At 35.0% G+C, this 72,089-nt stretch overlaps 1 protein-coding gene across 1 annotated transcript; it reads left to right on the forward strand.

Moving 5' to 3' along the window:
* The first annotated feature begins 778 nt into the window (after positions 1 to 778).
* LOC137926063 (uncharacterized) lies at positions 779 to 17,819 on the forward strand. The gene is made up of 7 exons (XM_068769603.1): positions 779 to 874; positions 8,654 to 8,771; positions 12,220 to 12,290; positions 13,242 to 13,317; positions 15,148 to 15,294; positions 16,299 to 16,458; positions 17,509 to 17,819. Exons 1-7 carry the CDS (start codon positions 779 to 781, stop codon positions 17,645 to 17,647), a joined length of 807 nt encoding a protein of 268 aa, XP_068625704.1. The 3' UTR covers positions 17,648 to 17,819.
* The last annotated feature ends 54,270 nt before the right edge of the window (positions 17,820 to 72,089 follow it).

Consider the following 72,089-nt stretch of genomic DNA (forward strand, 5'->3'; position numbering starts at 1 on the left):
CTTAAGGTTCTGGAGTAAAGACCAAGGACTGGCACAGTAAGTATGGCGTCCACCACTATAGGTAACCTAGGTGTCGTTGGAAGACTATATAGTTCGTTTCCAATCCATCCGATTTCAAATCTTTGTGAAGGCATATTCGTCATTTATGCCCATAGATGCTACCTTTAAAGAGGTAAATGTAAAGCTATATGTCAACAAAAATTAAATCACTCTGAAATATCTTATACAATCTGTAGGGTGAAAAACTGCTACATACTACATAAATGGCATTAGTAAATATAGTGTTTTTGATCTGCAACATAAGTTTTATTTAGTAAATAATTATAAAGTATATTACACATATATCTTTTATCTATTTTTCTCTACATTGTAGTGTACTTATCTGTAAGATATATATTTTTAAAGTGTAGATAAGTCATGTATTTAAGGGTTAAATATATATAATGTCATAACATTATTTTTTTATTATTTTTGGAACCATTGATTTTTGGATATGATAAACCATATATTAGTTGACAGCAAATGTGCTATTACTTCTCTCATTTAAAGCTATCACACCTGTAACTAATCATCATGGAATGATACATGAAAAAAAGTGCAGGTTCAACAATACTGACTTAAGGCAGTATGATTATCTCCAATTCGATCGAGTTATTCCTTAATATTTTATTAGTCATTGTAAAATAATGTCGCGTCATATCGTAATAATCCGTCATTATCTTGAATGTAATTATCAGTAATGCTCTAGCATGTATCAGTATTATATTGATAATCCAATATGGCGGTCACGAGACGTGTTTATATATTCGGTGCTTTCGTTTCTAGTGTTCTGTGTGTTCTGTTGACCATCGTTGCTATATCGAGTGACAGCTGGGTTAGTTTTTTTATTAACTTCACGGAAAACTTTTTCACTTGTCAATGAGTCATATAACTTACACTTATAACACAGTGGTTTATATTTATTTCTTATAGTATTACGAATTTTAGGATATCTACATGATTGCAATATGGAATTTCGTCTGACTGTACATTTTGACATTTAGTTATGGGATCCAAAATTGAGTCATTAAAAAGTGATTTATACAAAGGCGATCTTAAAACGAGGTAGAATTCACACCGTGGTTTTGTCACTTTTTGTATGTTTTCGGTACGTAATATAAATAAGAAAAGGACCAATATTTAGCGACTTCCGCACATGCAGTGGTAGTCGTGCAATAAAATGCGAATCACACAACCGCCACCGCAAAATTACTCAACACGTGTTTCACCCCTCCACGGGGCATTTTCAGGAGTTATGTTACACCGATTAGTGCCAAACACAGTCTCTGTTTGCCTCCATTCGCATTGTTATTCACATTGTTTGCCGCATACGCATTTATCAGCGGGCTGGCGGGCGGTGCATTTTATTACACGACTACCGTATGTGCGGAAGTGGCTAAATATTGGTCCTTTTCTTACTTAGGATGGACTTCCGCGAGGTAACGCCTGATTCCATTAAATACGTAATATAAAAATAATGTACAAGTTAAAACACTAAACAATATTTCCCTTATATTTTTTAACATAGGCAAAGCCTTTGACCTCTGCATTGCCTGATGTTAAGTGATGACGAGGTTTAAGATGTTACTTGCTTACCTACAAGAAACCTATTCACTTTTGACTTGAAGACTTCCAAGTTGGCTGTTCGCACTTAAGGTACACTTAGTATAAAGGATTTCAACGGTGTATGAATATCCTGAATCCGTGCGTTTTGTTGGCAAATGGAAGAAAGGATATGGGGAAATGTAATTCCGCTGCACACTCTCTAAAATGCAGTCAATAGAACACTTATAAATTGGTAACTTTTCGCCGAAGACCCAAGATCTGTAGCTTAATACACACTAAAGCATGTTATACCATCTTAACTCGTCTCTGTATGGAGTCCAAAATTTTGAGCTTGTACTTCGCCCATTCATCTTATAGATGGCTGCAGTATTCTACATATGATCGGATATGTGCTACGTACAGGCTCTGGAGTTGTCCTGGTGTAAATACCGTCGAATCTTACCCAGAATATCCAGATTTTTGGCAGCTAATTTAGCTTTTGACTCAATAAACGACCAAAATTTATATTTGATTTTAGCATTATATCCATCAGTCTAAGGGGTCTGTCTGTATTAATGCACTCTGAAAAGTCAAAGACAGTTGTAAAGTTTTATGTATGTAGTTGTGTTTTATTCATGAAATCGTATGAGTTCGTACGACTTTTCTTCTTAGTCATTAGTTATTAGGAGGCGAGCGAGCAACACAGCCGCTTTTCTTTTTGAAAGTTCACTTTTAATTATCTATTAGTATTGTATATTGATTATCGTAAGATACATCAAATGTTGAGTCATTTTGCTTGCACACAAACACAGTGAGTCCAATTAAATAAAAAATTGTATACATTTTTCAGTTGCAGTAAACCTGGATTATATTTTTTTTAATAAATATTCCTTCTCTTTTCTTTCTCCAGTCCCATAGTTAAGGGTTGTGATCCCCTGGATACGGAGAAATCTTGATCCATTTAACACTGCGAGATCAGTTCATGTTTTTGGTATCGAAGTATGAAGTTCATTGTCAAGTTTGGCGTTGATTTAAAACAATTAACTGATAAGGTTACAATCTCTCGGACATGGTGAGTTGTTCGAGGTTTTGACCGTGCTTTTTGTCTATATAGCCGAAAGAATCTAGCCCTCCGCTAAGGCAGATCGTAAAATGCCTGAAAGGTAGTGCACAATGGACTCGAAAAAAGGAAGTATGAAAGGGTACGTTGAAAGTTTTTAGAAAACTAAAAATTACACATATGTGTAGTCACTGTGACAAACTACAAGCTAGTAGGAAAAAAGCATAAAAGCATTAAATGAGTGAATGTACAGCTCTTTTCATGATAATTAATGTATGTTACACCCAATCTAAAATTTTAAGTTTTAAGAGATATCAACTATTTAATTTATTTATGAAAAATTTTGTTTCGTTTACGTTGCTTAAAATCAGAAAAAAAACAAATATATCCACATTTTACGAGGTTTAAAAGGCATATAATATCAAACAAGTATTCAATTTGTGTGTTATAAAAGTGTTTACATTTTTATAACAAATACACTTATATATACTATTGTACAATTTATACATACATATCAGATATACACAGACAATACTTCGAGTCATGTAGGTGACCTTGTTTCTTCTGAATATCAACGCATTTGTCATTCGAAAACAATAGATAAGTAAATAAAACTAACTTAATCTCTTATTCTCTGTTGCTGTTAGTCCTAAGGCTTTTACATTGCAGCTGAGTTCACGAAGCGGAAGAGTCCGTGAATTTAAAAACTAAAAAAGCTAGCATTAAGACGTTCGTACATAACAAGGCGCTCTACCCGAGTTGAGCTGTGTAGTGTTTGTGTTGTGTGTATACGGCTTTGGCAGAGTGGACCACAGGCAAGCCAAGGAGAAGTTCGCCCACGTTGTTGACTAAATCTACTATTGTCTTGCAGTGTACGCACAAATCCCACAGAGGATGGGGAAGGTAGACAAACGTCAAGCCTTCGGTTCTTGAATGTCTTGTTTACGTCTTGTCAATATCACCCTCATCTGTCTCACTCTCGTGCCTTAGGCGGTGATTGAATTAACGCGAGCACTATTGCTTACCTTATCATTTAGATTCGGTGTAATTAGAGATTCTTTCCCGCCTTTTTTTAAAAAATAACAGAATATTTAGTGGTCAAAAATAAATTTACGTATCGACTACAACAGAGGAGAACAACATGCAGCTCGTTATAAAGTTTATGTGGCTCTCCAAGCATTTCTAATATTTTATTTATTTCATCGACTTGTTCTCATCGATGTATTGTTATAAAATTAATTATAATAAAATGGTGGTACATACGAAACAATAATAACCACAGATTAAAAATGAGTGATGCACGAATAGAAAGCTACGTACATTATATATCAGGGGTGGCCAAGCTCCTTGACAGTTCGAGTCATTGTTCCAAATTTGAAATATTCATTCAAAGAGCCGCATGTGATTCGCGAGCCGCAGTTTGGCTACCCCTGATATATAACGCTTGTATCAAAAATAACGTTGCCAAATTTCTCATTAAAACTTTCAAGTGTATTCGCTTTTCCGTTCTTATTTGTTGATTTTCTATTTTGCTCTTAAATTTGTATATTTTCTTATATAAATATTTATTAAAAATAAAGTTTTACGTAATGTTGATTAATATTGATATTGGCCCGTTGATTTAAAAGGTTGGTCACCCCTGGACTAAAACATAGTCTGTCCAACGTAAAACGAGTCCCGTAATATTTGAATTATATGTTTTAAAAAAGCATTTATTATGAGTATCTACATTGAAATTTTTTACATAAATAACTTCTAGTTTTTAGGGAATTTATCTCTGTACATCTTTTTCAAAGATGTACAGAGGTAAATTCATTATTATTTTAAATTAAATAAAAATTATTAAATTTTTTTATTATTTTATATTAAATAAAACGTAAATGATTCTTGAATCATAGCAATTATTCTAAGCCTTGCTCAAAGGCTGCGGTTTTAACTTAAGCACAAAGCCTTTTCTTAATTCAAATCCATAGATCCGCCCTGTGATTTGAATTTTTGGATAAGGTGTACCAATACATTTATTGACAGCAAATTAGCTATGCATTCACCATTTTAAAGCCTTTACATTTATTTCCAATCACCCTATATACGGCGGTGCATCTCGTAAAACCGATTAGAAACCATTCCTCGATCATAAAACTTCTAACACAACTTCTTGAACTCTATACATGAAGTTATATACACGACGCATACGAAAATGAAGCATTGCATGCTCTCTTGAACAATATCACGTAGTTACGCTAGTAAATGTCTTAGGTTGTGCGAAACAAGATGGAGTAGCACTTAATTGCTTCGCTGGTGCCTTTGGTCGATATATTCAGCTTGAATCGGCGCTTGCGCACGACGACATATTGAACGAGACAGCTCAAAGCAATTAAGACAATTAGAGCAGTTAGCTTCAACTGTGCGGAAGTTCGCTTTGTGTGAGACTGAAGGATTTAATACACTTTGATTAGACAAGTGTGAGAGAGGTGATCAAAGATGTTTTCACATATGTACAAACAGTATATACAATTTACACGACCCTAACACAACGATAGTGACATCCCGGACGCCATCACAGCCTAACACGTGCTCCGTAGTGTCGAGGTGGACGTGGTCTTGGCCCAGCTCTTTACGGGGCACAGTGGGTTCTCTGAGTACCTTCATCAGTTTAAGCTCCAAGAGGATCCCTCGTGATTTTTGTGAATCGGGCGTGGACCAGACCGCGGTCCACCTAGTAGCCGACTGCCCCGCATTCAGAGTCCTCGGAGACACGAAGAATAATGAAGAATCAATAGCTTCGCTAATCAGCGATAAAGACACGACTTACATTACTCAAACTATGGAGAAAAATCGTAAAAGGTATAACTGAACGAAACAAAAACTAAAGGCAAATGTAAATAATATATATGTAACCGTACATAATAAAATAAGTACTAAACAAATAGTTAAAAATAAAGAAAAAATTAATTATTATAAAATTGAGGAACGAGGTGATGAAAGGAAGGCATCGAATGAGAGGGAAAGATGATATGAAAAGGAAAGGAAGAAATGTGGAAAGAAAGAGAAAGAACAAAAGATAATAAGACGAATGGAAGAGCGCAAAAATAAAATAATTCAATAATTTTTTTTAAAAGAAAATTAAAGTCTCTATTCCTTAAATAAGAAAGGGGTATGAGGGTTCCTTGAGGTGACCACATCATAAATGTTTCGACGCTGCACCTGCGACACTCTACACATGTCACCGAGTTATACACAATAGAACCAAACACTACTCACCACGCCACAACACCCGTCTTAAGAGTGCGGCCGCCCACTCCGGAACCGCGAACAGCTTGGGCGAATCGTGGTTGGATCCGGATCCCTCCTCGGCTCGCCTGTGGTCCACGCTGCCGTCCCAACTCACATGCACACGTCATCAACACATTTAATACAGAGCGCTTTACTGCGTGCGAACATCTTTGTGCAACTGATACGCTGCCTAACAGCTTTTTTAGTTTTTTTAAATTCACGGACTCTTCCGCTCCGTGAACTCAGTTCCGATGAAGCTGTAAGTCTTCGAGCTAATAGCATTAACATCAACAGAGAATAAGTAAGATGTTCCGAATTCAAATAGGCGTTCGAATTTTAATTCGAATGCAAGAATGATTTGATACACAATGATTGTGGTTTTAGTGGCCAGCAATATGGAGCGTGAACTCTAATAGGATATACATTTAATACGCTACATTTTAATTTTTCTTCTATATTTATATTTACAATTCTATATATCTGATTATTTACAATAAGTATATATTTGAATGAAATTGAAGTGAAATTATTTAGTTAGAATTATGCGATATTTTTTTTTAACAAATTTTATTGCATTTTACCCTAAAATATGTCAAGTCATAATATATAGGCTGATCGGAAATAGGTGTAAAAACTTTAGAGATGCATGTATAGCTCATGTGTCACTAAAAAACTTAGAAATTTCAAAAAGCATAATATGAATAAATATAGCACAGCATGATATGAATAAACGAATATTTAAATGACAAGACATCCTTGGCAGCGATGTCGCTTGATTATTTTGATTTCATTTAGGCTATTATATAAGTGTATATGTATAAATCTGTGTTGTTAAAGTTTATTAAAACTTGTGTTGTTGTGGTGTTTCTTCCCGCTCCTTCTCCACAAGTATGAAATCTTGCGAAGCAGAGTAGAGTAAAAAAATTAAACAGATTAAAAATAATTTGTCAATAAATGTATAGTTCTGTTGAAAGTTACATCATTGAATAAATGAATTTTATTTATCTTTATCTATTTTCAATCGTCCTCTCAAAAAATTATTTCATATGAAATAATGAAATATTTTGTTTGTTTTGGAAAGAAAATGTCCAGTAGTATTTTGTTTTTAAAGTGGAGTACCATACATTAAATGATATCAAGTGTGTTACAAATTTATCATTTTAATCTTTTATATTCATAGCAAATCAAAAACACGTGTATTCTTTTACTTTCGTTATGACGAGAAAGGTTATTATAAATAAAAACAGAGAAAACCACGGAGTAAATTAAAACATTCCCTAGTTGACAAACATTTAAAATTAAATATTAAAAAAGTTTCGACGTATTAAAAGTTAAAAAGTATCCTGTTCATTTCTTCTTCTTAGCTGGCATCCAGGAACTTCCAACGATCTTGACTATGTCGTCGGTCCTAGGTGGAGGTGGAGGTGTTCGCCACTCGAGGACCTATCACCCCCTCAATAGCCATCGGTTGCACGAGCAAAATACCCACAGTTATTTCAGACGAGCAATTCTTTGAGCTATGTTGGTGACCTTGTTTCTTCTTCTATCTCTTTATTTGATTAAATCAATCAAAACAGGAATAATTCAAACATATTACACCCGGCATTTGATTTAGCACTTACGAAAAATCTTTCATCAGAAATTTTAACACAATCGAATTTACCTACTCTTAACTTTAACTGCTATTTACTATCACCGCTATGTAAATCGATAGACGTCAACTGCAAGGTATAGGCAAATCAAACATCTAATGGAATCAGGCGTTACCTCGCGGAAGTCCATCCTAAGTAAGAAAAGAACCAATATTTAGCCACTTCCGCACATGCAGTGGTAGTCGTGCAACAAAGTGCACCGCCCGCCAGCACGCCAGCCCGCTGACAAATGCGTATGCGGCGAACAATGCGAATCACACAACCGACACCGCCAAATTACTCAACACGTGTTTCACTCCTCCACGTGGCATCTTCAGGAGTAAGCGTTCACCGCATGTGCGGAAGTGGCTAAACATTGGTTCTTTTCTTACTTAAATCAAACATCATCTTGTTTTGCGTTGCCCGCGTCCAGAGACTTTGACTACGTCCATCTATTTTTGAGGGACCTATCCGTACCGCGCTTACCGTCATTAAAGAAACTAGAGATCACTCTGAACTCATTTTGTTATTTATATTGGACTATGTAATATATTCAGGCGTTACCTCGCGGAAGTCCATCCTAACAAAGAAAGGGTCTAATATATAGCTACTTCCGCTATGCAGCAGAAGTCGTGCAATGAAGTGCACCGCCCGCTGATAAATACACATGCGGTAAACAATGCGAAACACAACTACCACCATTAATCTACTCTACACGTGTTTCACCCCTCCACGGGGCATCCTCAGGAGATGTTAGACCCACCAGTGCCAAACATTGAGTGAGCTCCGTCCGTCATCGCTCTACGATTTATATGCTACCTCCCCCCACTACTACTCAAAGTCACGTAACCGATCACGCGAGCGAATTTTTTCTTTAGTTATATGCGATTTTACGTTGTAGATAAATGATTTGAGTGGATATATTGGTAAATTCGTAATAATGGAGAAGAGGAAATATTCACCTGCTCGTTAAATATAGTTCCAATACCTTTGTATCTTATTTCTATTGGACTGCAACAGGCTATTCAGTAAATAAAACATAAGCCAGATTGAAAATTCTAACTTGATTGTTATGTAGAATGTTCATATTTGATCTTCCTTCCAGATAGTATCGAGCGCGTGGGTTGAGGATCAGGTGGATTACAGTAGCATCAGATATGGACTGTTCCGGGGGGAGCTTGCGCTTCGTCATCTCAGCACACCCTCATATAATACCCTGTACAGTAAGTGCTTCTTAGTATTCCGCTTTTTGCAAAACCGTCGCACGGTTCCTCGGTCTTATATACAGACCTTGCCCTCATGATACTTCAGATGTCTTTTCAGTTATTTTCGAAGTAGTGTTCATATCGCGCTCGTTGCTTCCTTTACATACATAGAACCTTTTTTGTTAGGATATGTATTCTATAGACATTATCGTACGTGCCTTTATTTATACAATTACATTTAATTACTGTCTCTGAATCTATTTACAAACTTAAATACTGAACTATTTAAAATTATTTGAAGTCAATTATTATGATTATTGATGTCTTGATTATTTTTATTGACGTCATAACAATGTCTAGTTTTTAAAAAAAATACGGTTCGTGCGAACAATTCTTCATATATCAAAACTTAATACTATTTTTATTTTGTTGACGGAACTAGTTTGTTAACCTATATATTTAAAGAACCGAAAAGTAATATCGTTTCTGTTGACATATTTTACAGAAACGGTTCTTCTTTTTGATTTGTTACCGCTCCAGCATTTATTTTGTATACTAGACGGCTAAAGGTTGTTAATAACGAAGGTGAATATATTGTTGATTACAAATAAAAATGTAGTCGTGTGAATTTAACTAAAGAAAGCGACATAACTTTCTTTATTCTTCTTCTTCTTTCTTTCTATTGATTATATTAGCTTGAAAACGTCGTCTCTTCAACTTGTAGATGTCTTACGGGAGGTCCTTAATATTTTATAAAAAAGCCTTCTGATACTTTTATAGTGCGAAAAACCTACCGGAGTCGTTATTTTCATCTAAAAATAACGCGGGAGTTTTACATCAAGAGTTTTTTCCCAGCTTCAGCCTAACAGATATCAAATACTTTGCGTATCGTCAATAAAAATGAATATTTGATACATGTATATATACAATACAGGTACAACAAATGGCATATAATAATTGTTCGTTTTGCTAAGGATTTCCGTATAATGGAGGCGTGACGTTCACATAAATCTCGCAGACAAAGCCAAGCGCTCGAGTTACCGGAATCAACTCCTTTATAATTTATAGCCTGCATGTGACACTTTATCTATATATATATACATACAACATATATTGATATATGGAACAATGCGGTTGTTATATAGAAGACAGTTTATGCTTATCTCTCATGGTTGTTTTATGTAAACAGAACAAGACTTTAAAGCAAAGAAAATATGTTCATAGTACAGTAATACCCCGCTTTACGCGATACGGATACGGTCCAAAAAAATCGCGTTAACTGAAATTCGCGTATAACGAGGTTTATGATTAAACATAGTCAAAAATTATAACAAAAAAATACAAATCATTTTAATCAATCACTTTAATTCTAGGAACACTTTATGCAATATACATACTCTTTGTTTTTTACGAAAAAATACATCTATTGTCTTTTGGGTAACCTTTTGTTTACGTTTTAGTAAAATACGTTCATAACACCCAACACTGTTTTTAATTGTTTGACAAATGGTCAAGACACCATAGAGGAGTTGATGACTCATTATATTTATACGCACTCTTTCGCGTTATAGTGAAACCGCGTATAACGGGGTCGTGTAAAGCGGGGTATTACTATAATTGGTTAAAGACATAAAAGCTATAAAAGTTTGAATCTATATCTCATTGCTATCAAATAATGTATGGTATCAAAAATCAATAGTCTTGGAAGTAATATATATCGTGATATTTATGCGATATTGTCTTTTGCTTTGGTGTAATGAAACTAGGGTAATTAACTTGTATAATGCTATAGATAGGATATATAGATCCAATAAAATCTAACAGCTTGATATTTACAACGCGGGTCTTATGTTTTCAAATAACGCTCGAAGTACGGTAGAGTCGCCACAATTGTCTTTTAGTTACATAAAGCGTTTTCAATATCCCATATATCTTATATTAAAAATGATTTGTTTTTTAATATATCTTCTTGTAGACATTATACTGTAACAAGTTATTCTTTTTTGCAACCTCAAAGATCGTCACAAAAACTAGTTTTGCGTTGCCTGTATTTAGATTTCCCTCGACTTTAATTATCTCGTCGTTCTCGTCTACAGGCTTGATGCCGCCATTCGAAACCTTTCGGGTCTAACGGCCATTAATTGCACAAGCGATGTGCTCTAACCACTGCCACTCTGGAGGAAACAATAGCCTCCCTGATAAACGAAAAACAAACCAAAAAATTATTCATCAACCTCTGTAGAAAAATTATAAATAAAGCTATAGAAAGAAAAAAAAAAACTAAATATTGCAAAGAAATAGAACTAATAAAGACAAAATAAAAGCAAAATAATATAATAACACTGTGAAATAGAATAATTATAGTACCTAATTAAAATGTGATATACAATAACAATAGAATTTAAGAAAATGTAAAAAGAAATGAGGAATGAATGAAAGGCGATACAGAGCGAAAGGGAAAGACAGTAGAATTGTGGAATGAAAGAAACGACCGAAAGATAATGTGACGTGCGAAAGAAGAGAACGAAAATTAAAAATAAATCTGTGAAAAATTAAATAAATTTGCACAAAAAGTCCCTGTCCCACAACAGATAGGGGGTACGAGAGGCCCCCAATAGCGGGGGCCAATTACAAAAAAAAGAAAAATCACTGCCACTTAAGACCAGCATTTATTCGAGCTACGTCAGTGATCTTGCTTTTTAATGCTAATCATAACAGAATTCTGAATTCCTAATGAAAGAATAAATGTAAAATTTTTAAGAGCAAATAGTTTATATATGGTGATTGGAATAAGTTGTAAAAGATGTACCTAAGCATACCTTTTGCTCACAAAGATATATATATACTAACTGATCCCGCAAACGTTGTTTTGCCATGTATGTTATTTCAAGGAAACATTAAAAAACAAATAAAAAAATAAGTGTTGATTGTAGAGGGAGGAAAATTTAGGGTAGTATGTATTTTTATATGATGTGCCATGAAAAAATAAAAACAAAAAATTTTGTCTAAAAGAAAAGTAGGGGTGGACCACCCTTAACATTTAGGGGGATGAAAAATAGAAGTTATCCGATTCTCCACCCTGGCCGATATGCGCGCTAAGATTCACGAAAAACGGTCGAGCCGTTTCGGAGGAGTTCAATCACGCACATCGTGACACGAGAATTTTATATATTAGATATAATATAGATAGAATATTTTCAATCTCTCCTTTGAATCCTCACATGATCTTTCTGTCTAATTCTCTTCCACACTAATTACCTTTCATCCATCCTCAATTACTGCAGTTGGGTCTATTTATATAATTAACAATATGTCACAAATTCTTCAGTTTAATTTTATGTCACAGTTTTTTCAAATTTTTTTTTTAGTTTCAGTATTATTATTAACATTTTTAATTTGTTTCCTATTATAATTCTTTTTCCAATTCCTTCTGCCTTTTACATCATTTGTTTTTGTACGTTTCCAGTGACCTGTCTCTCAGATATCAGCTCGTGTGCTGTCAGTTGTAAAACAGAAGCTCAAGCTAGAGAAGATGAGGTAAATATAAGAACTTAAATATATATTTATTTGTCTCTAACTTTCGCAAGATCTCTTAGACCTTCCGTTTCTTAGTTTTCAAAAATTAAAAGTATATTATTAAATATATCTTATTAAAGCATTCAATAGTTTTTGTTTAATCGAAATATATGTAACTTTGTTGACTCATTTACATGATTGATATTATAATGTACACGTAAAAAAAATTGTTAATTTTCATTTGAAACTGCAATTGTTGACTTTCTGGTTGGCTCTCAGCAAATCTGCGTTCCGAGCCGGTGGTAGCTTACTACTTATAATGTTAAACTAATCGACGATTCAAAAGCACATGTAAACGCTATCTTAAATAAAGATATTTTGAATTTGTATGAAATCATCTACTTCGATCTAAAATAAATATTATAAACTTTTAAGTTAAACGGTTTTTTGATACCCATATTGTGGTGGTTGTGGAAAAATATGTACCTAGTCCGCCATATTAGAACGGCGTCCATCTTGAATTTAAAATTTTGACATAATCATCGTGTTTTACTAGTGTAGCCCTTTCATTTGATACCCATATTGAGGGGGTTAAGGAAAAATATGCAATCCGCCATTTTGTATCGGCGGCCATCTTAGATTTATAATGTTATTGATTTTATTATATTGTATTGTTATATAAATTAAATGTGTGTACCAATTTTCAGATCAATCTGACAACGGGAAGGTGCTTAAATTTCAATTTCTAATTTTGACCCAAACAAACAAATTCCATACGGGTCGAACTAAATAAAACCGTTTAACAAAATGGCTGTCATGTCATTTTCATGTTTATTTCGACAATTGGAACCTATTGTTCGAAATTTTAGCCTTTGTTACAATCTAATTATGTTATATTACTTTGTTACAAATGTACGTGATGTATTGTTACAGTTTACTTATTGTTACATCTAACAACATGTTTGTCAACAGGTTCGTGCGCTGGCCGAAGGTCAAAGGCCTAATCAAGCTTGCGTTTCCGTCACAACTGTTGATGTTGCTAATCCATGTATGTACCCATTTTATTACAATTACCACGTATTAGCTTTGCCTATAAACATGTCGTTTCATACAGCATAAATAGTTCTAGATGTAATATCTTTAAAGGGTAAGAAAAGGACCAATATTTACCCACTTTCGCACATGCAGTGGTAGTCGTGCAACAAAGTGCACCGCCTGCCAGCCCGCTGATAAATGTGTATGCGGCAAACATTGCGAATCACACAACCGCCACCGCCAAATTACTCAACACGTGTTTCACCCCTCCACGGGGCATCTTCAGGAGTTATGTTACCTTTAAAGGGGTAAATGTATAGTTCAATAAATGTTTTAGATATAACAAATTACGTAATGATATTCACCAATACCTCACTTTGCGTCGTGGATACGTTGCAAAAAAAACACGACGCAAAGTGAATTAAGATTTTGTATAGCAAACCATGTAAAGATCGAAGATAGGTTCCAGGGTTACGAAAATACAATTTTTAAAAAGAAAATTGAACATAGTAAACATTTAAAAAACCAAAATAATATAACTCTGCCAATAAATAAACTGGAAAAATATCTACCTTTTTCGTAACCAGAAACAACACATTAAAATTTATACAAATTTATTATTCTCTTTTAAAAAAAGCACAACAAACTACATTACAACACACTACGTAATTGAAACTGAACTCCAAAATAAGCAAAACAGTGAAAATAAAACTATTAAAAGTGCGTTGATTTTTAGTTAGAAAGGGTATCCCCAAGTTTTGATGGCATGGCACAATTAGAAACAAAAGTGTTGCCATCTCTTAAAAAAAAAGAAATTAAAGACTAACCCAAAACAACGCAACCTAGAAAATCTAACGACGCACAGTGAAAATTAGTACTAATTAAGCAGCGACGCAACTTCGAAAAAATCGCAAAACGAAACGACGCAAATCGAGGTATTGGCGTACTAAGGAAAAGCGTGTTTAAAAACGTAACACAATATATAAAATTAATTATTGTTTATATAATTTAATTGTCTGTCCCTTTAGAGTGATCACTTTATACAGGATGATAGTAATATTGAAAGCATTTAGACTATACGTTCACACCTTTAACGCTTTTTCACCTATAACTAATCATACTGTATACCATAGTTGCACAGACTTATTAAGACTAGGGGCCACTCGGGTAAATCATGAACTGATGGCGGGCCAGCCGCCAGAAGTATAGGAAATTAAAGACAATAAAGATTTGATAATAATTAGAATTCAATATTTTTCGAATGTACGAGAGTATTATTTTTACTGTCGGCGGGCCACCAGTATTCGACCGGCGTGCCGTGGTCTGTGCATCCATGCTATACACTGACATGTTTAAATTTAAATGAGCCAAGTTTAGATTTAGAAATTTAAATAAAAGCGAAGACATTTTTGTTTCTAAATTTACTGTTCATATGATCAATATTAATATTAGAAAACGAGACATTCATAGACAAACTAAAGTGACCGGATTGGCAAATAAAGAGTGATGGTGGGTGGCCAGGACTTTAAGGTTCCGTAGTGGATTAGAAGCCTCTTTTATCAGGCTCCGTTAAAAATCTATAGGGAAAGCCCATATACAGCCTTGTACCACTTACAATTGATGATCATAATGATGTCGTTTCTTCGTTATTTCATTTTGTTTTGATCTCCTTTTGTTGACAACCATATAAAATCCCAATAGAAAGTAACATATTTAATAATCATATATATAGATATATATAAAAAGTTTCTTCCTACCACTAGCAAAGGTTAAGAGCGTGTCCAAGAGCTGACAAGTCTTCACAACCCTTGGTCTTCATTTCGGTTCATTCTTTGCATTGCAGTGGATGGCCCAGCTGTGATATCGTTTCCAGTGTATGCAAGCGTGATTGCATTCTTGTTCCTGCAGCTGGCGCTTGGTGTGGTGGCCGCGGTTTTGGCGATTGTAAACGCCACCAAGAATCCCACTGAACCACTTTTCGGATTACCCGGTAATAAATCATAACAATGTTTCAGATATTCTGGATGTCATTGATAATAATTATTTGTACAAACCAGGATTTTATTTTAGTTTCTGGAGAGAAATCTTCAAGGTCTACACAAGATGAACTTCTCCGGAGGAAGGACAAAGATTTACGGGATTGGTGGCCACTAAGACCTTAAAGTGCAAGTGGGTTGTTTTTATAGGGAGCAGAATAGATGGCAGATGGGCTATAACATTTAGCGGAGGACACAGATCGGCTCAAAGTAGACAGATGACCTTGTAAAGTTCAATCCATTGTATTGAAAATCTATCATATTAGCTCACTGCAAGGCATATGCCAAAAGGATCGTCACAATGACCGGTTCTTCCCTGAGGAACTTTACTTGACCTGGACTTTTTATTATCGGAAGTTATTCTTCTTTGCTGATAGATGCACACTGCAAGGTAAAGGCTTCTCCTAAATATCGCCAAGATGACTTGTCTTGGTCTTGCGTTGCCTACATCCACAGATTTCCCGTGATCTTAACTATGTCTTCGGTCCACCTAGTGGAAAAACATAATCGTCACTCTTGTTGTTGGTTCTCCCAAATTTATAGGAGAGGACTATGTCCAGCTGTGGACTTCAATATTGTATAAGATGGCCATAATTACGTAAGTGTAACTCCGGTGATTATAACTTTTCAAGACACGTTAAAAAGACTTTTTATATCTAATGGATTCAGGCGTTATTTTGCGGAAGTCCATCCTAAGTAAGAAAAGGATCAATATATAGCTACTTCCGCCAATGCAGCAGTAGTCGTGCAATAAAGTGCACCGCCCGCCAGCCCGCTGATAAGTGTAGCGTGGCAAATAATGCGCATTACACAACTACCACCGTTAAATCACTCAACACGTGTTTCACCCCTCCACGGGGTCCCCAGGAGTAATGTTACACCGATTAGTGCCAAACATAGTCTTTATCACATTTGAGAGTCAGACTTTTTATTATCACATTTCATATTTTGTTCACAGGATGTCTCTGGACGAACGTTGCAACAGCTCTATGTGGTATAATAGTTCTGCTCATGTTCGGTATATACTGGGCCACCTCAGGGTTACGGGAGCACTTGGCATTATCATACATCGCCGCTGGTGTTTTTGTTCCAGATGCCGGACTTGGATACTGTTATTGGTAAGATTCAGTGACATATTTTATCATTATTTTAGTAGTATACGTGCTGGTTATAAACTTCTCCTTTAGATTTTCTTGATCCGTCCTGCATCCAGCTGTTTTGGAAGACCTCTGCATGATAACAGGTGGGGAGCTTCAGCTCTACTCTAAGACATCAAGGCACTGGGTCAATACCGATGAAACAAAAACGCTTTGACAAAAGAAGATTTAACTAGACCATGTGATTTTAATCTGTAGGATTCCAGAAATTTACAAGGATAGTAAGGATTGTTCTGGAATTTCATGAAAAGATATATCGACAGATAAGATTTGGACAGACGACGTTATTAAGGTCGTCTGAAAAGGATGTATGTAGGCCGCTTTTATCCGGCCCTTTTGGAGATCCATGGTAAAAGTTGATGTCCAGTAATGAAAAAGACTCCAGTTTCTACTCTTTTTTTCTCTATCAACTTCCGGCTCAGAGTAAACTAGCTTTAACATATACCTTTTGATTTCATTAAGAGATATAAAGGTACCCCAACAACATCTCTCTTGTCATCTTCAGGGAACATTAGAAAGTTTAATAATTCACGCAAGGATTCGAGTAATTAGCAGTAAATACTATCTCCGGACGCTTGTCGCAGCTGTCACAGATGAATATCTTACGGTACAAATGGCTTCACACTAATTTGTGATGTATAATAGATCTTAATACGTAGAAAATGTGCTTCGTACGATTTTTGCTTTAAGAACCCGGGATTCCTTTTAATTTGTATGAAGGACATAGCCAGGCGATAGCTACTGTCCAAATTCAGGTTCTCTTGAATCTCAATGCATACTGACTGATAGCATAAGTCAAGGTGTTGTTCATGGCAGCCCTTCCAACAAATCACTTCATGGAAAATAAAAAATGAGCAAAATAAAGAAGCCAAAGGAACAAGCAAGAGAATCAAGAATACAACGTTTCTTATACGTTCCACAAACTTTTACTCGACAACCAATCTCCTATTTCGTCTATAGTTAGTATATGTCTTGATTGAATAAATCTTTTATTATATTTTCATTTTCCAGGCTTATTTTCTTAGCTGTTATCTGCTGCATTGCTAACATCGGACTAATAGAACTACGACGGTATCTTCTAGAACGAGACCCTCCACCTCCAACCATCAAAGTGGAAAATCATTCTGACGGAACTATATTTTTATACTAGTTTAATATTACTGTTTTTTAACTATAAATAAATACATTTAAAAAACTTTTAAGTTAAACGGTTTTTTGATACCCATATTGTGGTGGTTGTGGAAAAATATGTACCTAGTCTGCCATATTGGATCCGTCTTGAATTTTAAATTTTGACATAATCATCGTGTTTTACTAGTATAACCCTTTCATTTGATGCCCATATCATGTATCGGCAGCCATCTTAGATTTATGTTATTGAGTTTATTGTATTGTATTGTGATCTAAATTAAATGTGTGTACCAAACTTCAGATCAATCTGATAACGGGAAAGTGCTTAAATATCAATTTCTAATTTTGACCCAAATAAATAAACAAATAAATTCTGTACGGGTCGAACTAAATAAAACCGTTTAATATAGCATGTTGTGTACACTGTTTTAAGAGATACATAAGATTTTGTAATAATCCTCGTTTCATATTACAAGTTCTAAACCGAAAAAAATGCCTATCCTATCCTGGAAAAAACCAGTCACATTTTGTTAGATCATCAATTTTGTTCGGCCGCCTTTATTTTAGTTGGCTGCGTAGATTAGTTATAAAAATAAATATACAGGATGTTTGTTATAAATGTATAAAATCGTTTTCAAGATTTCGATTACCTCATAATAAAATCAATTATTGTTTACTATATGTCACTGTAGACTGTATTGCTAGAAGTTATAGGATTCTCGCATTCCAAAAGAATTTCACAATGAATAATTAATGCTGCGTGATTGGAAATAGATATACAAGCTTTGATTTTCACCCATTTATAGCTTTTATACCTATTTCTAATCGTCCTGTATACTTAGACAAGTAATTGCCTTCTGTAATGAAAAATTATGTTTATTTTTCCCATGTAAGAAAAGGACCAATATTTAGCCACTTCCGCACATGCAATGGTAATCGTGCAACAAAGTGCACCCGCCCACCAGCCTCCTGATAAATGCCGATTAGTGCCAAAAACAGACTCTGTGTTTGGCACTAATCGGTGTAACATAACTCCTGAAGATGTCCCGTGAAGGGGTGAAACACGTGTTGAGTGGTTTAACGGTGGTAATTGTGTAATTCGCATTGTTTGCCGCATACGCATTTATCAGCGGGCGGTGCACTTTGTTGCACGACTACCACTGCATGTGCGGAAGTGGCTAAATATTGGTCCTTTTCTTACTTAGGATAGATTTCCGCAAGGTAACGCCTGATTCCATTAAATATTTTTCCCATGGTGATTACTATTTTCTTTGAGTACATTTTATGGTTTTTGTATTTATTATTAATTAAAATAAAAAATAAATTTTAATTTAATAAAATAGTTTTATTTTCTACCCGTAGCTCTGAAGATATTTTCGTAACAAATAAATAATTTTACCCGATGGCCATCAACTACAGAAAATTTTAGAGTTATAAGACATGAAAGTAAAAATACTACTGTTTTCAAGTTATTAATATTGCTATTATATATTATTATTATTAGTTCCGTTTCTGGGTACAAACTGATTAAAAAAAAATCCTATCTTTATATGTAACAAATCATCCGTCATTGTACCGAGAACAAAACTTCGATTACCAACGTATTTTGTTCTCCTATTCAATGTGATCTCAAAATATACGAATAAAACTACCCGCACCAACAATTTTAATTTGAAATTCGAATTCTGCCACCGGACAGTCCTGTATATCCTGCTTCTTGACCCCTGCCTGTGTGGCCCGCTAATATCCATTGCTGTCCAAGAAACTACAGCTTAAAAGCAATGTGTTTTATTAACACTCCTTCAATCTCTCCTGCGAGTGCGATTTCCGGAAATTTGTTTTTAGCTGATCTCTACTTGAAAAAAGTATTCCTACCAAACTTAAAGTTTCACTATAATAATGTAGCAGACTGTGGTATAGAAACAATGAGGGAAAAAAGGTGATGCATGGGAGACGATTTGAATGTAAGAAAAATTGAGATTTAAAGGATATAAGAAGATTGTTATATAATAGATTGTGAAAGATCAAAGGAGAAAGTGAAATAAAAGTATGAAATGATTATATTATTTATCAGAGTTGTCACGTCTCTGCCCCACACATGGAAGGAGAGAACGAACCCAAAAAAAGGATGACCACAAAAAAAACTTCAAGTCTCCAAGGCCTATACTTCTAGACTGATTAGTCATTGCATACGTGAAAATGCCATATACAGGATAATTGATTATGGTTGTAAAAGCTTTGTCAATTAATATATTAGTAAAAAAAGGATTAATATTTAGCCACTTCCGCACATGCAGTGGTAGTCGTGTAACAAAGTGCACCGCCGCCAACCCGCTGATAATTGCGTATGCGGCAAACAATGCGAATCATACAACTGCCACTGTTAAATCACTCAACACGTTTTTCACCCCTCCATGGGGCATCTTCAGGAGTTATGTGACACTGATTTGTGCCAAACAGAGTCCAGAGAGAATTAATATATTGCACACTCTTTACAAAAATATGTGGTTTCAGAAATATTAAATATCGTAATGATGATATAGTACGTAAAAGCGTTTTTAAAATTTTGATTAATCCAAAAATTAATTTGTTTAAAATTCCAATAGATAATAAATAAATTGTGGTGACATTTGAGTGATCACTTTATACAGACTGATTAAAAAAAGAAAACTGTAAGTGTTTTAGTTTTACAGATAAATGAGCTATACATTCAATCATTTATAGCTTTTACATCTACAACGAATCATCCTGTATAAGTTACATAATAAGTAAAGTGTAGTAAAGTATATTTCTGCTTACGCGTATCGTAAAAACTAAACAATTTTCCAGTTAATATAACTTGAAATGAACAAGTCGGCAATCTTTTCAGGTCGTTTAACATAATAGGCTAGCTTATAGAACAATATAATAGATTCGGGTTATCTTATAACTTAAATCTCAATAAATTGTTACAAAGCTCGATTTACAGAACCCTCTAAACATTAATCACGGAACCCTAGTATCAAGAAGTGCTGTAAACACGCGTGACTTTGAAGTTATTTATAGATTTTTGTGTACAGTTCTCGGAAATTCTAACGGAGTACTATCTAGAACTTACTAGAATCTTATTCGTAGTATAAATAGGTGTACTACCCAAGAAGACATTTCAGTGTTGTTTTTCGAGTTATAAGATCAAGATCTACAATCGGTGATACAATGTGACTGTTTGGTAAGTTACTTGGACAGTGATTTCTTGAACGATCTGGAAGCATAGTTTGGACTAAGCGAAAGTATACTTTGTGTTAAAGTAGGGTGACCATCTGATTTGTGAATAAAGGACTCCTTGTGAACCAGTGTTGTTTCATTCCGAGTCAGAACCCACAGTACGTAACAATATTAACAACTCGCTTGACTTTGCTTGTATAATCTAAAATTGAATTCTTATCATGTTACGTTATCAATAATTTGGAGTTGAATATAATTTTAAATATTTATTACATTAATAAATCACCAAGCAGAATTGACGTGACTGATGTCACGTGAACTTTTCCAAGTTTTTTTTTTTAAAAAAACCATCGCAGATATTTTTTAAAATTTAGCTGATTGCAGTGAATGCCTGCAACATTTATTACATATAACCATGCCGTATTTACCGCCACGGAAATTCATAACATACTCAACGTGCAGAGGCTTTGTTTGGGTGATGTCAAGCCTTATCCCATTGGATGTAAGAGTGTGTGAGGTTGACAGCATGCAACTATGCGAAATGCCATCTTAATCTGGAATATAAACGGCACAATAACATATAAGTTACGTAAGTTTCAAAAGTTAAGATATATAACATCACAGGACCGGTTATCATGACGATCTTTGAGAAAGGCTTTCAATGTGAGTTTATCACAAGAAGAGAAGAAGATACACCAATTCCTCGCTTTGAGTCGTTTCGTTTTGCGTTTTTTTCGAAGTTGCGTCGCTGCTTAATTTGTACTAATTTTCACTGTGCGTCGTTAGATTTTCGAGGTTGCGTTGTTTTGGGTTCGAGTCTTTAATTTTTTTTGAAATATTTTTTTTTTACAAAAGATGGCAACACTTGTTTTTAATCGCGTCATGCCATTAAAACTCGGGGATTCCCTTTCTAACAATCAACGCAATTTTAATATAGTTTTATTTTCACTTTGTTTTGCTAATTTTGGCGTTCAGTTTCAATTACGTAGTGTGTTGTGCCTTTTTTTGGAAGAGAATAATAATTTTATGTATATTTTAACGTGCTGTTTCTGGTTACAAAAAAGGTATATATTTTTCCAATTTTTTATATTATTTTTGTTTTTTAAATGTTTACTTTGTTCAATTTTATTTTTAAAAAGTTTTGTTTTCGTAACCCTGGAACCTATCTTCGATCTTTACATGGTTTGCTATAGAAAATCTTAATTCACTTTGCGGCATTTCAATTTGCGTCGTGGTCACGTTCCAAAAAAACATGAGCTAATGGTGAATTAATAATATCGAGTCTCAACTGTATAATGACAATCGTAATGAAAAATGCCTTAAATAATAAGTGAAAATGTCAAAATATTAATGTTAGTATTTCTTAAACCATTGATTTTTACAGAGGGTGTATCATACATTATTGACAGCAATATTCATCCCTTTAAACCTTTTACATCTATAACCAGTCATCCTGTATAAGTTTATGTCTTTTATCTCTTTTCAGCTCATAGATGCTGCAAGACATAGGCCTTTCCTAAAGATATCTATTTGTGATATACAAGAGTTACAGTATGTTATTATGGTACGCAGAGGATATTGCTGTTCATCCTCTGGAAACGTATTTCTGTGCGGCGGCAATCTTGTATAATTAATGTATAAAGTGTGAATTATATAAGATTGTTTTTAATGTATCGAACCTGTGTCCTACGATTGTAAGTATCAGTCGTCTACAGCTGCTACCACTGATCATATATAGTTTTCAGATGTAACATTTTTTCATGAAAAATTCATATAGATATATTCATGTATGCATTTAATAAAATATAAAGATTACTTGAATTACTTACAAATTTATATTTATTATTAAAATAAATCTTATATATTAAAACAAATATCAGGTAAAGTTGAATTTATTACGTCTGTTTATTTAATGGAATCGGACGTTATTTTGCGGAAGTATATCCTAAGTAAGAAAAGGACCAATATTTACCACTTCCGCACATGCAGTAGTAGTCGTGCAACTAAGTGCACCGCCCGCCAGCCCGCTGATAAATGCGCATGCGGCAGACAATGCGAATTACACAACTGCCACCATTAAATCACTCAACACGTGTTTCACCCCTCCACGGGGCATCTTCAGGAGTTATGTTACACCGATTAGTGCCAAACACAGAGTCTGTTTTCTTACTTACGTCTGTTTAGTTTACCAAAATTATGAATAAATAAATAACTCTTTAATTAAAATATTTATGTTGTAAGTACAAACTTTAAGCAGTAAATCTTGTCCGAAAGCTGTATAATACTTTGTGAATGTTTAGAATTAAGTTATTTATGGCCCAGCAAGTTATAAGCGATATGAATTTGTCGAATTTATATTGCTTCAAAACTTCGCGACTAATTAATCTTTTTTCCCAATTGTTACAAATATTTATGACCGGAGACATTGTAGTACGATTAAAACTTTACTACAATACCCGGCGATAAATATTGCACATCGACCTTTGGAAAGAGACAATCGGCTAATTTCGGCTTCGTAGAGCGATATCTCTGTCGCACGTTAGAAAAAACGTCACATAGGCAGTGTGGGATAGAGATAATGCTCTACGAAGCCGATTGTCTCTTTCCAAATGTCGATGCGCAATATTTATCGCCCGATACTGTACCCTATGTGTTTTAATAATGTATAAACGAAATTACAGTTAATTTTATTTTCTAAAATCCGACAATACCTCGACTAGTCGTTGATATTATTTTATCATTATATTTAAAATATATAGAGCGATTATTTATAGGTATATCTCTAAATACAGATCACGTTTAACATCTTCATTTGATGATGTGTCATCACAATTTGCAGCACGAGCTGCGTGTCATCATTTTAAACACAAGACTGCTACGAACACACGTACATCGTAGAAATTAAACAACCATTAGATTAAAAAAACTGAATGATTCAACAATTCTCTTAGATATATACTTTAGATCAGGGATGAGCAACACGCGGCTCCGTTAAACATGTTTACATAGCCCGCTAAGAATTTCTAAAATTTAATTTATTTTATATATATTTCTCTAATCAATATATTGTTATAAAATTAATTATAATAAAATGGTGGTACATGCTAAACCGAAACAATAATAACCACAGATTAAAACTGAGTGATACAAGAATAGAAAGCTGCGTACGTATTATATATACCAGGGGTGGCCAAGCTCCTTGATAGTTCGAGCCATTGTTCCAAATTTGAATTTTTCCTTGAGCTGCAATTTCATACGCATTTAAAACACGCAAAATAATATTTTATTACAAAAATTATATGACAAAAGTACAAAATATGTGTATTGAAGTAAGATATGACACACGTATATGACAGCACTCCTAATAATACTTAAGATGCCGGTTAGTTAATTATGATTGGTGTTTGGATTTCGCTAATTTTATGGTGGAATAAAAATAATTATTCACACCAGTAATTTGTCTCAATTTCCCAGGAGCTGTCATAGGTTATATAAATTTAAATATTGAAATAATTTGACAATCATTCGGAATCAATTGTTTAGAACCGCGTGTGGCTTGCGAGCCGTAGTTTGGCTACCCCTGATATATACGCTTGAATCAAAAAAACATTGGCAAATTTCTCATTAAAATTTTCAAGTATATTCGTTTTTTCGTTCTTATCTTGTTTATTTTTATTTTACATAAAAGTTTTTATATTTTTTACTATAAAGTTTAGTAAATTATTAAAATAAGTGATACATTCTGTGCGACCAGTCAAAAAAAAATCAAAATTTAAATGGTAATGTCAATTAAAAAGGTTGCACACCCCTGCTTTAGTTAAGTTCCAACGGAACTCCCATCAGCAACTCGCTGGCAAACTTAGCACATCCGCCTTTACAATTAATGTCTTTAAAATTAAAAACTAGAAATAGCGGACGTTAATACGGTTCGCTTATTTTATTTATTTTTATAGCATTGTCTAACGGGATAGTGCTATAAATTAATTCTATATTTATTTTACAATAAAGTGCTATATAGCTGTATTTATAACTTAAAAGCTTTTTAAAAATATATTCTGACATTTGTTTCTAGATATATATTTAATAATATATTATTTATACATCAAAATTTAAATACTTATACTTAATATTGCCATGAATATTATTAAAAATAAAAACAACATTTTTTTATTGTAAATAACATTTATTAATATTACAGTGTATTTACAGCACCTGGCGATAAATATTGCAAAACGATCTTTGTAAAGAGACAATCGGTGAATTTCGGCTTCACCACCACTTTTACAAAAATTGGTGTATTTTATACAAAGAATAATAATAATTATCAAAAAAAGCAAGTGATACTTGTTTTAACAGCTCCTAATAGATACCGCACTGTTCGTATTTCGTGCGACAGAGATAGAGCGCTCTACGAAGTCGAAGTTAGCCGATTGTCTCTTTCCAAAGGTCGATATGAAATATTTAAAGGCGGGTACTGTAATATATTAACATAAAACCATTAATAATATATAAAGCTTATTCGAAGTGGTCTCCATTGGTTGCAATATAGTTCTTTAAACTTTAAGGACAGATATCTATGTACGCACTCCTTTTATGGATAAATTCTCTGCCATTCATATGGATTATTCTAGAAACTCAAAATTATCTTTGTATTTAGATCAAGCATTACTCTGTAAAACTGACCATAATTCATAATGAAGTGGATTAAGATCAGGACTAGATGAAGGCCAGTATTGATGGCCAGCTATGATGAAGTCTGGAACTTTCATTTCTGATCAAGATTGGGTGGATCGTGATGACCCTGCGCCGAGTCTCGCTGAAAGGATCTCTTGGTAACAATATATATTTATTTATTTATTGGAGATAAACAGTAACAAAAATTAGTAAGAAAGTACAAACTAGAAGCATAGACATATTAAATTAGTTACAATTGCTACCTTATAACTATCTCACTGAAAACATTTAATGATTTATGGTCAAACAATGACAGAACAAGTAAAAACATTAATAAACAGGTGTAAAATATTATGGTTTATAAACTTATATACTACATATATATAGAAATAATATATAGTATACTACTTGCACTTAGCATATAGTATACTACTTGAAACATAGTATTGTTAAAGTGTTTAACTAACTTCTCAAGAATATTATATTGAAAAACTTTTGCAGATGTTTTGATACATTTTTCACAAAAATATGGCTGTAACTCCTTCATAGATAAAACACTACCAAACCATCAATTAGGATAATGCCTCCTTTGTTACTTTCTTGACTAATTGGAAATCTCCTATGCTCTATAGGAGATTTCCAATTCAACATAAATACGATCATTTTGATTGTAATAATATTGCCAATTGTAAAAAATTTCTCATACATGAATTAAATTTTTCTGTGACCTCCTTTAGCTTACCGCTTGAGTATTTGTTGTGATTTTACCATCCCATTCTTTTTTTTTTTAATTATTAGTTAATAAATGGCCAGTGCGTCTCTTATAGGTTGTATGACCTAAATCAATTTTTTTTTATATATATATATATAAGACATGATTTTTGATGCTATATTCATCTCCCGAGAGTATTCTGCTTCCGGATAGAATTTCTTGTAATTCTTTCTCTTATTTCTTTGATCGCCTTTTTCGTACGAACACTACGTTAACAGCCAAATCTTTTTCTGTCACAAACAGAAGAGGTTTTATTGCACCTATCAATAGTCCGGTTCACAAACATTTGACTAGTACCAAGAGTATGGAGATTTTCAAAAATTGTTTTTGTCACTATACTCGCTTTATGTAATGCAAACAGCGATTTGGTTCTCTTATTACCTTCCTCTATTTTAATATCACAAAATATTTTACAATATATTGGAGCGAAAATAAGAAAACATAATGAACAATCATATGAAATACAGATTACAAATTCAAAATAAACATTTTTTTTAACTATAATAGTATTTATGGCCAGACTTACATATAAATAACAGTGACAGATAAGATACATTTTAGAAATAAAAATTGACTCTCATATTTTGCATTTCAAAAGTTAACAGATCCTTCATAGGTCTGAGTGTATATGCTCGGATTTTGGACCTCCTTTTTTAGTTTTAATTTTTACTTATTTTAAGTTTCTAGAGTTTTAGTTTATCAAAATGTGTGGAATTGGATTATCACTTTCTTACATGGTTTATATTACAGTGTATATATTAGACATTATTAATTTTTTATTTTAAAATAGTTGAACTGTTGAGATTCTTACTGGCTATTTTCACTACAACACTCTGACCTTTCTGTTGTTAAAAATACTTAAAAGTTTAAATTTGAATTTAACCAGTACGTCTGTGTTCACCCATCCAAACAATAGACGAGCATGTTAAACATTAAGACAAACAAAGTAAACAGTAACCACACTAGAGTCTACCAAACCGGAAGAGACATTGTTACGTTCCAAAGAACCCGTGAATCTATAATCCTATAATATGCAAATTCAACATCTGCTTTCGTTGGATCTCAAAGCTTTAATTTGCATTGCAGATTCCAGCGTGCGAGTTATTGAAATCATAGTTAAAACTGTGAAGATACTGGAACTTCAATCGCATAATAAAAATATATAGAGATGCTATTTATCATTGTGAAATTTGGAATATTAAGGAAGTTATGACGACTCTCTTTGAGAAAAAGAGTAAAATGAATAGGATGGAAGAAGATAGAACATCAATCCTTTAGAGATATCAGTCCAAAAATGAAGAATCATAAAGAAAAATGATTTTGATATACAATATATATACATTATGGGCGCCAATATTGCGAGGCGTCAGCCTCCACCAAAATTTGCAACAATGAACGGACTCGCGCCGCTCGCATTCAGTGACTTGACAATATCGGTCTTCGTGTGAGGTCTACCCACGCCGCATATATACATGCACAGACACACATATATATATATATATATATATAATAAGGCAAGTGCCTCTAAATCGATCCACATTACTTTCACGCTTAGAAACTGCTCACCCGTACAATTGTGCCCAACGGCAAACGCTGAAGCGTCGCCGCGACGCTTGTTCCCCCCCCCCCAGATAAGGAGGGGCCGTCTGGGTAAAGCCCAAGGGTTGATTACACGGTATCGCTGGTACCATCCTGGGGAAAATTCGTTTTCGTAACTGCGCCCATTTTTTTTTCCTTTTAAGGGTGAGGTCCCTTCGCGCTTGTGGGCTGAACTCCCTTCCAGCCATTCATCCCGTCGGCACGGTCCAATCTTGGGATAAGGGTTATTTTTGAAGAGGTTTTCTTCATCGCAGCTCCGTACGTGTACGGAGCCCCCGGTCCCTACTGGGATTACGGGTTCTCCGGTGTCGGCAGAAGCCAAGTGTAAATGGCACATCACCGCACTGGTCGCATCCTTAAAGTCCCATCTCTTAAAGATGGGCACGGAATGCTACCTCCAGCTTGTGCGGCTCGTCTCTGGGACTGTGCAGTCCTTGGCAGTTTCTCAGTTCTGGAAAGAACCGATAGTACGCCCTCAACTCTACCAGTTTTGGTCCACGCCGGAACATGTCCGATACCACCCATATCTGGGTGGCGTTCCCCTATCCGCCACCCGGGGGACGCGCCCGATGGAAGGACTGGCAACTCCACACGGGAACAACACCTTACCCCATAGTGACTCAGTGAAGTACCTTGAAATACCCCTGGACAGAAGACTTACATGAAAACAGCACATTAAAAAGAAGCGTGATGAGGTAAACATAGAGTTCCGGTCTATGTACTGGCTGTTGGCTCGTAACTCCAAACTAGCGGTGGACCCCAAGTTCCTAATCTACAAAATGATACTCAAACCTGTGTGGATGTACGGGATCCAACTCTGGGGAAGCGCTTGCAACTCCAACATAACCATTATACAAAGGCTACAAAATGGCATACTGCGTAGCATAACAAAAGCTCCATGATTCCTCACGAACTCTGAAATCCACGAAGCTATGGAGATCAAAACAGTAAAAGAGGATATCCAGCAGTCATCTACTAATTTTAAAAATCGGCTAGACATACACCCAAATGACTTGGCTTCCGAATTGACTTGCATCCAGTACAGGAAACGTCTTAAACGCATGGCATCCAGAGACTGGACGCTCGATGGTGAACTAGGAGTGTCTCCCGCCGGGGAGACCCCTTTCAAAGCTATAACCACTCAAAAAATCCGCTTATAGTGGGACTGATCGAAGATGAAATAAGGAATACACACACACACATATATATATTTTATATATATAATATATAAAAAGTTGCGGTTAGTTACCACATACAAACATACAAATATATATACGTATATTTATGCATATATACTTAACCATTCTACTCATCTATTAGTATGATTTATTGACAGTATACCTTAGAAATAAAATGCTTTGACTACTGGATTGTACATCCTTATACGCGAGTGATTTTAGGAGTAGAAGTTCTATATACAAATTGAAATAAAACAATTGTGTGAAGTGAGCCACTTGACTATTCCTTACGCTATTTCAGAGTGTCTGCACAGACAAAATTACGTCGCTATTTAGACACGTTTTGAAATAATATCATGAAGGGTTCCCGCAGTAGCGCAACATATGAGTGACTCGTGGCGAAGTATGTCAAATCGGTGTACTTTTTTTCCCCTGTCTTGAGTACACAAAATTAAACTCCCATCGCGTCCTGTCAAGCCTCCCAAAGAATACAAAGCCGAATAACCTTCAGGATCCTCTCTTATAGCGGGTGATGTGACCTGTGCTATCGTTCATGATGGCCAGATCGGAATTCGCCGCTTATGAGTAGGAGCAATTGTCCTTATTGTTCTCTAGATAAACTCTCTATACAATATTCATGGGTTCATTGTTTCCTAATCTAAAATATTACAAGAAATTTGGGACCATTGGAATTGCCATTATCAGAGAGATCGTTGCGTCATTCAAAACTCAAAGCATGCAGCGGAATAAGCAATTTCATTTAGTGCAAAATAACATGACAGTCACACAATTTGCTTTGTCTCATTTATAATCAGTTTGAGGGTGTCTTTGACTTTTTTTTTTCACTCTAATATTACTATTTGAGGAATAATTTTACAAATGAAGCAAATATATAAGGATTGTCAGGGTAATTAGCTAGCCCGTCAATTTGACGGGCTGTGAACAGATGCCACAAAAAAATTCTTAACTTAGTAAGCTTGTGTGTAAAGACACTCTTATTGAAATTATAAATTTCCTGAGACTACCACACCCGTCTGGTCAAGTTGGTGTGGAGTTCTCCTGCCTGGGGGAAAGTGCGGAAGAAGTCCGACTTGCCACCGCGGCTGCCGATCTTGTAATTTATACCGACGGCAGCCGCATTGAGGATAAGGTGGGTGCGGCGTTCTGCGTTATGCGGGACGTCGCAGAGTTGAATACTAAGAAACTCAAGTTGGGCAACTTCTGCACTGTATACCAGGCAGAGCTGCTAGCTCTAGCGGAAGCATCAGGGTACGCGGCCAGCGGGTCCGCGCAGTCATGCGCCATAATAAGCGACTCGCGGTCCGCCCTCGAAACTGTCGCAAGATCGGACACCCTCCATCCTTTGGCGTTAAGAGTGAAAGAGAATATTATGAAAGCGAGAGAAAATGGGAAAAATATAAGACTATACTGGGTGACAGCGCACGCGGGGGAAAAGGGGAATGAGAAGGCGGATCAGTTGCCCAAGGACCTGGCCCTAAAGAGCAAAAGAAGACCTGAATATGAGAGATGCCCCGTTTTATTCGTCAAGCGACAACTGAGACTGGAGTCGCTCGACGAATGGAACAGGAGGTATATGGAAGGAACGACGGCTTCAGTGACGAGGATATTTTTCCCGGACGCCATTTCAGCCTACCGCGTGCTCCGCAGTGTCGAGATGGATACGGTCTTGGCCCAGCTCTTCACGGGTTACGGGGGGTTCTCTGAGTACCTTCACAAGTTCAAGCTCTAGGAGGACCCCTCGTGCTTCTGTGAACCGGGCGTGGGCCAGACCGTGGTCCACCTTGTGGACCACTGTCCGGCGTTCGGAAGACTGCGCGCAGATTCCGAATGCCGGATGGGCAAAAAGATAGAGGAAAAGAATGTCTCGGCCATCATGCAAGACGAAGGGGAGAGAGAATGCTTCCTCAGCTACTGCAGGAAGGTGGTAATAAATGCAATAAGTAAATAAAATGAACACTTTGAACATTAAATAATGTTGCAAAATAAAATAAATTACTAGAATTAAAAAGTCCCTGTCCCACACGATATAGGGGAACGAGAGGTCCCCAACAGCGGGGATCATTTATAAAAAAAAAAAAAAATTATAAATTTACAATGCGAAGTAATTAAGATTGACATAATGATTTTTTGCATGTTTCATTTCTAAATTTGTAATCCTAGTGATAATAAAGGACCCTCGACTACCTCCATCAAATGCCTTACTATAACAGACATGTCCTTACCAACTTAACCTGTACCATAGTCAAGTAAAACTTGATGAGCACTTGTTTGAGGATAAGGCTACCTCCTCCAGAATATTCCGGAGCGAAAGAGAATTGTGTGGTTTTTTTGCAAAGTTTGCGCTTGAATATTAGAACACTTTTCATGATCAATAAACTTTAAAGGACCCTCTACTGGTGCTAATTTAAATTTAGAACACATGAAAATTCCACGATTGTGTGTTTTTCCAAAAAAAAGGCTTGGGCATTTATATACATATTTAATTAAATTTGTAGCAGAATTACTTGAATTATTATGTGAACTATGGCAACATATTAAAATATTTATTTCTGTATGACTTCCATGGCAAGTACTTTGATCTGGGGTACTGTCTACCAAAGCTATAGCTCTGTTTTATAAATAAGCTAGAAACTTTATCACAGTAGGAATTTTACCCAAGTCTACCCTCTCGAGACGGTATGCCCTATTCATATCAAGCTTTTTAGCAAGAAGAGATATCAAGATAATGAACTATCTGTTGGGTGACCTTAGTTTTTTAAAACATACAACTACTGTTAAACTTCTGAGATTAGATACCTTATTGCAACTACAAGTCCCTCTTTTTAGCAAGGTAAATTCAATAACATATTAAAATGGTTAGAAATTTAATGTGTCTCGTAGTAAAACCTTTTTCTTAATTCTATTAAAACCTCAGAGTAAAATTCATTAAGTAGCTAAAGCAACTTGAACTAAATACCTCCTGATATAAATAAGTTTTTGTGCATCAGATAAGGTTGCATTCTTATTAATTAAAGTAACAAACAAATCTATGAAGGGTTTGAACATGGAGAAATCTTTGCCAATAAAAGTTGGAATTCAAATACTAGAAATGTTTGTAGTTCAAAATATTCGTATTATGCGAGACTTCTTTCAAACTCATCTCCTTTTTTATAGTAATAGGTTGTCAAATATCTCCCTTCCGCCTTTTTGTCTTTAGAATTTCGCGGCTATGTACAAAGCGCTACAGAGCTCATATCTGGCAATACTAAACATAATTTGAAAGGTCTTGACATAACCTACAAAACGACGCTATGCATGATTAGTTTGGATATTGCGTTCAACAGTTATAGACGTGTAAACATGGAGTTCACTAACGCCGAAATTCGCGCTATTTTAAAGTTTTCCTTCGTTAAAGGCAAATCCGCTAGAGAAACGTTCCGTGAGATTAATGGTGTTTTTTGGGGATGGTACTCTATCACTTCGAACCGCGGAGGAATGGTTTCGACGATTCAGAGCCGGCGAAAACGACACCATGGATAAGCCAGCCGGCGGAAGACCTGTGACGACAAATACCGATCAAATCATGGACTACATCGAGTTAGACCGGCATGTGGCATCTCGTGACATCGCCCAGGAGATGGGAGTTAGTCACCAAACCATTTTAAACCATCTGCAGAAGGCTGGATACAAAAAAAGCTTGATGTTTGGGTGCCGCATGATTTGACGCAAAAAAACCTTCTGGACCGAATCAACGCCTGCGATATGCTGCTGAAACGGAACGAACTCGACCCATTCTTGAAGCGGATGGTGACTGGCGACGAAAAATGGATCACATACGACAATATCAAGCGAAAACGGTCGTGGTCGAAGGCCGGTGAATCGTCCCAAACAGTGGCCAAGCCGGGATTGACGGCCAGGAAGGTTTTGCTGTGTGTTTGGTGGGATTGGAAGGGAATCATCCACTATGAGCTGCTCCCATATGGCCAGACGCTTAATTCTACCATCTACTGCGAACAACTGGACCGCTTGAAGCAGGCGATCGACCAGAAGCGTCCAGAATTGGCCAACAGGAAGGGTGTAGTGTTCCACCAGGACAACGCCAGACCACACACTTCGTTGATGACTCGTCAGAAGCTACGGGAGCTCGGATGGGAGGTTTTATCACATCCACCATATAGCCCGGACATAGCGCCAAGTGATTACCACCTGTTCCTGTCCATGGCGAACGCCCTTGGTGGTGTAAAGTTGAACTCAAAAGAGGTTTGTGAAAAGTGGCTGTCCGAGTTCTTCGCAAATAAGGAGGGGGGCTTCTACGAGGGAGGTATTATGAAGTTGCCGTCTAGATGGAAACAGATTATCGAACAAAACGGCGCATATTTGAACTAAATCCGATGACTGTAACACTTTTTATAAAGCATTGAATAAAGAGCAAAAAAGCGGAAGGGAGATATTTGACAACCTGTTATTTGTCTTCTAAAATTGGCACATATTAACCATCAGTAGTGTCTAACGATAAAATGTCTAAATTCGTTTACTCATAATTTAAAAACGTACATATCTGTCCTTACGCATTTGTAGCTCTTCAGTCGCCTTGTTAAGGTTTTTGTTATCATTAATAAAAACTTCGATTCAATGTTCCCCTAGAAGTTACCGCTTCTCTTACACAAACGCTGTAATTCTTCCGATATTATGTTATATTAAGCCACAAAACCGCACAATAAGTCCACAACACATCTTTCATACGAGGTTATGTTATTATTTACATCCAAACGTCAACTTAATCGACATTTGACCACCAGGTGGCAGCCCGTTTTCACCATTGGCTTTGTCTGTGGAACCTCCGACTCGTCTGGTAAGTAAAAATGTCACGAGAATCGCCGACCGCCGCTGACAAATTGAACCGAAGGTAGGTGTAAATCCTGCCACCTCGCCAGCTTGCCACACCGCCATGCTATTCAAGATCCGACGACACAGTGAATTCTCGAATAATAGGATATACATTTAATTTTATAAAAAATTAGGTATTTCTTTGGATGCTTCCCGCCACTATGGCTATAGTCAGAGAACAGTAGATCGGTTCTCTAAATTTTTTAGTGCGCAATGACCGCTCCAACCCAACACGCGCGTGGGCACTTATACTACCAGTCCACATGTTAAAATAATTTACACTGCCCTTGTTTTTGCTTCAATGACCACAACGTTTGCTAGGTAAAACAAGAGTAAATAGCAACAAACTACTGTTTATTATTAAAATTGACATAAAATTACAGAACTTGATGTGCATAGACACAATGTCATGTGAAAAAGAAAGTTGCCAGACTTATGAAACTTTAAAAATAACTAAAAGTAACGCTGCCATGACTAAACTTAAAATAGCAGCATTACGTATATAGCACGTTATAATAATCGAACAGATCGAATAAATAGTCTTAATTATAAAAAGTCCTAGGAAGTCTTTGTGTATTATTGGTCAAAGTAACAAATGTAATACAGTGTTGTGTAAAAATAAACATTAATTTAATAATTTTATTCAATGTTTTGTAAATATCACTCTCCCTTATACCTTTATCATTGATTAGCATAGACCATTTAACTCGCATGTAGTTTGAATGGCCTAAATTTTCATGGTTATTCAATTCTTTGCTTTATATTTACATTTTGACTTTAAAATTTTTGACCGGCTTTTCCTGCCTACTCTTATTATGTTTGTTTATTAGTAAATAATAGACTTAATGTCAAATAGGTAATAAACGTATTTTCAAGACCAGCATGTACTGTCCTAAACCTCGTCATCGCTTAACATCAGGCAAGATAGACGTCAAATGCTTTGCCTGTAATCAATAAACAAAAAAGTTTATTTCAGTTTAGGTTTTAGTTTTAATACTTAGAAATGTTTTTATACAATTCAAAAAAAATTGTTTACTATCTGTCCTTGACTTGTAGTGATTGAAATTATCAGCCTGTAGCATTGAAATATACAAAATATTAATTTGGAATTATAAAAAAATAAAAAACCTATTTAAAATTTTTCACCTTTAACCAATCGACATGTTTAAAAAAATTGTTTGACTTATTTAATGGAATCAGGTGTTACTTCGCGGAAGTCCATCCTAAGTACAGCGGCAAACAATGCGAATCACACAACCGCCACCGCCAAATTACTCCACACGTGTTTCTCACCCCTCTACGGGGCATCTTCAGGAGTTATGTTATACCGATTAGTGCCAAACTCAGAGTTTGACTCTATGTTTGGCACTAATCGTTTGCCGCATACGCATTTATCGGCGGGCTGGCGGGCGGTGCACTTTATTGCACGACTGCCACTGCATGAGCGGAAGTGGCTAAATATTGGTCCTTTTCTTACATCGTTTGACTTATATGTAGATAAATTTCGATATAGTATCAAATCGAAACATTAGTGGCTCTATAAGGAAAAACGTTTGACTAAATCTAGAATGTAAAAATAGGTTACGCCCATTGTCGGTTCCGTAAAGAGACTAATTAATAAGAATTTCCGCAACAGAATTCATTTTAATTAATTATAAGTCATCTCAACCATAATTACAAATGGAAATAAATTCACTCCGCCGAACGGAGTCTCATTAACCGAATTGCTTTAATTAAATTACTTCTTAACTTAGACAGTATATTATTAAGCAATTATGACTCGAGTAAAATTTACTTAACATAAATGTCACAATTACTGAACTTTGTGCAGCCATTTACATCCTTATATTGTTGTAATAAATTAGATTTTATATATTACTGTCGCTCAAGAGAAAATTGTATCAATAATAATTTTAAAGCTTGTTACCAATGACGCGGCAACTAATTTGTACATAGAACAGAAAGACCATGTGTCAGTTGGGATTTTTCTGCACTAAGCTACAGAAATACTCACTATGGATCCTTACAAGGAAAAAATATTAAATATCGTATATAGAAAAAAAGACGCGGATCGCCGAGGGACAGTCATAGTGTATGTGACCGCCGAGTCGTGAAGTTTTTTTTGTCAACAAACTAGCAGTGATCCACGCAACACTGATAACTGTGTAAGCACAAATTGTCATAATTGCAATCGATTTTAACAGCAAAAAACGTTTGTGTACAACTGACCTAAAAGCAAGGAACCGTGCATGGTGTTGTCATATCAAATCTCTGTATAAAAATAAAAATAAATCACCAAACGAGTTGCATGCGCGTAAAATATTCGACTGATTTTTAAGTTTTTTTTTTGCATAATTGCTTTAAAGCACAAAGAAGTTTATTATAGAGATACAAATTAAAAAAAATTGTTATGTAAATAATAAAAACAACATTTTTTCATCTGACATAAAACACAGAGTATATTATAACGCATAGATGTCTCTAGTTGTCAAACGTTTGACGTTAATTATAACCAAAAAAAATCCGTGTTAGGATGTCAACAGCTAAATAATATCTTTTATGATAAATTATTACAACAAAAATATTATATAATCATATTAGTATAGTGCTACTTATATATTCACCTCCAATTGCGTTTCTCTGGACAATTTCGATCACTCCTATACAGTTTTACTTATATTAGCTGCGTAAAACATAACTTAAGGTTATCAAATCTTGTTATATCTGAAGCTCTTTTATGGGTTCAGCGCCGGATGAACTAAGATTATATTACATGCTACTTTAATTTAGAATTTGGCGCTCAATATGTGCTAAAAGATTCTCGAGTGGCGGACCATGGTTCAGTAGATGGTAGTAGATTCAGTCGTGGGTTGGTTCTCCTTTAGGTGAACCGTCATTGGATGCAGGCGGCGCATGACGAAGATTGTGACTAAGAAAACGACTAATATATAGCTACATCCGCTATGTAGCAGTAGTGGTGCAATAAAGTGCACCGCTCGACAGCCCGCTGATAAATGCGCATGCGGCAAACAATGCGAATTACACAACTATCACCGTTAAATCACTCAACACTTGTTTCACCCCTCCACGGGGTATCTTCAGGAGTTATGTTACACCGATTAGTGCCAAACACAAAGTTATTAATATAATTAAATATTAGTTGAAAATTGAAAAATCAACATTATTATTTTCCATAAATAGTTTTCTTTGCATGACTGTCGCTATCTAACAACACCATCCAAAGTTACAGCGTTCTTACAATTAAATGGAAATATTATAAGAATAACAAGTAATAGAAAATACTTGTTAACAGAGAGGTGTCGATTTCTTATTTTATTGGTAACAGCTGTAGGCAGGTTCAGGCGTAGGCGAGTTTGAAGCCATAATCTTGAATGTTCTATCTCGAATTTCTTCATAGTTTAAAGGCGGTGAATAACTTTGAATTCTTCATCAAACTATACAGTGGATTCTTAACTATTTCAAGTCTTGGCATAATTATGTTTAGTTTACACAAGTTCACATAGCATCATAACCGGATACTACGGAAGTGTTAGTTGAGGAATTTTAACTGTATACGTAAAAGTAGCATTATTAGCATTGTTAGTTAAATATATTATACAGGTAATTCTTATTCTATCGATAGTATTATACAGGTATTATGATTAGCTATAAAGCAAAAATAATGAGCAAAAAGTTTTGGCACATATTTCCAATCGCCTTGTTTAAAGTGATTACTATGGAATATTTAATAGAATCAGGCGTTACCTTGCGGAAGTCCATCCTAAGTAAGAAAAGGACCAATATTACTTCCGTACATGCAGTGGTAGTCGTGCAACAAAGTGCACCGCCCGCCAGCCCGCCGACACGACTGCTACTGCATGTGCGGAAGTGGCTAAACATTGGTCCTTTTCCATAAAATATATTTTCACACACGTTTTGAGAAGTAACATTATTATTACTATTATTATCATATCATCATCATTAATTATTCCCATGTCCCAAAGATGGGGCAGAGAGCGTCTACAGTATATCGCCATCCCCAGCGGTCTTGAGCTTCGCGCTTTACTTCACTCCACGTCATTCCAACTGCCTTCACTTCTGCAGTGATCGTCCGCCGCCAGGTTTGCTTTGGGCGGCCACGTCTTCGCTTTCCTTGAGGATTTCATTCTAGTGCTTGCCTCGATATGTGATCAGGGTCCCTTCGGAGCGTGTGGCCTATCCAGTTACACTTGCGGCGTTTGATCTGCTGGTCGATCGGCATCTCAACGCAGCGTTTCCAGAGATCTACGTTGAAGACTTTCTCAGGCCTGAAAATACCGAGAATACGTCGAAGACGGTTGTTAACTAAGACTTGAAGCCGACGCGAGATATCTGATCTTCCACGTCTCGCATTCATATAGCAATACGGTATTCACATTAGACCAGAATGTTTTGAGCTTAACTGTCCTAGTCAGCTTTCGTGATTGCCATTCAGAACTCACCCGTGCGAAGGCTGCCTAATATCATATATAATTGAAAAATTTTTGAAACTATATTAAGTCTTTCCATAGATATTGTAACCAAACTTAACTATCTTCTCATGAATGATATGTTTTGGTACAAAAATATGGTTCAGTTAATCCTTCATAGCACCTCACTAAACCATCACTTAAGTCCGAAAATGCCCACGTTGTACTCTGTTGACCAATTGATAAGTTTATTTAGAGTTTTTTTGCCTAAATACGGCTAATTAGCTTGTTACAATTCGTAACAATTTCTTTGTTTTTAATATAAATCACATTTTTTTATCTATTCTAGAAGACCTCCTGTTTCTTAATCTGCTAGCAACATAACGTCAACTACATCAAATGAATATCGAAATCATTGTGCTTTTGATATAAATAAATTACAAAATCTCTATGAAAGGAATTAATCAGATTCTTCTCCAGTTCATGACTGCATTGAATAATCCCATTTGTTTCAATTCGCGTTCATCCAAATCGATTACACTTAACAAAGCTCGACGTTATTTATTCAGGAAGTTAAATTGAAATCATTTTATTCCCAAATTAAAACGGTTCCATTCTTTCTTTGACGCCTTGTTATGCAAACAGTTCTGAAGGTAAATTAAAACTTTACAATACGATCTTAATGAACAATGTAATGACATTTTTACATCGCATAGATAATAAATATTTTTTTGTAAAACTTTTATAAAAGTAAATATATTTATTTTACATTTAAAAAATAAGTTGTTTTTACTGTGCACATTTTTATTTTAATTCGAAATTCAAATTCAATTAGTTCATATATTTTTATAAAAATTCTAAATTCAAACGTATACATTTTAAACGACATAAAATAAAAATCGGTAAAAAACTTTTAGGTTAAACGATTTTTTAAATGGTTTTATTTGATACCCATATTGTGGTGGTTGTGGAAAAATATGTACCTAGTCCGCCATATTGGAACGGCGTCCATCTTGAATTTTAAATTTTGACATAATCATCGTGTTTTACTAGTGTAGCCCTTTCATTTGATACCCATATTAAGGGGGTTAAGGAAAAATATGTAATCCGCCATTTTGTATCGGCGGCCGTCTAAGATTTATAATGTTTTGATTTTATTATATTGTATTGTCATCTAAATTAAATGTGCGTACCAAATTTCAGATCAATCTGACAACGGGAAGGTACTTAAATTTTAATTTATAATTTTCACCCAAATAAATAAACAAATAAATTCCGTACGGGTTGAACTAAATAAAACCGTTTAATAAAAATATACTAATATATACAAACAAATTTATATTTATTTTACGCATACACAATTATTGGCGTAAAAGCTATAAAGTGGTAAGCATATTTCATTTGTCATCAAAAATCTCTAATGCTTTTACACAGATTTTTAGTCATCCTGTATATAGTGATCACTCTAAAATGTTACTGAAATGCTACATGCCAATTATTTTTGGCTGTACTCTTGAGGAATAGATATAAACGCTTTTTCTTACTATACTATCATTACGCTATTATTTCGGAAACTATTAATTTTATTAATCCAAGGGACAGTGTTCTAAAATAGTATGCCGACCATCCGACTTGAATACGACGATTGACCACGTGTTTCAGAAAGGTCACCTCTTTTCAGAAATACCAGAGATTTTCTTCCATCGCAAATTTTAAGCAAAGTAATAATATTAATAGTATAGTAATTACGATTTAACATAAAATAAAACATTAATTTATTTTTTAAATAAACGTTTTCAATTTTAAGTATGAAAACTTCCTCTAAACCTGTAGCATCTGGTGGGAAGTCGACGAAAGTAAGGTGAAAAAAAAATGCAGAAATGACAGAATGAATAAATGACAAGGAAAACAAATGAGAACGCAATTAGTAAAATCAGTGAAAACTTTTTTTTTTTATAAAAATAGTACCAGTGTACCCAAGACAGGGTAAGAACGAAAGGCTCCTTAAAAGCAGAACTATAAAGAAACTAATTTTCCTTTCGATGCCATTTTTCAATGGCATCGTTTCGTTTTTTCTCGGACGCCGTCTCAGTTTACCGCCCGCTCCTTAGTATCGAGCTGGACTCTGTTTTGGTCCATATACTGATGAGGCTCCGGGGATTCTCTAAGTACCTTCACAGGAGAGTCCCTCGTGATTCTTTGAGTGTGGTCGTGATCATGGTGCACCTGACCAACTGTTCCGCGTTCGGAGGACACCGGTGCGATTCCGAGCTGATGTTAGAAAAAAAGATAGAGAAGACAGCATCGCCTCATTGATAAACAGTGATGAAGACAGGCCTGCCTCCTTCAAATGTTTCAGAGCTATAATTGAGTACGTAATATTATAGGTTGGGTAAGAAATAAAAGAAAGATTAAATATGAAATAAATCAAACTAAAATAAACAAAATAGAAACTTGCCTGCAATATATGTATATTAAATATGATAAATATTATATATTAATTAAGGATATAATATATTATAAATAAGATTGTAATGCTCTGTCCCATAAATACGATAGGTGAGAGTGAAATACCCACAATAGCAGGAACCATTATAAAAAAAACGTTTCGTTTCCACATTGTTTCCGTTTTATTAGTTTTCACGGCTGCCTGTTGTACTTTCCTTAACACGTTTCAGGATATGTTCGTACGTGTTCAATAACAACCTACCTATTTGCGAAGATTTATATAAATTGTTTTAACTTCGATACAGGTTAGAGTTTTCTATTTAAATTTATTCTGTAATCGTGGTTGAATTATCCCGAAAATATTAAATATTAACAATAATCAATACGTTTTATATTTAAGAAATCAGGACCTAGAAAGATACCTAATAAGTGCTCATACATATATAAACGAACACTCGCAATATTTTTCTATTATGGTCTTTTTTATCAAGTACAGTTCAAGTATTTAAAATTATTACATAAGTAATTTTTTTGTATTTAAAATCTAGATTTAGATTAAAATTGGAAAGATACTGTCACAGGTCACCCTACTATAACAAAAAGTATACTTTCGCTTAGTTTAAACTACGCTTCCAAATCGCTCAAGAAATCACTGTACAAATCACTTGCCAAATAGTAACTTTGTATCACTGATTGTAGATCTTAATCTTACGACTCGAAAAACAACACTGAACTATCGACATGGGGAGTACACCTATTTATACTACGAATAAGGTTCTAGTATGTTCGAGATAGTACTCGGTAAGAATTTCCGAGAACCATACACAAAAAAATATAAATAACTTCGAGGTCACGCGTGTTCTTGATCCTAGGGTTCAGTGTTTATTGTTTAGAGGATTCTGTAACTCGTGCTTTGTAATATCCTGGATTAATATACATATTTAATTTCACATTTTTATATACATTCCTTTCAATTTATTTATTTTCCCTTTATTTATTTTACATTAGTGTTTTCCTTTTACTCATATTCTCTTAATTTCTTTAAGGTATACATATATAATTAAGTTTACAGGAAGAGCAATGTAGTGCCTAGTGGTGGATAGATACTATCCCTTGTAGTGAATGTCCATAAGCAGATATGAATGAACGAATGCTACTTAAATATATTTTTGGTAATGCCAACTATAAAATTGCACCCCTCGTGGCACTCGACGCAGAATATATCATCAAAATTATGTTCAGAATTATTTTAATGAGTTCTTTTTTTTTTTTTAAAAAGTGTTGTATATTTTAACGAGACGAAGCTATCTACACGACATCGCTGCACGGAGAAACGTTTTTCAAATTTACGTTCCATTCTGCGAATTATTGCGAAAATGTTCTGCGTTTAAAATTAAAAATTCAGGGTTGCCAACATTCTGAAACGTTATAATTTAAATACCTTAGTGTTTGTGTCATTTATTTAAATACAGAATTATAGATTTAAAGGCTTTAAAGGAACACTATGCTATTATGGCAATACAGCTTTTACTTATTGTAAGAAGATCTATTCTTAATATTTTTAGTTTGAAAAAAAAGGGTTTTTCGATATATATATATTTAAGAAAATCTAGATTAGGAAATAGAAGAATAATATTTAATTACACTATTATCTTAATAATATAAAGTTATGACAGAAACTTTTTAGGCTTTTTTCTAGTAATTGCCTATGGTTGTTAACAGATAAATTAATTTGTTTGGGTTTGTTTAGGGGTCGCTTATCTAAGGGTTGGTTTAATATAATGTCTTATTATTTTAAAAAGGAAAGCCAGGTTATTGAATTGCCTCGTTTCATTGATATTAACCATTTGACTTATAAGCATTTTTTGCAAAAGCGCACTAAAACTCCGTGACATATTTTGTCTTGATGTCAAATAAAATATTAAGACAAATATCAATAAATTTTAACATTTCTTTTCGTAACATAAAGAAGCAATAAAGGTAAATTATTTTTTTATTTGAAAATTAAAATAATTAAAAATATAAAAACTTTATTGATATTGGCGCATATCAAGAGCTACACATTGAAACTAACAGCGTAAAATAACTGCGTCGCAGTTTTCAATAGCAAATAAGGCAGCGATTTTGCGCCGCGTATCAGTCAAACGGTTAAGTTTTATCTATCAATTTATAGTCAAGATATAACTAAAAGGTTAATAATTCTTTATGTAAATTTTTAACACGTAAAATTTGCCCCACAAGACTGGTTGCGGGCATTACAAGTCTGGCCACCGTAGTGAATTTTGGGGGTGATATATCTTGCAGTGAACATCTATAGGTTTACACGTTGATGATGAAGGTTTTACATTATTCTGAGTTACACTAGTCGCTAGTAGCTCAGCGGTAGAGGCCTGAAACTTAGAATCTTAGATTGCAGGTTCGAATCCGGGATTTATTTATTTACTTTATTGGAGATAAACAGTAACAAAAGGCAGTAAGAAAGTACAAACTCAGAAATATAAAATTAATTACAATTGTTACCTTATAACTATCTCACTGAGAACATTTAATGATTTATAGTCAAACAATGACAATCAAATAAAAACATCACTAAACAGGGATAAAAGATTATGGTTTATATATTTATATTATGTTTGTTTATATATTTATATTATGGTTTAAATTGTATTGCGTGTACTCAATAATTTCGAACGAAATTGATTTTTAAAAGATACGAGAATATATCAATATCACTAATATATGAATTGTGGAGATCACACATTCTGTATAAGGGTGCACGTTTACTGATATTTTTCTTAGCCGTTGATAAAAAAGAGAGATCTAGAACGCGTTCTTGCTGCAGGAATTCGAAAGTTTATCTCGGACAACAGTTCCGAACAGTTATCATGGCCATTGCAAATATTTTTAGGTGTAGTGGCATCCATTAGAGAACGTCGATCCTTCAATGATAACATTCGGTATCTGTTTAAAAATATTTTATAAGAATCCCGGGGCAATGCATTCGGTAGTTCAGAATACGAAGGAATTTTTTTTGTACTCTTTCAATTTTATATATATACAATGTTATATAGTTCAAACTTTTTGTATTAATTTGTGAGATTTAAATTTCTCACAAATAAGTTTTTATTTAATATAATAACAAATACAACAATTAATAATAACAAATAAGTTTTTATTTTATTGCATGACTACCACTGCATTTGCGGAAGTGGTTAAAGATTGGTCCTTTTCTTGCTTAGCAATTCTACGTCGATGATTTTATTTCTTTTGCGGAACTCATTTTATATTCGATCTTGCAGCAAAACTCCGCGCATACCTCTCTCCATTGCTCTATAGGTAACTTTGATCCTTCTTCTGAGGCCGCAATTGGCCACGTCCAGGATCCATATGTCATTACCGGCAACATGTATCCTTAGTGAAATGTCTAATTTATTAAAGAAAGGACATTTAACATTATAATGCATTGCTATTTATAGAAATAGAACATTATTCCACAAGGTAGACTAGGTAACTAGAGTATCTTGACGCAATTTATTATTTACAACACGTATTACGTATACGTATTGCTTCCTTCTAAACCTTAAGGCACTTTCATATACGAGAACTTCACTACCAGAATACTAATGTATCACAATATTATAAAACATGACGCCTTCTGTATATGCCTTTATAAGGAAAGAGTGTTTGTTTTTCATCATGATAGAGTTGTTCTAAATGGGAATATAAATGCTATAATCAAAAATATACACACCGACTGAATAAAATGATATGCCTGAAAATGAAAATTTTCAGGATAGAAGAGAAACTGAAAACTTGTTATATCTCATACATTTAACGTACTAAATAAAGTAGTGAAAATATGTATAATAACTTAATTGTACTCTTTTTATTATTATATTCTTATTACTTCTTTACACTGTTTATTTAGATAAAAAATAACTTTACATATCTCCCCCTTTTTCATTCAGAAAATTATGAAAAAAATTAACAAAGTGTATTGGAGCTCTAAGATCGTAAAAATATTTTAAAAAAAAAACGATAAAAATGACGATTATCATTTTGTTCAGTAGGTGTGGCGATATATTATCATCATGTATTCTTATGTCCCCAAGATGATGCGACCATAGTACGTCGCCATCCCGAGCGGTCTTGAGCCTCGCGCTTTACTTCGCTCCACGTCATTCCAACTGCTTTCGCTTCTGCAGTGATCGTACAACGCCAGGTTTGCTTTGGGCGGCCATGTCTTCGCTTTCTTCGAGGATTCCATTCAAGTACTTGTCTCGATGTTATCAGGGTCCCTTTGGAGCGTGTGGCCTATCCAGTTCCACTTGCGGCGTTTGATCTGCTGGTCGATCGGCATCTTACTGCTGCATTTCCAGAGATCTACGTTGGAGACTTTTCAGGCCAGTATATACCGAGAATACGTCGAAGACAGTTGTGCACGAAGACTTGAAGCCGACGCGAGATATCTTTGATGACTTTCCACGTCTGTTATCCATATAGCAACACAGTTTTCACATTGGACCGGAATATTTTTAGCTTAACTCTCCTAGTCAGCTTTCCTGATTGTCATACAGAACTGAACCGTGCGAAGGCTGTCTTTATTATCATATATTACAGAAAAAATTGAAACTATGTTCCCATAGATATTATTACCAAACTTAATTATCTTCTCTGGTATGATATGTTTTGATACAAAAATATGGTTCAGTCAATCCTTCATAGCACCTCACTTAACCATCATTGAATTCAGACAATGCCCACGTTGTACTCTGTTGACTATTTGATAAGTATCTTTAGAGCTTTCAGCATAAATACGGCTAGTTTGCTTGTTACAATTTCTCATCCGTAAACATAGTTTTTCTGGAACCTTCTTTTTCTTACCTCTTAAGTATTTATTTTGATTTTACAATCCTGTTCTTTTTTAAATTATTAATTAGGAAATGACCAGTGTGTCTCTTATAGGCTGCAAGTTCTAAGTTATCTTGTTTTTACAATATATTGAGCTAATATTAAGAAAACATATTGAACAATCACATAAAAATGACAGATTCCAAATTCAAAAGTAGTATTTTTTTATTTTTACTTATAACAGTTTTTTATGGCTTCCTTAATTGGGGACCTTATATTGTTTTCATCTTTATTTATACCATTTTTCTATCACTTTTTTTATGACAGTAATTTATTTTAATAAAGACCCTCGTTTTTATTTAATATTTTTTCGCGCTTTTCTATCGTTCCTCCTATGATCTTTCATCCCTTTATTTTCTTTTTTTCTGCGATTCTTCTTTCTTTACCTTTCATATCCATTTTTCATTTTATTCGATACCATTTTTTCTTCTCCTTATACCTTAATTAAAAATTATTGCAATTTTTTCTTTGTTTTTATTATATATCACATTTTTGATATATTCTAGGTATACATTTTTATGTGTATTATTTTATTTACCTGCCTATATATTTTTTTAATCTTAGCTCAACTCTTTTTTCTTTTTATCACGTTTTCCGGTATCGTTCTGCACATTTTTAGGAACGTTGGTCTTGCTTCCTTGTCTTTGATTAGCGAGACCATAGAGTTTTCTCTGTATGTATGACAGTATTTATAGCCAGTAAGTATATTGGACGTAAAAAAGGAGTTTATTGGAGAGGTAAAATATAAAACAAAAAGGGACAACATAGATGAGGAATATTGTCGACTTTCGAACCTTTTATAAATACTTGTAGCCTGAATCAGTGGGAGTCGTGCAGTGAGAATAAAAGTAAGTTTATACTTATGTTATTACCTTAAGTTGTTATAAAAAGGGCAGGTTTTTTAGCTGATATAACACATAAAATACGAAACAACTCACACACGAGAAACACTTAATTAACACTAAACCAGCGCATATTCAAGCGGCCTTTGTCCGCTGTTTGTGTATAGTTCCTTTGTGACGCACGACCGGTTTTAGCAAAACCTCATTTTCCTGAAAATTGCGAAACTATAACCTGAATAAATATGGTGCAGTTGTAACCTAGAAATTAAATACACTGACTTATGAATATAGGTCGCGAATTCGATTTCCGGGAGGCGCATACGTAGAGGAAGATAGTGTTGAAGTTGAGACAGCGAATGGAGATAGTAAAATTCGATAATGTCATCCATTTGTAAAAATAAAAGTGAAAAATAAATTGATAATGAGATGATATTTCAGAATTAATAAGGAAAAAAATAAATTAAATATTAATCAAATAAATAGAATAATTTATTTAATGGAATCGGGCGTTACCTTGCGGAAGTCCATCCTAAGTAAGAAAAGGACCAATATTTAGCCATTTCCGCACATGCAGTGGTAATCGTGCAATAAAGCGCACAGAGTGACTCTGTGTTTGGCACTAATCGGTGTAAAATAACTCCTGAAGATGCTCCGTGGAAGGGTGAAACACGTGTTGAGTGATTTAACGGTGGCAGTTGTGTAATTCACATTATTTGCCGCATTCGCATTTATCAGCTTGCTTGCGGGCGGTGCACTTTGTTGCACGACTACCACTGCATGTGCGGAAGTGGCTAAATATTGGTCCTATCCCTAAATAGAATAACGATACGAAGCCGAAATTAGCTGATTCTCTTTCCAAAGTTCGATGTGCAATATTTGTCGCCGGGTACTATACATTATTGTTTAGTTTACATTACTATAATTATAAAAAAAAGTTCATGTTGCAGCACTTCGACAAAATTATTATTAGTCATGCTCAGTGGCGAAAATTTGTATCAATTATATTTCATATACAATACAATAAAACCTTGCGGGCAACCGACTTATCTTAAAAGCTATAGACCGCGTCTGGTATATACTGCAATTTTCTGCCCATGTGAACGCATCCTTACCTCCTTATTACAAACCAATACAGTTAATTGTGTAAAAGTAAAGTAAAGAATTAACAATTAAAGTGCTTTGTATCGAAAAACGCTGTATAAACGCCGAGAAGAAGCTAATGTTCGAAATTCAAATTAATGTTTTTTAAAGTATGTAAACAGCCAGTAACAGAATTTATCGCCAAACTATATATAATAAATGTATAAAAGAAAAGTATAAAATAATCGTAAAAGATTTTTAACGCGAGTTTTTAATAACATTGATTAATTTTTAATTTAACGGTTTATCTTTTTTGGTTTTAATACAACGCAGATTAAAAATTACTATGGCGGTATGTTTTATCACGTTAATTACAGTAAAAGATTCTTTGAAAGTAAAAGTCTTTTGAATTAAGAACTAATTAGATCCGTTTTCTTTTACGTATTTTTCATTATTGAGACTCGTCTCTAACAATTGGCGACTTTCGTAGACAATTCGTTTAATTTCATAGCTCGATTCCGAACAACAAAGCATTTCTTTATCTGTCGAGAGAGTAAGGTAAAGAGAATATAAATAGGGTCTTCCTTTTTGTGAATTATTATTGCGTTTGTTTGGCTCTCTTCCGGATAGACGTGATAACTACTACACGCACACACGCACGCACACACACACAAACGCGCACACGCACATGCATACGCACACGCGCACGCACACGCACACGCACACACACACACACACGTACAAGCACACGCACACATACTTGAAGTGGTAGTAGGCGTGGCATATCGCTCGTGCAGCCGACTGCTAGTAGAGCTACAAGTCTCTCGAGCCTCGTGGCAGCCCACTAAGTGGACCGACGACGTAGTTACGGTCTCAGGAAGTCGTTGAATGCGAGCAGCACAATGAGGTCAATGCCTTACAGTGGGTGTCCATTGAGTGCCACTTATTTATATATTTAGGTATACCAGCAATACACATGAGATAAAAGTACATTAAAAATTTACCGTATTAACAATGGTTCTGTTATTTATTCCTTTATAGGCGACTTAATATTATATATATATATATATATATATATATTTATATATATACATATACATATATATATATATATATATATATTCATGTGTGTGGGTAAATTTCCTTGTATTATTTGGTCACGCAATTATTTCAGAACGAATGTACCGATTTTATTTTTCTTTTTTTCAAAATGACTTTTGTTGTAGAAATAACTCAAACTAACACAAAAATATGATCAATTACCAAATTCCTGATATTATACATTTATGCAAATGTTGACCAAGTATCAAAATTCTTTAAAAATTGATACTTGAATGCATTGAGGTGCATTAAAAATTAAAATATGGTCTTTTGCAATATATGTATATCTACATTATATGTGTTACATAAATCTTAATATTTCAGAATAATATTAGTTAATAGAATATGTATTAAATCTGTTATAAATATATATATATAAATATATTAAACCTTTTTTTTTCTTCTTATGTATCTTCGAAAACAATCTATCTATAAAGGAATCAACATACATACATAAGAATTCAAGCTTTAGAAACGTGATTCCATTAAATTGAATTCAAGTTTTAAGATGAAAGAGCAAAATGTAATTAAAAATACGTTCTTTGTGGAGCAAAATCAATATCGAGGTCATTGACCGCACACAGCCTGGATGCTAGTAACACAACCTGGGTAATTTAAAAAGCATAGTGTTTTCAGCGATTTTAAGTGTCGAAATATTACTTAGTAATAAGATTAAATACTTAATTAAATGTAACTTTATCATTGTTTTTAATAAGAGATTTAGAAACTTAGAGAAAAGTTTAGTAAAGATAATTATGATGGTACATAGTCTATATATACAGGATGATTATTTATAGGTCTAAAAGTACAACGGATGAATGTATGTCATTTAATAACAAAATCCCTTCCACCTGCACTAAAGGTTTCAATACGATTTTTATAATTCGAACAGATAAGGTATGGAATAACATAGCTGCGTTGTTTCCAGTCAACTATAACTTAAGAGTCTTTAAGTTAAGAGTGAATAGGTTTCTTTTCGTTATCGCTTAACATCAGGCGAGACAGAGGTCAATTTTTTTGCGTATAAACGATATATATATATATATATATTTATATATATATATATATATATATATATATATATATATATATATATATATATATATATATATATAAAAAATTTAAATCAATTTTGTTTTCTGTCAACCTATAATGATTATTCTGAAATAAGTTACATTATTTTTTTTATTAAATGCCACAGGTCAATAATTTCTGTCAGTATTAAGTGTACAGTTATAAATCAAAAGTAATGTTAAAAAAAAATTCTGTTAATAAAGGAAATGAAATAAAAAAGATGTAATAAGAAATATTTTTAACGAGGAATACAGATGAGGGAAAATAAGGTGGTGTGAAGATCGAATTGTGAAGGATGTAAGGAAATGAAAAAGATATTGTGAAAAATGAATGGAGAAAAAAAATTTGCCCAATATTAACGTATCTGCCCCATACAAAACAGAGAGAAGGTTTGCGAGGACAGATCTTTTCAGCCGATATATACCGCAAGGCATAGGTCTTCCTCCAACATCGCCGCAAAGACCGTTATTTAATGGAATCAGGCGTTACCTTGCGGAAGTCCATCCTAAGTAAGAAAAGGACCAATATTTAGCCACTTCCGCACATGCGAATTCTCGAAAAATTCGCATTGTTTGCCGCATAGGCATTTATCATCGGGTTGGCGGGCGGTGCACTTTGTTTCACGACTACCATTGCATGAGCGGAAGTGGCTACATATTGGTCCTTTTATTACTTAAGACCGGTATTGCAAACAATAATTAATTATTATATACTATATATTAATAATATTATATACTTATCAGAAATTCTAAATGATTTTAGTATAATATAATAATAATATTTATTTAATAAAGATTAATAAACGTTTTTTTAGGAATCATAAAATTAGTAAGTTTTTGTTGGCAACTGTGTAGCTATACAATATACACCCATATAATGTTACTACACTACCTTGTAATATATTCAAGAATTATAATATACAGGAAAATAAAGAAAATATAGAAAAACTTTTTAAAAATGAAGTCGTGCCAATTTAACTTAAAGCGACATTACTTTCCGGTTCCTCTAATATAACAATACAATGTGTAGTTTAATTTTAATTAAATGTGTCCTGGGGATCGAATCTGCGACCAAATGTTAGTTAATTGCATCTATCTGTTTATAGTTTTTCATTGTCTCAATTGATGTCATCACGATTTACGTAAGAAAAGGACCAATATTTAGCCACTTCCGCACATGCAGTGGTAGTCGTGCAACAGAATGCTCCGCCCACCAGCCCGCTGATAAATGTGCATGCGGCAAACAATGCGAATTATACAACTACCACCGTTAAGTAACTCAACGCGTGTTTCAACCCTCCACGGGGCATCTTCAGGAGTTATGTTACACCGATTAGTGTCACACACAGATACTCTGTTTCTTACTTAGGTTGGACTTCTGCAAAATATCGCCTGATACCATTAAAAAAAAAATCATGATTTACTTTCGGAAAGTAAATACTTCAGTTTCATTTGTGATATTTATTCTAATATTTACTTTGCGATTGTATTAAATTTGCGTGATCTATTACTCTTAATATTTATAACCACTTAGGCTTGACTAATTGCAAATCAATTTGTGGTTATTGATTTACACTGACCCGATTTGCTGTATTCAATTGGATTATTAATCAACTATGTTGGGCGTGTGCACCTCTTGGTCTATGCGGGAGGGGGGTACCGGAAGGGGGAGGGGATTAGTTGAGAGAAGTCCTAAACCCGGGTCAGTGTGAACCGGTCTGAACCGTTTTAAACCGGTTATATCCGGACGGGACAGTTAGATAATATATTCTTGTCGTTACGAAACTTGCTCTTAGTTTGTTAAGTAAATATTTAAGTTACAAAAATATAATGTTTTTAATTATTGCACCTTATATAAAGTGTTTCTTTATTTTCGTCCCAACATTCACTAACATGTTTGTTTATATTATAAAGTAAATAAATATGTCAAAATTAATATAATTTCACAGAAAACTAAATTATTTCTCCGATTAACACTTTACTGAACTATTATAATATAAATATATATATATATATATATATATATATATATATATATATATATATAAATTAAAAAATATTTGTATTTCACGTTGTAGTGTCTGTTTTATTTTTAATTTAAACTCCTCGGTCTTGTGATTCAGTAAGGTGAGAAAAGGACTACACGTGTTGAGTGATTTAACGGTGGTAGTTGTGTAATTCGCAGGATGTACTTCCGCAAAGTAACGCCTGAATCCATTAGATATTTAATATGGTGGTTATAATATAAGTTAATAGACTAAGAAAGTTTTTTTCAATCTTTAATAAATTTACGAATAATAGGGAACTGAAATATGTATAAAATTAATTCTTTCTCAAAAATGTTTATAAAAATCATTTCAGTCTCGGAACGTCCACTGTTGGACATAGGTTTCTTCTATAATACAATAGGATCGCTTACAACCGGCCTGCATTTGCACGACTTATAGATACTCCTTAGCACTTCTTAGATCGTAGCTAGTCCAAAATCTTAAAGCTCCAGTCGTAATTTGTACTTCGCTATATGCCCACTGCTACTACAACTTGCCCATTCGCTTATCTATGTCGGTTACCTTATTTCTACACATCTCTAATACGATCTTTTGATACTCTGCGATAAAATAGTGAAATTGTCATTTAATTCTCCCGGGCATTCTAATTCACTTTAACTTCATCCTAATGGATGGCAGGTAATTTAATATCCTAGGTTGGCAGGAATGTCTATAGAGTTTGACAAGCGACTGTTTGTCAAAAGCTGCAATATTATTTGGCTTACCTCAAAACTATTTTGAAGGATGTTTTGTGTTTTAAACGTCAAGTCTCGATTGGTGTCAAAGCTCAATTATTTCGAAAAAAAAACATCAAAAACTTGACTCTATTTTCCCGCGACCAAAGTATTTGCCTGATTTGGCTCCGTGCTACTTCTGGCTATTCAGCAAACTCGACAAACCTATTCGGGGATGCCGTTTTGACAAGATTGAAGATATAGAAACCGATTCGAACATCTTGAAGGCTATAACGAAAAAGACTATTACGGCTTTTTTGAGCGATGTCTAAAATGCGTTTTATTGAATGGAATAAATAAAGAAATTACATTTTATAAATATATTCTCTTTACTTTTTTATTACGGTGTTACCAAGTTTTCTTTATGTCTAGTTAAGAAAGGTTTGTTAGAGAGGCCTCAAGTGAGGTCTGAAGTCTGAAGTGAAAGGCTATGTTTCGTAGTGTTTTAAAATAATTAGTGCAGATGTGAATATTATTAGCCTATTTCTGAGATTGACAATATTTTCTCTACTGATGCATATATATATAACATGTAATTAAATTTTTAATTAAAGTTATATTACTATATTTTTACTAATTTTGTGGAAGGACCGGGTGAAGGACATTTCTTTTCTTTTCGTTTAATAATTTTTTTCAGATCCCATTTTATTTCCGCATTTTACATCCATTCATCTTAAGTTTTTTCATTATTTTTCTTACTTACTTTCGTCTAACTTACCTTTTCATTCCATCTCCCTCTTTTCCAATTCCTTTCTTCCGTCACCTAATTCCATAGTATTTCAATTATTTTTTTCTTTTTACAGTTATTATTTTGTTTACAATTTATTTTTTATTTAATTTTACAATTCAACAACGAGTCTTATTTCATTTTATTATATATTTTACAATTTTTCTACATAGTCAAGTATTTTTATCTCTTATTAGTAAAGCCATGTTATATTACTATTATAGAACATGTAAGCATGTAAATTTCCTACTATCTACATTCAACACTGAACATTTGACCCCGACAAGATACTAGTTTGGCATATAACACGGTACCCAAGAGAATCTCATTACGAACGAACATCCAAAACAGGATTACTGGATCTAAATAACAATTTTCATTTCGATAATGTCGCATTAGACCCCAATATATCACAGTCGGATTACCGCTGGCTCTGTGTAAATATATTTCATCGATGGTTAAAACTGTACACGTTTCTTTTGTTTATATATCAATATAAGAAACGTCATATTCCTAAGTGTTTACAGAACAATTATACACGGTGTAATACGTAGTAATAAGACTCAGTTTTTTTTATGGCTCCCGCTATTGGGGGCCTCTTGTACCCCGAACTTTTTGGGATCAGGGACTTTATTGTTCAATAATTTTTTTTTCAGTGTTTCCTTTATTTATCACTCTCTTTCACGCGTCACAATATCTTTCGTTTTGCTCTTTTATACCTTCTTTCTTTTCTCGCCTTTCTTCCATCATCTTCTTACTCTAAAGTGGCTAGGTACATTTTATTTATTTTTATTCTTTAATTTTATCTAACATTTATTTTATCTTTATTTACACATTTATTTTACTTTCTTAATTCTTTATTACACATTTATTTTTCTATTTCTTATTATTAGTTAACAATTTATTTTGTGCAGAGCTTATTAAGTACTTTATTCTGTACAGTTATATTTCTTTTAACCGTATCACTCGCCACCCCACGAGCGAAAGATAGGAATGATGGGCGAAGGTTGTCGTCGCCCATCATAACGGCGATGCTCTCTATGTCTATCTTTGTTTTAGTCTCTAGGGCACTGCGCATTCGTGCATGTGCGAATAAGACTTAGTTACGTAAGGCAAAGTCGGGTAAGACTTCAATACTATGATTCATAAATAAAACATTGAGATAAAATTTGTTATCAATATAGGTGTTTACTAAAAAGTAAAAAATAAAAACAAGATATGGACGCAAGTTGTAAACCAGTAAATAAGTCAATAGGAAAGCAATATGATAATTAAAACAAATCTTTGATATGAGAGAGTCTGAAATGTAAAAAAATGTAATGAGTGACAGATATGGCAAAGAACGAAAGCTGATATGAAGAACGAAAGAAAAAAATAAAATGAGAATCAAAACGGAAAAAAACTTCTTGTAAAAAAAGTCCTTATTACACATGTAGGAGTGAACAAGAGATCACTAGAAATAGTGGTAAAAATAAATTTCTTTATTTTATATATAAACATCAAACCACTAAAGTGTATAGTGCACACGCGTTTACTTGTTCCTACAGTCTTCCATGGCACGCCGTGTCGGGGGTCGGGATTTTTTCCCTCTTATTTTTAGTTTTCTACATGCACAGTGTTCTAAGGAACACTTAACCATTTCATTATTTTCTTGTAATTAACGCCAACTTTCCATAAACCAATTAAGCATCGTTATTTTTAGTATATTCTAACCAATAGCTGAAGGTCATATTTGACGTTTGTACGTTCGTCCAATCACGGATCGCCAAAATCAAGAAGATGGCGCCATCTAGTGAAGCAAGTGTAACTTAAAAATTGCTTGATGTTGCAAAACGCCGGCTGTTCAACGATAAACCCTAAAATACATTAACTTACTATACTTATCGACGCGTGTGTGTTGTATGAACTATCTGGACTTTGTGCATGCGGTGTAATCACTGTTTTACTTATTATCGAAAAAAAGGATTTACCTCTTGAGGTGCGGGATCCGCAGAACGAGCGTAATAGCTGGAGGTAAGATTTCCGTTGTTTTAGAGGGTCCTGTAGCGCTGCAAGCTATTCTATATTATTTGGTTCGTTGCTTCCATATCAATTTACAAAAAAAATTAAAATAATTTTTTTTTTACATCCGTATGAATTGTGTATTTAATACAAATTATTAGTGGCCAGTAATGACAGTGGAATAAAATAGATTTGCCTATTTGGACGCAATCCATCAAACTAAGGGATAAGGAGATTTAATATGCTCAAGGGTGTAGACATGAACTATTAAATTCATCCATAACATTACTTATAAACGTCTGGCTGCGAGATTAGTAAGTCTTGTGATTGACGTGCTGGTATGTTATTACATTATTTGTGGGTGGGTATTATGAAACATTTTACGTGACAATTTTTAAAAAAGAATGAACGAGACCGACAAAAATATGTATTAAGTTATTAATATTATCTTTATTTGCAAGTACGTTACTACCTTACTGACGTTTTAATAAAACTCTGGTCGTTATCAGACAAAATATTACAGGACTGGAACGACAAATCAAATGAAAGTGTTCTTAAAAAGCTTACACCAAACGATAGCGCGATGCATTTAACTATCAGCGCCATCTATCGGATGAATTCAAGTCACAGCGTATGGAACGCCAATATTACGGGATTTTATCAACATAGTATGTATTTATAAAATATCTATATATCATACTGGTAGTTTAATTATGTTTTATTGGAACTCAAAGGTACGTTAAGAAAAACGACATAGCATAATCTGCCTCTTAGTACTAGTATGCCATAGGTATATATAAGTTTTTTTCGGTTTAACTTGGAGATGGTAGCAAAGAAAAATATGTTAATTCGACTCAGACTACCTGCTTACTTAACAGTCTCTTTAAAATTTTGAAAGCCTTGAGGAAATTTATGATAATATCCGTAGCAAGTAGCATTTGAAAATTTTACAGCCCCTGTACCAGGATTTCTTTATGTCGATGAATTGTGGGTACATAAATGTTGTCACTACAAAGGATTTTAAAATAAACTACGTAACATTGATAATTATTTTAACCCTTATTCATATTGCTGTGATATAAGACGTATTTGTCTAATCACGGCACAGGAGAGAAATAAAGACAGAAAACTATTCCTTTCACTTATTCCATATTCAAATTCAAAATATCATTATTAATGTAGGCACACATTTTTGAATCAGTTCATAAGTATGTTACCGTCCGTTTGGAATGTTGATCGGTTGAAAAGATCCGGCCAGGAAATCAACATTTTTTTTATTTAATGGAATTAGGCATCACCTTGCGGAGGTCTATCCTAAGTAAGTAAAGGACCAATATTTAGCCACTTCCGCACATGCAGTGGTAGTCGTGCAACAAAGTGCACCGCCCGCCAGCCCGCTGATAAATGCGTATGCGACAAACAATGCAAATTACACAGCTGCCACCGTTAAATCACTCGGCACGTGTTTCACCCCTCCACGGGGCATCTTCTGGAGTTATGTTACACTGATTAGTGCCAAATACATTTTTTTAAATAAAATTTAATAATGTTTGATGTATTATAATATCAACATTGCAAATGATTACCCTAACTGAGTTAAATACATTTTTATTAACTAAAAATGATTGAATGATATAGTAAGGTTTATTTAATAATATACTTTCAATATTAATATACTTACGCTCAGACTTATGAAGGATTTTTTAACTTTAGAAGACGTAATTAAGGTTTAAAAAATTCATGTTTTTTAATTTAACTTTCAGTGTATAAGTAATATAATATAAAATATATGTTAAGAACAATGATAATCCCAATTATAAGGAATTGCACAAGGCTTACATTCGTCTTGGCGTTTTAGCCCAAAAACGCCCACTGTTGGGCGACTATAAATTTTCTAATGAGACACAAAGTAAGAAACCATGTTTCAGTGCCATAAATCATCACCGGTAACACATATGATTAACTACTTCTTCATTATTAACAGTAAACCTGTGTCAACTTTGATTATCTCGTGTATCGAGATGTTAGTATTTTTTGTTTGATGAGTTTTTTTTTAGCCTATGGTCGCTGAAAAGGCTTCCTTAAGAATGTCTGGGGTAGGGGGGGAGGGGTATATCAACATCACCACGCATGGCAGCCGGGTTTGCAATCGCATTGTTATTGTACACAGAGGACCCTACTGTCTATCTTCTGGAAATTTATATATGAGTGATAATCCTATGTAATTAATATACAAAAATTATATTGAACACGCGACTTTCGATTTCAAATCACAATCTCATAAAGCTTCTTCATAATTGTAATTATCCTGAAGGTAATTTAACAATAGAAAAGAAATTTTATCCCGGACGTAAACAAGGTTATTGTGCTGAAGGAAGAGGATATAATTTTGTCCGGACTTCGTGTAGTACACTCAGGATCCTTCAACCTGCCAAGCGGTAACCGGGTGAATTACCCGAGGTTCGCTTCTCGAGGTATAAGTGCACCCACTTTTGCTTCACTTCAGCGTTCCACGTCACAACCGTGTCGTTGTCAGTGCTACCGATAAACGTATTAATTTTAAATAAATGATAAAACAGATTTTTCTTTCTAAATAAATAATAATAAATCTATTTTATTATAATACTAGCTGATCCCGCAAACGTTGTTTTGCAAAAAAAATATTTTTAATTTTCAATTTAAAAATAAGGGTTGATCGTAGAGGGGTAAAAATTTAGGGTTGTATGTATTTTTGTATGTTGTATCATAAAAAATAAAAACAAAAAATTTCGTCAAAAAAAAAATTAAGGGTGAACAACCCTTATCACTTAGGGGTATGAAAAATAGATAGTAGCCGATTCTCAGACCTACTGAATACGCATATAAAATTTGGTAAAAATCGGTCAAGCCGTTTCAGAGGAGTTCAAGTTCGAACACCGTGACACGAGAATTTTATATATTAGATTAAGTAATTTAGAATCCAGCTTGAACTGTGTCAGCCCAATGGTAGAGAACAGTAGCATTGAGTTGGATACAGTCTTGGTCCAGATGCTCACAGGTCACAGAGGATTCTCGGAGTACCTTCACAGATTTACGCTCAAGGAGAATCCCTCGTGCTTCTGTGAGCTGGTCGTGGACCAGATCGTGTTAAACTTGATAGCCGATTGTCTCGCATTCGGAGGAGACTGACTCAACTCCGAAAGCCGTTTGGGCGTAATAATAAGACATGAAAGCATCGCCTCAATAATGGGATACAACAATAAAAAACCAGCGTTTCTCAACTTCTGCGAAAGAATAGTGAAATATGTTATAAAAATAAATAAAACAGATACAGGGTAACAGAAATAACAAAAAAAGCAAAAATAGAAACATAATTTAATGTTACCAAAATAAAATGAAAACTTGAAAGTAATCTGTGATAAATTGTAAAAAATAAGCAAGTCGTGATAATGTTAATTGCATAAAAAATACAAATTAAGCAAGAAATGTGAAAAGAATATTGTTAAAATATAGAAAGACAGATATAATTGCAATGCATTGGCAATAAAAAAGAATATAAAAAATGTATAAAAATAAAAAGCGACCAAGTCCCACGTACGTACGAAATAAAAAATAAACTGTAGAGAACTCTGGCTTGAGATTAAAAGGTTGCGGGTTCAATTCCCGATATATAATCTGATATAATTACACTTTGTGCATTCATTATATAGGAATTACACAGTTCATAAACAAATTTCTACAGGATGGACAGCAGCGCTCTCTGCATATAATATCAAATTGTGATCGGCAATTAGCCTGCCAATTGAGGCGATTATGATATATGTTCCTATATCTCCGGAAAGGATATACGTGTTTTTTATATGAATACTGTTTTTGGAAGCTTTTTTTCTCCTGCCTTGTGTGGGGTATTGACGTTACAAATTCAGGTAAAATGATATTTTCAAATTTATATTTTACATTTTCTTTCGTCTTTCACATAATCTTCTATTCATTCCATGCTTCACATGATCTGTCATTCTTCGCTTGCAGATTTACTTTCTTGCATATCCTTACTTTATCTACATTCTTAGATTAATTATCACAGATTATATTTTATCACAGACTCTTTATATTTATTTACATTTATTTTTCTCGCGATAAAAAGAATGTGTGTGTGTTAAGGTGAAGTACCACTCGAGCACGGCCGTACCTTTTAAAAGGTAAAGTAACTGTATACAGAGCGAGAGGTTCTTTGAAAATCAAATTAAAAAAAATCACAGCGGTTACGTCATGATGGCTTCCAAATTCAAAACGGCGTTCGAATTTGAATTCGAACGCGCAAGAATGATTTAAAAAAGTATTGTGATATTATTGGCCAGTACAGTTACATGTTTTCCTTCCTATAACGAGCGAATTTCCGTCGCTTTATTTCTCTATAAACTGTAAATAAAATACAATTAACATTACTAATGACATGACATTAAAATTTTTAATTGTAAATAGCTTTATACTTAATTGTCAATTACCTGTCTTGCAATTTTGATCTAGATTCTCTTTTTCTTGACGTCTATGCTGACATACGGGTTGATACAGCTTTGCCAAAATGAGTACTAGAGTTGGTCGGCAGTTTTATGGCAACATCACGAGAGACGTTTAAAATTTAAAAAAAGGAACGACTTTATCGCTTCCTCTGAAAAGAATAAAAACTTTGCGCATTTCTCAGTTCCTAATAACTTAGCGCGTTTGTTATATATAAATATAAATATATATAAATATATATATATATATATATATATATATATATATATATATATCATTGGCAATTATAATAGGACTAGTTGGAAGTGTGATATATCTGCTTACATCCGTGGTCTTCAAACCAGAACCATATTTGTATATATTATACATAAATGTACATATATAAATATAGACATTTATAAAACAATTATATAAATATATACAATTATAAAAAAATATTAAGCTCTGTATAATGTTATAAATTTGAGAATAAAAGCGATGTACAGGGTTAGCACTTGTTATAAATATACGCATATTGTACCTTTCTCTATGTCCAGTAATTGTTTTATGAGCAACTATGTTCGATATTCCAATATAATTACATGTAATTGTATCTAATTTATCGTGTAATAAAATAGAATCTAACCTTGTAAATATATCGTATTATGGTGAGAATTATTTTTTAAGTAATAGAGTTCGGAATGAATTAATTTCTTTTTATTTTCAGCTAACTGAAACATGATTTGAAAAATAAAATAAGGGATTAAGAAAAGGACCAATATTTTGCCACTTCCGCACATGCAGTAGTCGTGCAATAAAGTGCACCGCCACACCAGCCCGCTGATAAATGCGTATGCGGCAAACAATGCGAATCACACAACTGCCACCGCCAAATTACTCAACACGTGTTTCACCCCTCCACGGGGCATTTTCAGGAGTTCGCCTGATTCCATTAAATAAAATAAGGGATGTTACTTTACCAGCGAACTCGTTTTTCGTATCTCTGGATGTAGATAATGTATAGCGGAAGTAGCTATATATAAGTCCCTTTCTTACTTAGGATGTACTTTCGCTAAATAACGCCTGAATCTATTATTTAGAAATCCACTGGAAGGCATAGGTCTGCCGCAAATGATCGCTATGACTGGTTCTGCGCTGCCCACATCTAGCGACTTACCGCAACCTTGACTATGTCATCGGTCTACCTAGTGGGGGGGTGTACTTTCGCCGCGTCTACCGGCTCGTGGTCGCGGTTACACGAGCAGTATGCCACTGCCACTTAAGACTTACGTCGATGATCTTAATTCTTCTGCGGACTCTGAGCATAGCAAACTTCGTTGCTTTCTGATTGACCTTGAATTTCTTATGAGGCTCATACTATGTCTGTCTAAAAAAAATTGCCTAGTGTGATAAAATCGACATTTGTTTTTTTTATAATTACTAGCTGATCCCGCAAACGTTGTTTTGCAAAAAAAATTAAAGTTTTTAATTAACAAATGTAAGAAAAGGGTTGATCGTAGAAGGGTGAAAATTTAGGTTTGTATGTATTTTTGTATGCTGTATCATAATAAAATAAAAACCAAAAAATTTGTCTAAAAAATTAAAAATAAAATTTAGGGGTGGACCACCCTTATCACTTAGGGGTATGGAAAATAGATAGTAGCCGATTCTCAGACATACTGAATACGCATGTAAAATTTGGTAAAAATCGGTCAAGCCGTTTCGAAGGAGTTTAAGTTCGAACACCGTGACACGAGAATTTTATATATTAGATTTTGTATCTATGTATATAAAAAATGAATAAATATAACGTTCTCCCTTTTAAAATAAGAGATAAGTTTAAATTGCCTCATTTTTACTTTTTCATTTGCGAACTTTGAAGCGAAACGGTGGCAGATAAAGAAGCGAGCCGAAACTTAATATCACTCCGTTGAAATATTGTTATCTTAGCTGCGTATATTGTCAAATGAATGCCTCTAAGGAGCCATAAAGTTTATCTATGCCATTAGTGTAACATTTAGAGGCTTTGTTACAGACATAACTTAATATATCTTATAATATATACGTGTAAACTGGTTGGATCCTTGGTTTTAGTGATTGGAGATAAGTAATGATTTTAATGGTTATTGTTTGTTAAATTTTATAACAGAAAATTTCATGTAAATGATCGTATTCGACTTATAACTATAGCGTTTATTTACGAAAGCTTTCTTGCTGGCCACTACGATCAGAATACATTTTTAAAAAATAAGTCTTGCGCGTTAGATTCAAAATTCGAACGCGAATTTGAATTCGTACGCCGCCATTAATTGTACCGTCGTCTTTGTAATTTTTTTTAAATCACATATATTTCAGATTTAATTTAATAAACATTTATAAATTTAGGATTTTACCAAAAAAAAAAAAACCTTAGGTTGTATTGGTAACAAAATATGAAGAAACATAATTGGCTTTTGGATACGCAGGTAAATCTGCGGTTGACACTTCAGCTGGACTTTTACGGGGACGTCCATACGGCGGTGTGGCCCTTTTATGGAATAATTCGAGATTCGAGCGCGTCTCGATTATTGCGTGTGAGAGTGATCGAATCGTTGCAATTAAAGTGAGTGTTATGGGTCGTACCATGCTAGTGTTTTCAGTCTACATGCCGACGGACTCATCAGAAAATCTTGTGGAGTATGTAGAATGTTTAAGTGAGATAGTTGCCGTTGTGGAAACTAACAATATTGAATGTGTGTATGTTTTGGGAGACTTTAATGCACATCCGGGGGAGCCTTTTTACCAGGAATTAATAAGTTTTTGCTCTGAGCAAAACTGGGAGTGCATCGATTTAAACACATTAGGCTCAACATCTAACTCATACACCTTTGTTAGCGATATAAATGGTAGCCGACGTTGGCTCGATCACTGTTTGGTCACCGAGGCCGCGAGTGGTTCCGTAACTCAAGTTAAGATACTTTATGACGTTTACTGGTCGGACCACTTCCCATTGGAAATCCACTGTGATGTGTCCACTTTTCAAAAGACAGCGGAGCCGCCGCGAGCTTCTAAAAACAAAATTGTATGGGGGGAGCGTGATGCTAAGCAGATTGAAAAATACGCCAATTATTGTAATGAAAAGTTGAAATTAATTGACTTTCCTCACGCTCTTCACCACTGTTGTGATTTTATTTGTACAAATAGTAGCACAGAACATACAAAGGTTATTGATGACTTGTATAACAAAATAATAGTGACGTTGCAAAAGGCCGCTAATGTTAGCTTCCGTGCTAGTCAAGGTGGGAATAGCAGAAGCGGGGGCAGGCCCATAGCTGGGTGGAACCAGTATGTTCGTGATGCTCACCGGGATGCCAGGCAAAAGTTCTTAAACTGGGTATGGTACGGACGACCTCAGCAGGGCCGCATATACAATGATATGTATGTCTCTAAAAAAGTATTTAAAGAAAAATTGAAGTATTGTCAAAAAAATAAAGAGTTAATAAAAATGAATATTTTAACATGTAGTCATAATAATAAAGATTTTCGAGGATTTTGGAAGCATACAAAAAACATGAGCCCGAAACTAGGCGTACCGGCGAGCATCGAGGGCATACACGATCCCAAGGAAATAGCTAATCTGTTCAGCTTAAATTTCCAAGTGCAATCGCCTTTAAAAACACAGGTTGAAGATGTTGAAGTCGTCGTGTCCGGTGTGCCGAAACGTATTAGCGCTAAAGAGGTGGAATTATTAGTAAAAGGAATGACGCGAGGCAAGTCACCGGGGCATGATGGCCTCAGCATCGAGCATTTTTTGTATGCCGGGCCCCACCTCCCGAGACTGTTGAGTTTGTTGTATACCATATGTATTAGACATTCGTATCTGCCGGCGGATCTAATGCGTTCGGTCGTGGTTCCCATTATTAAGAATAAGACGGGCGACTTAGGGGATAAGAACAACTATCGGCCGATCACATTGGCTACTACTGCAGCGAAGATACTTGACGGTTTGATTGAGGGACAACTTAAGCGCTACTTAGTCCTGCACGACGCTCAGTTTGGCTTCAGGCCACATTTATCTACAGAGTGTGCTATTTTGACCCTCAAACATACTGTCAAGTATTACACGGATCGGAAAACAGCTGTCTATGCTGCATTCCTGGACTGCTCCAAAGCATTTGATCTGGTTAGGTACGACATTTTATGGCCTAAGTTAGTCGATTCTGGTGTGCCGGGTGAATATATTAACATTTTAAAATTTTGGTATGGCCACCAAACTAACCAGGTCAAATGGCTGGACCAGTTTTCCCGCACGTACAGGTTGGAATGCGGGGTGAGGCAGGGCGGTCTGACCTCGCCCTTGCTTTTTAATCTGTACATAAATCAGCTAATCGTTGGGCTCCCTCACAGTTGACGATAGGCTCACGTTCAACAGTCACGTGAAGAACGTGAGCAAGAAGGCACAGGGCCTCTATCGTCAGCTGTGCAGGGCTGCGAAGGTATCTTGGGGTCTGAACTCGGAGGTGATCAGAACGATGTATCTGGCGGTGCTGGAGCCGACGATTTTGTATGCAGCGAGTGCATGGGCGCCGGCGGCTAGGAAGCTGCTGGTCCGCAGGCAGTTGGGCGCGGTCCAGCGGGGCTTCGCGCAGAAGATCGCGAGGACCCACAGGACCGCGTCCCTGCACTCGGCCCTTATACTTGCCGGGTTGCTTCCCCTGGACCTTCGGGTCCAAGAAGCAGCCCGCTTATTTGAAATAAGAAAGGGTCATTCCCGGCAGGTGGTAAAGGACCGAGACCTGGAGGTACCGGTCAGCTACCTGAGACTACCGCACCCGTCTGGTCAAGTTGGTGTGGAGTTCTCCTGTCTGGGGGAAAGTGCGGAGGAAGTCCGACTTGCCACCGCGGCTGCCGATCTGGTAATTTATACCGACGGCAGCCGCATAGAGGATAAGGTGGGTGCGGCGTTCTGCGTCAAGCGGGGCGCCGTAGAGTCATACACAAAGAAACTCAAGTTGGGCAACTTCTGCACCGTATACCAGGCAGAGCTGCTGGCTCTAGCTGAGGCAACAGGGTACGCGGCCGGCGAGTCGGCGCAAGTCTGCGCCGTACTGAGCGACTCGCGGTCCGCTCTCGAAACTGTCGCAAGATCGGACACCCTCCATCCCTTAGCGTTAAGAGTGAAGGAGAATGTAATGAAAGCGAGAGAGAAAGGGAAGGATGTAAGGTTGTTCTGGGTGAAAGCGCACGCGGGGATGGAGGGGAACGAGAGGGCGGACCAGCTGGCCAAGGAAGCGGCCCTGAAGAGTAAAAGACGACCAGAGTACGAGAGATGCCCTGTTTCATTCGTCAAGCGGCAACTGAGACTGGAGTCGCTCGACGAATGGAACAGGAGGTATGTGGAAGGAACGACGGCTTCGGTAACGAGGATGTTTTTCCCGGACGCCGTCTCAGCCTACCGCGTGCTCCGCAGCATCGAGGTGGACGCGGTCTCGGCCCAGCTCTTCACGGGGCACGGGGGGTTCTCTGAGTACCTTCATAGGTTCAAGCTCAAGGAGGACCCCTCGTGCTTCTGTGAACCGGGCGTGGGCCAGACCGTGATCCACCTTGTGGCCCGGTGTCCCGCATTCGGGGGACTCCGGCTCGACTTCGAGTGCCGGTCTGGTGTTCAGGTCAAAGAAGACACGATACCCTCCCTGATAGGCGATAAAGCTACTAGGCAGGATTTTGTATATTATTGTAAAACAATAGTTAAAAAGATTATAGAAATAAATAAAACCTAGGTATAAGATAAAAGACTGTTATAAAATAAATAATAAATGTGCAAATATGTGATACCTAGAAAATAAGATATACAAAATAAAAAAAGGGATGAAAGAAGAGTAGTATAGAAGGGCACAAAAGAAAGAAATATAGCATGAAAGACAGACTAAAAGAATATGTGATGAAAGACTGATGAGTATGAAAATAAAAAAAAAAAATATATGTGAAAAAATTACTGTAACAAAAGACCCTGTCCCACAAAAAGATAGGGGTACGAGAGACCCCCAATAGCGGGGGTCATAAAAAAAAAAAAAAAAAAAAAAAAAAAAAAAAAAAAAAAAAAAATCGTTGGGCTCGGCAGTGCCGGTGTCGGCTGCTATATTGATGGTTGTTGTATAAACAGCATCAGTTATGCGGACGACATGGTGTTGCTGAGTCCGTCGGTGGCTGCTTTGAGAAGGCTGATGGCTATATGTGAGGGGTACGCGAGGTCCCATGGCCTCTCGTACAATGTAAATAAGACAGAACTCCTTGTGTTCCAAACAAAAAATCACAAGGTCACTCAGGTACCGCCCATTAAACTTAATGGCGAACCGTTAAAAAGAGTGTCGTCTTTCAAGTACCTCGGCCATGTGGTTACTGAGGACTTGAAAGATGACAAAGATATTGAAAGAGAGCGGAGGGCGATGGCAGTTCGCTGTAATATGTTGGCCCGCAGATTTGCACGATGTAGCACAGAGGTGAAGATCACCCTGTTTAAGGCGTACTGCCAGACATTGTACACGTGCAATCTGTGGGTCAGCTACACGCAGCGGACTTTCAGTGCCCTCCGTGTACAATATAATAATGGTCTTAGGATGTTGTTGGGGCTTCCACGTCACTGCAGCGCGTCCGAGATGTTTGCGCTTACGCGCACCGACGGGTTTCTCGCCGTATTGCGCAAACGGACCGCATCACTTCTGCACAGAGTACGTGGAAGCACCAACGACATTCTACGACAAATTAGTGATAAGCCTGACTGCCCTATTCTGCGACACTGGCTGCGTGTTCATGTTCACGTAGCCGGCACGAGTACGGGCAAATATTTAAATTAATTAATTACATATATTTTATTGTAAAACCAATATGGACAAACGTCCGAAATAAATGATAAATAAAATAAAATAAATAAAATAAAATAATTGACTATAAAAATATTACAATATACGCAGTTATCAATTGGTTAAAAACAACTATCAGTGCATGTATTCGTTTCAACTAAGACAACGGCAGCATAGGCGGCGTCCGAATTCAAATTTCGAACGCAGAAGAATTATTTAAAAAAAAGTATTATAGCCGTAGTGGCCAGGTATTCGAAGCTTTTTTGAACGCACGCTACAAACAATTAATGATTAATTATTTAATGAAATCAGACGTTACCTCGCGGAAGTCCATCCTAAGAAAGAAAAGGACCAATATTTAGCCACTTCCGCACATGCAGTAGTAATCGTGCAATAAAGTGCACCGCCCGCCAGCCCGCTGATAAATGCGTATGCGGCGAACAATGTGAATCACACAGCCGCCACCGCCAAATTACTCAACACGTTTTTAAGTTAAGTTTAAGTAAATAAGATAAACCTGTAATTGGCTTATGTTAAAGTGAAGATTGTTTTAGTATTTTAATTAATTATATATGCTGTGGTTTTTTTGTACTATCACACTTTAAATATTCATCATCGTGATTATGTATTATATATATACAAATATATAATTTTGGTCGATGTTCTATGAACATTAGCGCCCGTGCCTTTGTTTTACATTCACGTTTATGCATGTTAGTGTTTATGTTAAAAAAGTAAGTCTCTTATTCTTAGCGACGTCATAACAATGTTCTGTTCTTAACCTTACGTTTCGTGCGACCACTTCCTCATCCCTACTCCATATTGCAATCGGCAGGTTTTACGACAATATCTGTGCGGTTGTTGCAGTTTTGTCGAATGATATATAGTGGTTATTAGTATACTTAGATTACTTACTAGAATAATAATATATATAATTTTTTTTAACCTTATATACATTTACTTTAAATAAAGATATTGGCGCAAGCGTTGTGATCTTAGAAGAGTGCATAATAAACTCTACTGAATGTCGGTTTGTTGGTCCAAATGCATTCTAATATATAAGATTATATTCCGAGAATCGAAGTAGGAACTGCGTTATATTCATTCTCACCTTGCAGCTTCTCTCATAAATTTTCAAGAGCTCCATTTGAAATACTATTGTCACTAGAAGATTGGATTCAATTCAGTAAGATATCTTTATAAAAAATATAGCTATGTTTGTGTCAAGTACAATAAATACTATGTTCAATTATCTTTAAATTTTCTAGATTTAATTTTATTATTTATTATCGTGAACTGGAATGATAGAAATAGAAAACAAGACAGAATAAAAACTATTAGAGTAACCCTTATACATAACCTTAACTTTAATTGTTAACTTTGACTATAGGAAAAAAGATCGAAGTTGATGTTTATAAGCATGGTATATAAAATAACTTACTTCATAATCATCATCTTAGACACTAAAAACTAACTGTAAGAAGCGGACCTCCCTCAAAATATCACCACGATGAACGACGATGAACCACGATGAACGACGATGAACCACGATGAACGACGATGAACCACGATGAACGACGATGAACCACGATGAACGACGATGAATCACGATGAACGACGATGAACCACGATGAACGACGATGAACCACGATGAACGACGATGAACCACGATGAACGACGATGATCTACGATAAACGACGATGAACCACGATAAACGACGGTGAACTGCATCCAGCGACTTCGCTCGATCTTGACTATGCCAATGGTCCACCTGAACAATTACTAACTTATTTAATAATAATTGAAATTATGTTATTTAGTTTCAGACTTGTAGTTAAATAGATAGTTGAACAAAATTGAGTTGAGCTATTGTATTTTTTTTAAAATGTCTTCATCACCTCAATAATTGCACAGTCATTTTCAGGACTCTTCAATTTCAGGAATAGCAAAAAAATCAAAGGAGGCCAGATAGAGAATATTAGTGTATTGTTTTTGGCCGAAAACTCGAGCATGATGACGTGTGAAGCAGGGGTATTCAACTATCTTTTTAGCTGTAAAACGTCCACTAGTAAACATAAGCCTGTAAAGAGGCTTTTAATTGGATTTTAGAAATTAGCCTATCTGCATCAGGTGTTTGTGGGTCAATGTCCTACATTTGCGGTCTGTGATTGCTACTTGAAATCCTTAAGAACACAGTGGAAATTTAATATGTACGCTACCTGGCTTGCCTATTGCCACTCTTCAATCTGCTAGCATATATCCTGTACATCCATCTGTCTACGGATCCATCATTATTGATTTGATCAAGCCTGGAAACCACGAGTATAGCTTTTTCCATAGCAGGGATATTATAAAAAAAAAAAAACTTTTTGTTCTTATTTCAAATCCTCTATTTAGTGTGAAGTTTTGTAAACTGTCCACGCTTACCTATTTTCAATTTGTTTCCTTACATTTTGACTTCTTCCTCGTTTCATAGACTCTGTAAAACATAGGTCTTCTCATAAGTTATCTATGGGTGATATATCATCCACACAATTTGCAGACGGGTTGGTGATCATAGTGTGGTATAATGGTACGCTCAGGATGTTGCTGTCCATCAGGAAACTTGTTGGTGAGTAGTGGCAATCCTATATAATTAATGTAGAAAATGTGAATTATATGTTATTACTAGCTGATCCCGCAAACGTTGTTTTGCAAAAAAATATTTTTAAATTTCATTTTAAAAATAAGAGTTGATCGTAGAGAGGTGAAAATTTAGGGTTGTATGTATTTTTGTATGTTGTATCATAAAAAATAAAAACAAAAAATTTCGACAAAAAAATAAAAAAATTTTTTTAAGGGTGAACAACCCTTATCACTTAGGGGTATGAAAAATAGATAGTAGCTGATTCTCAGACCTACTAAATACGCATATAAAATTTGGTAAAAATCGGTCAAGCCGTTCCAGAGGAGTTCAAAATCGAACACCGTGACACGAGAATTGTATATATTAGATATCCCCGGAATCGAATCCGCGACCGAGCTACCGCAGCTCACAATTTTGTCTTGTGACTTTATCGTATGAACCCGTGAACATCGTGTAGTGAAATGTATTTTTTATCATATAACAATTCTTTATTGTTTACTTGTAACACTTATAAATAAATAAATCGGATATTTCTAACGTATTACTTTAATATAACATCGGAATGATATTTCTTTTTTCGTAATAACAAACAAAAAAATTCCAGAATAGCCTCCGGTACATTTCAATATTATATGAGTACACAACGTAAAGCGATTATAACACCCCTGCGGAAATGAAGAGGAAATTATATTTGTAAAGAACCAAAGAAAATATTGCTCTTACGTTTGACACCTATTTCCTTGGTTGGCTGAATTATAAATTATTAAAACGATAAACATTTTTGGTTGAAACGAAAAATACGATTTTTTTATACGCTAAACATTATTTCTCTACTTAATCGAATCAGGCGTTATTTTGCAGAAGTCCATTCTTAGTATGAAAAGGACCAATATTTAGCCACTTACGCACATGCAGTGGTAGTCGTGCAACAAAAAGCACCGCCCGCCAGCCCGCTGATAAACGCGCATGCGGCAAATAAAGCGAATTACAAAACTGCCACCGTTAAATCACTCAATACGTTTTTAACCCCTCCACGGGGCATCTTCAGGAGTTGTTACACCGATTAGTATGTATCTACGACTACGACTGCATGTGCGGAAGTGGCTAAATATTGATCCTTTTCTTACATTATTTCTCTCTTTATTTATAGTATTAATTATACTGATATACTGCGTATGTACATATTGATTACACCCCAAAACCCCCTGCTAGGCGAAAAGAGGACATAGTCAAAATATCTCAAGTCTGAAGCAACCTGGAATCTTTAATATAAGCACAAACTAAGCAGTCCTAGCATGATTGGTAGGCTACGAAAGCAAGGCGATGAAAGGAGTGAAAGAATTTGTAAAGAATAAAAGATGAATGACCTATGACATTGACATGGAAAAAAGATGACAATGCAAATATGATAAAAACCGGAGGCTATTATAAAATAGATGACCGTGTAAAAACGCGAAGATCGACACGGAGCGGGAGCATGTGTGACGCACCAATAGACCAGAACTGCACCATGTTCATGGGTCACTTGCTATCCCATATATGGAGGGTTGAAAGTAGGAATCGAAATAGAACTTGGTAAGAGAAACACCTACAGCAACCTCCCTTCCCTCTTTCTCTTTTAGCGGTTTTGTACCAAGGTTGTAAGCGACATAATAAAGCGCATGAAAACTGAAGAAGAGTAAGGAGAATACTAGTAATGTAATAGGGATATTAAGATAAATCATAATAGGGAAATGTGTTACATAAAGTAACATTAAATATAATATTGAAGAGACGTAAATAAATGTAAATAACAAAAATAAAAAAGTTAAATCGAAAATGTAAAATTTCAAGGAGTGTGACAATGTATAGGAGGTTATACGTGAATGAAATGAATGATGAAATAAGGGAAGAAACTGTGATAGACGAGAGAGAAAGACTGTGTGTTAAAAGAGAAGATGAAAAAATATTTGTGAATAAATTCTCTGTTCTCAAAACATCGAGTAAATAATAGACACTCAAAAAAAGGAGGCGTTGATATAAAAACACTGCCCAGGATGGTGTCACATTGATTGCACTCTGACCCACTCGGGCGACAAAAGAACATAATTCAAGCAAGTTTTTCGTAACAAAAGATAAGACACATTCTTACATATGCTAACATAATTAACTCACCCTTGTGTTGTTCATTGTTCGAAGTTATGTTGAAATACTACAAAGCTAATACAGATAGCGACGAACCATGAGATACAGATGACATTGTGCCGGATTTTCCTTGTAATGTAAATGAGAACAAACAACTTACACGGTCACACTTGCTAGACGATCCGACGCCTTGGATATAGGTCGATTCAGTGACATGGAAATGTTTTAGGCAACCTTGACATGGTTCATATGTCTGACGGTCATCTTATGTGAACATCTTATAAGGTTTAATGATGTAACATAGTGTTCGACAATCGGAATACGACGTAAGAATGAAGAAGGTAAGTAAGAAAGGGACTAATATATAGCTACTTCTGCTATGCAGCATCAGTCGTGCAATAAAGTGCACCGCCCGCCAGCCCGCTGATAAATGCGCATGCGGCAAACAATGCGAATTACACATCTACCACCGTTAATTTACTCAACACGTGTTTCACCCCTCCACGGGGCATCCAAGACTTTCAGTCTTTGGCACTGGTCGACTCGGTGTTTGTTACTGGTCGGTGTAACATTACTCCTGAGGGTGCTCCAGCAGTTACCACACACAGCATCCAACAAAGTTTTTATCAGAAAAAATTAGAGTACTCGATGTCAGCATATTTTTAAAGG

This window comes from Battus philenor, unplaced genomic scaffold (genome assembly GCF_028537555.1).
Source record: "Battus philenor isolate CCGP_79_NKW_IND1 unplaced genomic scaffold, ilBatPhil1.0.hap1 SCAF_28, whole genome shotgun sequence".
NCBI classification, from domain to species: Eukaryota; Metazoa; Arthropoda; class Insecta; order Lepidoptera; family Papilionidae; genus Battus; species Battus philenor.

Bases quoted from the DNA above. Each gene is read 5' to 3' on its own strand.
- LOC137926063 (XM_068769603.1), top strand. From the start codon at position 779: ATGGCGGTCACGAGACGTGTTTATATATTCGGTGCTTTCGTTTCTAGT. The intron at 8,772-12,219 runs GTAAGTGCTTCT...GTACGTTTCCAG, and splicing joins CTCATATAATACCCTGTACA to TGACCTGTCTCTCAGATATC. The intron at 15,295-16,298 runs GTAATAAATCAT...TTTTGTTCACAG, and splicing joins ACCACTTTTCGGATTACCCG to GATGTCTCTGGACGAACGTT.